The sequence below is a fragment of the Danio aesculapii genome, chromosome 18 (genome assembly GCF_903798145.1).
Source record: "Danio aesculapii chromosome 18, fDanAes4.1, whole genome shotgun sequence".
Lineage (NCBI taxonomy): Eukaryota > Metazoa > Chordata > Actinopteri > Cypriniformes > Danionidae > Danio > Danio aesculapii.
Window position 1 is genome coordinate 39,659,120 of NC_079452.1, and position 60,948 is coordinate 39,720,067.

Here is a 60,948-nt window from a genome sequence, read left to right on the forward strand (position 1 = left end):
GCTGGAGCAGATGGCAGGTATTTGTGGACCTGTGGGGAACAGCGGTACTGGACGGCTTGAGCAGGAAGTGAGGGAATTTGACTGCAAAAAGAGAGTTCATTAACAATAAAAGGCGGTAAATTGTAATGACATAGCTGTCAAGCAGAGGCATTGTTTTAATTACTTTAAGCTGATTTAAGGTTATTTTTATGGAGATCTTGTTTATAATTTAAATTAGAGCCAGCAGGAAGGGATCCACTGATGCTATTCAGTGCTGATGCTGAACTTGTGGAAAATAAAATAAAATTAAATAAAATAAATAAATAAATAAATAGGATAAAATAAAATAAAACAAAAATAAAAATAAAATAGTTAGAGTCAGAATGAAGGGTTCCAGTAATTCTATTCAGGGCTGATGCTGAACTTTTGCTGAAAAATAAAATAAAATAAAATAAAATAAAATAAAATAAAATAAAATAAAATAAAATAAAATAAAATAAAATAAAATAAAATAAAATAAAATAAAATAAAATAAAATAAAATAAAATAAAATAAAATAAAAATAAAATAAAATAAAAATAAAATAGTTAGAGTCAGAATGAAGGGTTCCAGCAATTCTATTCAGTGCTGATGCTGAACTTCTGCTGAAAAATAAAATAATGTAATAATTTAAAAATAAAAAAATAAATTTGAATTGAATTAAATTGTTTTTAGTGTGCAAAAAGTTTGACAATGGCTTTTTTTTTAAAAAGACAAAAAATAAAATGAAATTGAAATAATTAAATTAAATTAAATTAAATTAAATTAAATTAAATTAAATTAAATTAAATTAAATTAAATTAAATTGTTAGATTCAGAATGAAGGGTTCCAGCAATGCTATTCAGGGTTAATGTGAACTTGTGAAAAATAAAATAAAATGAAATAAAATAAAATTGAATTAAATTGTTTCTAGTGTGCAAAAAGTTTTTGACAAAGGCTTAAAAAAAAATTTAAAAATACAAAACGTAAAATAGAATAAAATAAAATTGTTAGAGTCAGAATGAAGGGTTTCAGTAATGCTATTTAGCGTTGATACTGAACTTGTGGAAGTCATTACATCTCTTTTCCTGATTAAAGAAAACATAAATGCTGGATAAGTTGGCGGTTCATTCTCCTGTGGTGACCCCAGATTAGCAAAGGGACTAAGCTGAAATGAATAAATGAATGAATTATTGTAAACCATTGAAACAGAAGAAAATAAAACAAAATAAAATATGTTATATATTGAATTAAATAAAAATGTTTCTAATGTGCAAAAAGGTTTTGACAAAGGTTTTTTTTAAAAAAACATAAAACTGATTTAAACCAAATTTAATTAATTAGGGACCAGAGAAGTCATGGCATCTCTTTTCCTGATTAAATTGCTTCACATTATTCACTTATGTATATCATGAGTTATGTAGCAAATGGTGTGTGCGTATGTTTACTTTGCAGGCAAATTCAACAATTCAAAAACAAATTTAACTTCAGTTACTACCAAGCTCATTTTAAGTATTCGTGTGACTTTGCAAACAAACTGTGGAAAAATGTCGAAAGTGTACTGAATGTAGAAATATTCCAAATTTAGTCTGTTTAATTCGCATCACATAAGGTGACAAACGCTTAAACAACGCATTACAATCATCAAATAAAATAGATAAATGTTACTATCTCTATAACCATCTTAAAACGACCAAGATCCTCATTTGTCTTATCAGAAAGCTCCATTAAAGGTCATAACATTTATAGGGGGAAATTATTCCTGCATGACAGGTTGAGGACAGCGTTTATGTCATGAGCCAGCAGGAGCAGGTCAGCGACTCGTGACCCGGTGCCATGAAAAAACACCAACTGTGTGAGATCAAACACACAATCTGGCCAAAGAAAACATTTCTATTGTTCTTTGCCAGCAGGCCAAGGGACCACATTTTTTTTAAGTGCCATTCATACACTCACAAGCTCCTTTATTAGAAACACCAGTTCAAACTGCATGTTAATGGAATACATCAAATCAGCCAATCACATGGGAACAGCTCAATATATTTAAGCCTGTAAACATGGTCAAGATGATCTGCTGAAGATCTGTATAGGGATCTGAGTGACTCTGAATGTAGTATAGTTGTTGTTGGTGCAAAATTGACAGTTTGAGGATTTCTGAAACTGCTAATATACTGGATTTTTCATGCACAACTAGGGCTGGGTGATACAGCAAACAAAATGATCACAATATCATGTTTCATACCATTCGGTTCCGATATTATTCAATATTTTTTAACTCTCCACTAATCCATTTATTTTAATTTACCAACATTTTACTAAGCCAAATAGTTTTAATAGTGTTAAACAAAAACATTTAAACAAAAATATCTAATCTCTTTATAATAAAATAAACGTAAGTTTTAAAGAGAACTTGATAAATAAAATGTTACAACTTGTGCAATAGTAAAGTATGAACACTGAACAACGCTGAACAAACTTTAAGATGTGAATAATAATGATACAGTAAACCTCAAATTCTGTAAACAAAACAAATTATAATAATCAAATCTCAGATTTTAAGCAAAGCAACTGACCATTATTATTCAAATACATACTGCAACACTACAAATTGGGAAGCTAGAAGACTACATAACCCCCTATACTAAAAACTCTTTCAGATGGGAAGCTAATGGCTGGGATGCACAAGAAAAGAAACCAAAAAGCCACTCTGTCGAGTACATCCTTCCTTGTTTACAATCTTCTCACTGCTGCTATTCACACAATTTTGCGTGTGTTGTTATTCTGACCTGAAGTGGTAATTACGCAACCCAAAACTAAATCAGCTTTCACATGTGAAAAGCGTGAGCGTGTGGTTTCCTTCACTATTTTCAATGCGCTTTGCACTCGTACTCCCCTGGCGTCTTTCTGTAACTAGGCAACCATCAACCGTTTTCTCAAAAGAATGACCATGTGCACGTCGCTCGCTATTTGCGCCGCAAGTCATGCACCTCCATTGAAATGACAAACTTACAGCCTAAGATTATTGGGATTCCTTCGAAGGCGCGCACTCAGCAAACAAATTTTAATAAAACTATAGCTTTCATACCAAAATGTCATACCAAATTTTTTTTAATCGTTATTGACGGTGGTGTTTGGTCAATAAATACAGATACCGATTTTATCGCCTAGCCCTATGCACAACCATATCTCAGGGGCAACGTTTACATCACAAATATGTAGCCAAAATCTGAAAACAAAAAATTCCCTGAGTTTTGAAAAAGTTTCACGTTTACACAAAACAAGGTTTCAAAACAATCTGCATCTACACACCATGCAAATGGCCAAAAATGCTGTATTACGTAATATGCCAGACAAGTTGTCGGCATCAACTTGTTGTTGGCAAACAGTAGTTCTCTTTAAGGAAGTGATTGTTTTGTTGTCCGTGTCTTAGCGCTGGTGTGTATGTAGAAGTGAAGTTTTCAAACTAATTTCGAGAGGAGCACGTGATATGATTGACCGCAGCTGGCCACTCATTTACATTCACTAGTTAGCCAATCAGATTAACCCCAACTCACTATAAGTAGCCTAGCTAGAACTACTCTCTTATCTTCGTTTTCCGAAGAAACTAACGACAAGTCCGCTCCAGCTCTTCCGAAAGCTACTCACGGACAAAACAACCTCCTATTTTCAATCATCATCATCTTCATCATCATCATCATCATATCGTCGTCAACTACAACGAAAACAACAACGGAGGCGGCGGAGATCACAACAGCGCAGCAACGGGCAAGAAAGAAAGCTCCGCGCTCCCTGAAACATCAGCCCCATCTCAACAACAGCCAGCTCAGCCTGGAAGTCTGCCCGAGACCGAGGCTCCAGTAAGAGGCCAAAGGCCTAGCTACTCCAGCCAGAGCACAATGTTTTATTCAATCCTCTATCTCCCGCTACTTCAAACCGCCACGTACCTTCTCCAGCGTCATCATACGTCTCTCGTATCCAACAAACGACAGTCACAGAACTCCTCCAAACTCCTAGACGCCGGAACCACACATTCCATACTGCTGCAATAAACCTGAAAAGACCTTACGAATCCACGTCTTCGCTGACTCCGCCCCCCTAGGACATTACAACCACACGCTCCTGCTACGCTCCCTAAACACTACGTACTACAGCCTACAAACACTGCGCCACCCCGGGCCACCAGAGAAAGCCCTAAAGCAATCTCGGAATCTCCCGGACAATAACGCAACTCTTCTAGCCTGCAGCTCCCCAATCCAGTACAAACTCCAGCCCTCCTCTTCCAGCAATCCTTACCACTCTAAACCCAGCCTTCCCTCCTCTCACACTTGCTACTACTGCGGCGACAGGCACGCCGTCAGCCAAGTCTAAAGAAAACAAATTACTTGTCAACATTTTGAATCTTTATACTGATTTACGTTTGCACCCTGACCTAATTTTTCTGAATTTCTCATTCCAGGTCTGTATAACGGATCCAAGCCCGGTATCTTGGCGCTCCCTTCCCAGCCCTCCACCAACGCTGAACCAGAAATCACAGAGCTATTATAGAAAAAGAGATCGACAATAAAATCATGTTCGATCCCCTCATTCTTGCTGCTTCGTCAAGCACATTAACATTAGCCTACTGAAATGGGCATTAGAACGTTTCTAAAAACGTCTAATAACGGATCTTTCATCTTCTCATAATTCCGCCTTTTTCAGCATTATTCATCACGCCGAACGAAGATGCCCTAAAGAGATTTCTTGGTTTGTGGCGTGATATTTAATTAATCTAGTCTGCTGCAAAGCTTCGCAGTCGACATCACCCCCGCCTTTTAAGCAATTCCATTAAACCCTGATCTCTGGTATCTCCGATTTCTGGCATTAATCAGGCATCACAATTCTACTTCGCAGTCTGTCTATCGTTCGGACGCAGAAGTAACCACATTTCAGAAACAATTTGCGGGATTCTCGCCAATAACTACGGTGTTCGCACGTAGTTCATCTACTAGACGTTTACACGTATCTCTGAGATATAAGTTCTGAAGATATAATATATCTGAAGATATAAGAAAACTAGTGACAAGTCTTTCTAATATTGGCATTTCCATCGTGGAAGAACCTCCGGCTCAAGCACTTCTATAAAATTCCTAAGCATCAATTTGGATTCGCAGAATTGCATACATGCATACCTAAATAAATCGACTGAAACTTAGTTCCCTTATATATTCTTGAAGAGAAAAGATCGCGCTAAGCACAAACTGTCTATCTTAGGACATCAAAACTCACACGCGCATTATACTGCAGGGACGCCTTTTTGTCACGCACCTCCAACTCGCAGCATCAGTCCCCGGATTAGATGAGAATATATCTCTATCCGATCTCGGCCATATCAACTTAGTCTGAAGGGCATCGCGCACCGGAGGCACCGCTCAGCGCGGCGACGGGGTGCGCACATGACAGGGGGAAGGCTAATGCACACCAGACACGCAAATTCATATGTAATTTAAACTAAACTATTTACATAGCGCTCCGTGGCGCGGCAGAATACAAATAGAGTCCTGAATTGTGACTAAGCACTGCGGACAGCCCCCGACGCGCACCCCGATAGAACATATGTTTTGAATTCTAAATGCATGGAGCAACGCAGCACGTCACCGAACAGCGCTTAATGCGTGCGACCGGCTTATGCTTTCCTTCCTAAGCGCTGGAATTGCTGCCCACTCATTTATAAACGATCCAATTTCATCCTCAGTACATATCTTTAATACACAGACGCCGCCCCCGCCGTAGGCTTAAAGGGATGTTATTAGGACTGCCGACGCGCTACCAACGGACCATATTGCGGAGAAATTAATAGTCCGCCTCCAAAATTCTCATTTACCGTTACAATGAAGCCGCTGTCCACTGCACTAACAAAAGGCGTTATCATTATCATTATCATGCTTAAATTCATATACAACTCTTCATTTGGACTTCATTAATTTATAACTGTTGTACATGTTCCTAATTATATAAGGAAATTGCTGATTCCCTTTCTTGCTTTTGTTTCTAGAAACTGGTACCAGAAGTAGAGCCGCACCTGACCTCATCCCTCCTTTGAAGATGACATTCCCACATACATGATTTGCATCAACACCTATAAATATATTTTAGGAAGTAACCCCAGAATATCTCAATAGTTCCTCCCTACAAAACACATCCAAACATTTCATTCCCCAAATAACACTTCATTCCCGTTTGCCCTCGCAAACAATCAGTCTATTCATCACATACTTGCATTCACACAAACTATGATTCTATTGCTAATTCACAAACCGGCCTTCTTATTAAAGGCTTCCCACCCTCCCAGACATCAGACTGCCCATCTCGCCCTACATACTCTCCAACGCATTTCCACACTCAGAAGGATACCTATCCTTGCATACAGACCACACTCTAGATGCAATGTTTATTCTTGTGTTTTTTCGAGTTTCTCAGATGTTGTGAAATTACAGTAACATCTAATTTGATCCGTACATCCACCCCACCATCACAGATCTAACTTTGATTGACGAGAAAACATCAATCATGATAAACAGATCAATCCAGAAAAGGACAATGCATCTACATATTCTATATTCCCTCCCCCACAAGCCATTCCAAACACTCCTAGCATACATACACTATAGGAAATGCTAAGCTTAAGTCCCCCAGCCCCCCTTTTTCACACACCATCCAGTGACACGCCTTGGTTTCAAAAACACATTAAAGCAGTCCTCCACCATTCAGGCTTCCCACCAGATTCATACTCCAGTCAGATTTGGAGCCGCCACCACAGTTGCACATAAAGGGCTATCTCAACAACACATACAACAATAGGAAGCTGGTCTTCCGATACCTTCAAATCTTACATTCGACTCAGCCACAGTCATCTAAACAAAGGACCCTCACCAGCAGACACCTTAAACCTAGCGGCCAAAGGCACGAGCCTAATCCAGGGATAAGACAAGACACAGCCATCCCGGCTCCCAGAGGGCGGAGGAGCTACTCAGCCACCCAAGGGCGCGGGCACGACCCAGCCACCTAACCCTGCTTTCTTCCTTCTGGCTCTGAGTCGCACTCAGCTTTCTCTCCCTATTCACTCACCCAACTCCAGCAGGAGTTTTCCCGCCTAGGCACCCCCTGTCACCCCGCCCCCCCCTGGCCGCTGCCACAGAAGTCTTCACCACCCCTCCACCTTTCCCTGACTTCTGTAGGACCCTGCCCCCCCCATGGTTCTGACTCCCGCAGGAGTGTTACCCCGAGCTTCGGTTCCCGCAGGAATCATCTCACAGCCCCTCCCCCAACCCTAGCTTTTACATATTATAAGTCATTTTAACAATGACATATAATATTGCCTTTTATTTTTCTCTCTGTTTGATTTTATTTATATAAATTCATATCTATATGCACCCACGCATATAAATATTAATTTATATATAGCGCTGCCACCATCACGCTCTGTTCCCGCAGGAACACCCCCAGAGCACCAATTCTGCCCGTCACCCTCCAGCAGGAGTCTTCACCTCCCCCTCATCTCTCCCGACTCCTACTGGAGCTGGCCAAAATAGCTCAACCAACCCCGAGCTGTGACACGAGCACGAGTCACGTCACCGACCCTCCCCGGCCCTAGCTTATTTTATTTTCTTATACATTTATTTTACACATTTACCTTTCATTTATTTTATTTAATTTATATATATGTATATATATATGCACCCACGCATATAAATATACATTTATATATAGTGCCGTCACCCTCAAGCTCTAACTCCCGCAGGAGTGGTCCCGAGCATCGACCCCCGCAGGGGTCATCGCCCAACTGCCATTCACCCTTCAGCTGGGGCATTCACCTGCCCTTCCTCTTCCCGACTCCAGCTGGAGATGGCAAATACAGCTCTATCTCCCGCAGGAGTGTCCAGGAGCTTCGACTCCCGCAGGAGTCCAAAAAATCGCCCCCCCCAAGGCACTAGATTACCCCATTATATATTTATATATCTATATATTTTCATATATACATATATATTTATATATAGCGCTGCCACCTCCCAGCTCTATCTCCGCAAGGAGTGTTCCTTGAGCAATTCACTCCTTTGGAGTCCATGCCCCACCCCAGCCCCCTTCACCCCCACTATCCAGCTGGAGTCCTCACTTGCCCTTCCCCATTTTTACTACCCCAGCAGGATTCCTGTCCACCCCATGGCTCTAACCCCCGCAGGGGTCTCCCAGAGTCTATACTCCCGCAGGAGTATTCATAGCCCACGCCAACCCTGCTCGGGCTCCCGCAGGAGTCTGTATCACCCTTTGCTCCCACAGGAGCCCCCTTTACCTTTCCTTCTGAAAAACCACTATATCCAGCAGCCGGATATAGCCATCCAAGCCTTTTGGGGAGTTTCTTCGAATACACGGCTGCTGTCCCGAGTCTCCTGCATTTTGGGGAGCTCTCGAGAACCACCTGATCTCGTACTCCCCGCATATGCTCTATGGACCAGGCGGGAGCCCTGGGCTCACCTATCTCCGAGCTCAGGGTTCTCTCCCGGGACAGCATGCCAAACCTGCTAACAGTTGTCAAACAATATCTAAGTGTGAACTCTTGAAGTGAAGTTTTCAAACTAATTTCGAGAGGAGCACGTGATATGATTGACCGCAGCTGGCCACTCATTTACATTCACTAGTTAGCCAATCAGATTAACCCCAACTCACTATAAGTAGCCTAGCTAGAACTACTCTCTTATCTTCGTTTTCCGAAGAAACCCCCCATCCACCCCTTCTCCTCCTTTTCTTCCTCTTACCACGGGGAGCTCTCGAGAACCACCTGATCTCGTACTCCCCGCATATGCTCTATGGACCAGGCGGGAGCCCTGGGCTCACCTATCTCCGAGCTCAGGGTTCTCTCCCGGGACAGCATGCCAAACCTGCTAACAGTTGTCAAACAATATCTAAGTGTGAACTCTTGAATTTGCTATGTGTGTATATAATGTGTAATAAAAAATGGTAATAGTTTGATTAAGGTGTTTATATGTCTGTACTGCATTTCAATAATGGGACTGAATAGGAATACTTCACGTCTTAATTCGATTTTTCTTTAGTTCGTTGACTTTAGTCAGATTAAGGTCATCAAAAAAAATCACTGTTTACACGGTAGACTCTTAATCAGAGTATTGTCTTAATCTTATTAAAATCAAAGTATTGCTGTCCATGTAAAACTACTCATTGAATCCACTAAACTCAAATGGCCTCAATAGTTCCCAGATGTCAATCCAATAGAGAAGCTCTGGCATGTGCTGGAATGGGAGATTCACACCGTGAGTGTGCAGTCTTAGAGCAATGTTTCTAGCAACTTGTTAAATTAGGGCACCTTTGAAGGCAAAAGAGATCTCAACCAAGTGCTAGCATGGTAGACCTAAAAAAACAGCTGGTAAGCATGTGAAATATTGCTGAGAGATTTGATGTCAACATTTTCGTGACTTTTCATGTTTTGCTCTGCTCATTCTTCCCTCTGTGCAGTCAGTGCTGCACGGAGCGCAGGCTGATGGATATGACAGGTTTTTGTGTTGATAAGACTGATTGTTAGGTCCGCCTGCCGCTTTATATGGAACAACCACTGGGATCCTCACGCCTTTCAATCTTTTCTGGCTGACCTAACCTGATAACTCTAAAATAAGCTTCATGTGACTCATGATGGTGCTAAAGCAAACAATGTGAGTCACTGTTAAAACTTATTAAACACTGCCATGTTTATAGCTCAGAAACAGCACGTGGGAACTATAAGCAAATATAGTGAGTCATCACAGAGTTACTATGTGAAGTATAACCTTAAACTTGGTCAAAATTCAAATACTGGATTACTAATAGGAAGTACTCATTGTAATCTCTGATGTCTGTTGACATTGCTGATTCATCACTATTGCAGAGAACACAAAAGGACGCCTTAGCAGTCTTTAAATCTTGCTTTTGGCCGGTATCCTAAATCTCTCTTACTTCACCCTACAACCTGGCTGACATTTAATCCTTCCCAACCTTGTTGAATTGGAAAAAGTGCAATCTAAACATAAGCAATATGATCATGAGATAACCTGGAATACAAATATAAAACCACTTATGGACACAAGTCCTCGGCATGAGCTGATAAAGAGGGATTCCAGGCACATTTCCGGCCTTTCTTTTCTCTCACAGTATCACTTTCTTAAGGACCACAGCGTTTTAGAGGAAGTCAGTGCTTCAATGCCTAAAGTCAGGTTAAGGAAAATTGAATGGAAGACTTAAAAGCCACTTTTCCACTGCATGGTAAGATATTTCAGCTTGTTTTGGTTTGGTTTTATTCAGCTGGGCTTGCATTTCCATTGTAGTTTTTGTACTGCTTAAAGTGGGTAGATTTATTGCTATAGTTGCCCTATCACAACTGCCGTGACATTATCGTAAAATTGCAACATAACCAACCCACAACATAAGGCAACGGATTCTACCAATTCAATAGTGTTCCTAACTAAACTCTGCTCAAAAAGTCTCTGAATGTCCAAAGAAGACATCATACATAAACTTGCCTATTACAGATGTCATAACATCCTGTTTGTATTATACGAGTTTAAAGGTCCCGTGAAATTAGTATTAGAATAAGTTTTTTTAGATGTTGGAAATTAGGGCTGGGCGATATTGCAAAAAGATTATCATGATATCATGTTTCATATCATTCGAAATCGATAATTGTTGAATATTTTTTAACAATCCATTTAGGAATATTAGTATTTATTTAACTACTTTATTTAAATTTTCCAACATTACCAAGGCTGATAGTCAAAAAAAAAGTCAATAACTAAAATATTTAAACTAAATATCTCATCTCGTTATAATAACATAAAAATAAGTGTTAAAGAGACTGTTAAAATTGATAAATAAAACGTTAAAAGTGAGTGCAATGGTAAAGCGTATACTGAACAATCAAAGTAAACTTTAAGGTGTGAATAATAATGATACAGTAAACCTCAAACTGTAAACAAAACAAGTTATGATAATCAAATCTGAGCTTTCAAGTAAAGAAACTAACCATCATTATTCAAATACATTCTGCAGCATTACAAATTGGGAAGTTGAATGACTACATTACCCCTTATGCTAAAAAATATTTCAGATGGGGAGCTAGTGGCTGGGATGCACAAGAAAAGAAACCAAAAAGCCACTATCATTACAATCTTCTCACTACTGCTAGCCACAGCACTCATTTTTGTGTGTGTTGTTATACTGACCTGAAGTGACAAGCGCAAGCACGTGGTTTTCTTCACCATTTACAATGGGCTTTGCACTCGCGCTCCCCTGGCGTCTCTCGTAACTAGGCGACCATCAACCGTTTTCTCAGAGGATGACAAACCATTGCTGAAGCTCTGATGCAAGTTTAGAGAGAAAGTAAACAGCACTGCAGTGTTTGGACATGCGGTGTTTGTCTCAGGTAATTAGTCTGCTGCATTACTGAAATGTGTATATTCCATACAAAGTGTGAAGCAGATACGTTAGTTCTATTTACATGAAACGTGGTGCGCTTGCTGCATTTGGAAAAGTTCAGTTGTTTTCAACTAGGTGCGGCTGTAAAAATGCGTGCATGTCACGTGTCGTTCCCATATGCGCGTCATGAAAGTTGTGCCCCTCTATTGCAATTGACAAACTTACACCCTAAGCTTATTTGAAATTGCTTCCAAGGCGCGCACTCAGCAGCCACATTTTAATGAAACTATAGAACTTCATATCGAAACTTAATACCGAATCTTTTTTTATTGATAATGACAGAAGTGTTTGGTCAATAAATATCGTTACTGATTTTATCACCCAGCCCTATTAGTAATAGTATTGTTAGTTTTAAGGATATCTATTAAGCAAGTGTGCTCTAAAACAGACAAAATTCACGTTTAGAAGATTCAAACCTTGCACTTTGTCACGTTTGCCTAAATGGTCAACAATGTTTTTAACATTACTTCCACTGCATCTGTTCAGCTGAAGGAACGGAACCAACCCCATGACGTCAGACACAGTGATATTCCAATATGGCCTTGTGCTAAAAGCTATAGTAAAACATGCCCTTTTCTTCTAAACGGTTACATTATATGGGCGATAAAATTGGTATCAATATTCAATGCCCGAACACCATTATAATAGGATGTAAGCTAGTCGCCAGAGTGGCTTTTTGGTTTCTTTTCTTGTGCATCCAGCCATTAGCTCCCCATCTGAAAGATGTTTTAGCATAGGGGTAGTAGTCATTTAACTTCACAATTTGTAATGCTGCAATATGTATTTGAATTATGATGGCTGGTTCCTTTACTTGAAAGCTCAGATCTGATTGTCATCATTTGTGTTGTTTACAGAGTTTGAGGTTTACTGTATCATTATTATTCACACCTTACAGATGTTGATCTACCTTAACCATTGCACACACTTTGTAACATTTTATTCATCAAGTTTAAGAGTCTCTTCAACACTTATGTTTATTTTATTATAAAGTGATCAGATATTTTGTTTAAATAGTTTTGTTTTTGAATGTTAAAACGATTTCCCTTAGTAATGCTGGTAAATTAAAGTGATTAATATAAAAAAATCCTAATATTCTTAAATGTACTGTTAAAAAATATTCAATAATTATCGATATTGAAAGATATGAAACATGATTTTTTTTTTGCAATATCGCCCAGCCCTATTACATTAATCGAGTTTAATATATTTTTATTAAAGTGGAAACCAGTGTACAAAATAATGTAACCTTGGCTGACTGCTTCACTTCCACTTTAACTCATAAGGCAATCTGATCAAATGTGTTCTCCACTACTTGTGAAAGTTGTTGAAAAGGTTAAACACCTAGTTCACACACCTGTTCACACAAAACATGACATTTGCTGTTTGTTCAAACTACTTATTTAAAATGAGCACAATTATTGAGTATTTTTGTGACAACTTAATTGTTTTATGTTAAATACACTTAAATTTGTAACCAATACCAAGTTAACTTAATTCATTCATGCAGTCCCAACACAAACCGATTGTGTGAAACCCAGCATTTTTACAGTGCATTTACCATTGTTGAAGGTGTAAACATAGCCAGAGCCAAAACACAGACAAACTTCTGTGCACCTGTCCCTTACGTGGATGGTAACCTTTAACAGTCAATAAAACAAGCGTAACTGTCAACATTGCAGCGGCATAAAGTTGTGCTAGAACAAGTCTCCCTCATTCATTCATGGAAAAAAGAATAATCCGAGGGCTGTTTTCATGTTGCTACAACTCCATTTGGCTGCGATGCAAAGCTAATGAGATGCTCGGCACGGGCGGATTCAGTGCATCATGCTGCTATTAACCGTCTTAGTCATCATCAGAGCAAGGGATTGGAGTACACATTCCTGCCAAATGAACACCAAGCGCCATGTCATGATACCAACATACCTCTTGCTCTCTCTCACACACATACACACACTCACTCGCTGCCTCTACATAAATAATAGTCTTTTCTGTCAGCAAAGAGCCCTGGAGGATTTAGGCTTTGGGGCGATGCCAAATCCCCATGGTTACTAGAATGCAGCAACTGCCTCTTTCCTGTGATGATGATGCTCATAAGATGAAAAGGAAACAGACCATCCGGCTCCGTTGCTAGAAGTTTTTTTAGAAAGTTGACCTTCACTCAAGGTGCACACACATTGGGCTAATGAGGCACTGTGACCCTTCATTTGAAGTCAGTGGGTAAAGTAACTTACTTCGGGAATTTATAATGCAAAGAACTCTCAGCAATGACTCAGATAAGTGAGTTGGTATAAACTAGGGATGTCTAGATCTGATCATGAGATTGGAAATCGGGCCCGATCACGCGGTTTCACACTCGATCAGAATTGGATGTTACCTCCTGATCAGGACTCGAATATATATGTACACATTCGCATCTATATTTATGTGGTGGCACAAAGTTAGACCTCTTTCTTGACTTCACAGAGACAGCAACGCGTGGAGCATGAACTCACTTTGTTACAGAGACGGTATTGGTTAAATGCCAGAAAGTAGAACAAGGAAGCAGCTTGAAGCGGAAAGCGCGAGTATGTCTGCAGTCTGGAGGTATTATGAAGTTGATGATGACAACATTGCCATAGCAGACTGTGAGATTTGTAAACTTGGGATTGCCTGCCGGGTATTTTAAGTTGAGATGCTATTAGTTTTTATAATAGATTTATTTTGTATTTACTGTTGCACTAAAGTCCAAAAGTGAAGAATTGATGTTATTTATTAGTTGATTGTTCAAGCTACCTCACAGAAGTGCTCTGTTTGGTAATAGATTTGTTGAATGTTAAAATAAGATCGGTTTCTTCACTCTTCTTTATTCTTTTTTTTTAATGTATTATAGAAGTACCGGATTGGGTTTCGGTATCGGTAGATACTCAAAATCAAATGACTCAGACTCAAGGGCAAAAAAACCTGATCAGGACATCCCTAGTATAAAACACACTCATCAAAATCATCATCATCATCATCATCATCATCTTTTTCATCTAAATATTGCAGGGTTTCATGTCATGAGAAAGGCAGTGAACTTGTATTTTAAAATTCTCCTTTATGGTTAAAATTATAATCAAATATAATGTAAATATAATATAAAAATATATAAAAAATATATAAATATAATATAAAAGATAATATACAGTGCTCAGCAAGCATATACAAGTACACCCCTCACAAATCTCTCTTTTAAATTCATATTTTTTTAGGAAGCTATAAAATATTATATTTATGCAGATACATTAGATTAGTCAGTTCTGAAGCCAAATCTGGAGCTCATCTAACAAAATAACTTACGATAATAGTCCAAAAACTAGTACAGCCAAATTTATGTAATAGGAAAATAAAAAGAAATAAAAATAAAATAGAAAAATCAAGAGAAGCAAAAAGAAAAGATTTTGTTGAAATGTTGTAGGTTGTAATTTTTTTGCAATATTTCCCTTGAATTTAATTGTATTATCTTTCAAATTCTAAATATGTTTGGTTAATAAATAAATCTGTTTTGTTTAAATGCACCAAAATACATTGCCTAAATTCACTGAGGAATGCATAAAAAAATATTCATTTTCAAAATGGGGTGTACTCAGTTATGCTGAGCACTGTATTTATAATAAATTTTATGAGTTTTCTTGGCCTGGAAACCACAAATTAAAAATGGCCTGATATGTTTTCCACATCTGTGGGAATTCATTACTGTTAAAAAACAAAACAAAACACAAACTTCTTAAAGTCTTATTACTATTTCAGTGTCTAAAAATGAAGATGAAAAAAAAGAGTATCAAGATTAAAGTTTGCTTAAAGGGATAGTTCACCCAAAAACGAAAATTCTGCCATTTTTTACTTTCCCTTCATTTTTTCAGACAGGTTTGAGGTCGTTTTTTGCTACTGTTGTTGTTTTGTTGAACACAAAATAATATGGAGATATTTTGAAAAATTTTAGTAACCGTAAACTATTGACATCCTTAGTAAAAAAAAAAAAAAAGAATAAAAAAAAAAAAAGAAATGGAAGTTAATGGGGGCAACGTGGTGGCTCAGTGGTTAGCACTGTCACCTTACAGCAAGAAGGTCACTGGTTCGAGTCCCAGCTGGGCCAGTTGGGATTTCTGTTTGCATGCTCTCCTCGTGTTCGCATGGGTTTCCTCCAGATTCTCTGGTTTCCCTTACAGTCCAAAGACATAAATTAAATTGTAAATTGAATAAACTAAATTGGCCATATGTGTGTAAATGGGTGTGTATGGATGTTTTCCAGTGCTGGGTTGCAGTTGGAAGGGCATCCGTTGTGTAAAATATGTGCTGGATAAGTTGGCGGTTCATTCTGCTGTAGAGGCCCCTGATGAAAAAAAGGACTAAGCCGAAGAAAAATGAATGAAGTCAAGAGTTACAGGTTTCCAGCATTCTTCAAAAAATCTTCTTTTGTGTTCAACAGAGGAAAGAAACTCAAACTTGTTTAGAACATTGAACAGAATTTTAATTTGCGGGTGAACTATCCCTTTAACTTTCTTAAACATGGCTGCAATTTTACTTTAAAATAGATGAAAAGTGATTGTGACAATCTTCATGTCATTAGCATAACTATTCTTGCACTACAACGTTTTGCAAAATGTGATGTTTTGACAAGACTACTCTTAAATAGGTCAAAATTTGGAGTAAGAAATATAAGTTTAAAAAAGACCAACTTCTTACTAGATATAATGCCACTTGATGTTTTAGAGACATTAAATTAGTGTCTTTTTAAGGAATTGACAAACTCTAGTGAATTTTTTTTCTAATCTCAACCTTGTCATTAACCCCTAAATGATTCCAACAATCATGTCGTTCAAAAACCAAGATCATCAGATTTACACTCTTCTGATTTCAGTTCAGTCTGCGCATAAAAACATCATCATCATCATCATCACGATGCAGAAGTGATCTGCTCAATGATTAAATACTGCATGAACCAGTCCTTCAACTACTCCAGCAGTTTGCTCCTTACCTTTGACTTGAGTCTCGTACTCTACAATGATCTCTTTATCCTTTTTGAACTTCACAGGAGGATTCGACATTTTCAACATCGAATAGAAGAAAGATCAACAATTCAGTTATGAGAGTGTTTCCAAACTGGCGTATTTGAGGAGGGGGGGTCTCACAACAGCGGCCAGTGCATCCCAGATAATCTTCTTCAAGTTGATCAGGGCAGAAAAATCCCCAAAAACCAAACGCAAATGATTCCCGGTTGTAATTCCGCCGTGAACGCGATCAAAACAGAGCGCGCACGGGAAGAGTTTCCTCCCAAACAAGTAACCCTTTCCTCGAGCAAACGTCTACGGCTAGTTCCAGCAAGAGGAAAATCCAACCTTCCGAGCTGCTTTTCAGTCACCCGCCAACAGATTCGGGCAGCATTATGGCATGTTACTCTGAACTGGCGTGATTTTCAGCAGCTTTTCCTCGCGTCTAGTCGCCGGACAGTTTCACGGTTCTGACTGACCTCAAAGCAGCTGGAAAAGCAAGTGGTTGGAAATGGGAGGGATTGGAGGTGGAGGGGCGCACGTAGCGGAAACGTGGACGAGATTGACAACTTTCCTAACCAGTTGTCTGTCCCTTAAAGTCATTTTTTGAGGCGTCTTTACAAAGGCGAGCGATTCAAAAGTAAAGCAATTGGGATATTAGTGAACACAATAGTTTAAAAACTTAAAGTGAAGTGCGTTTTATGAGTTTGATTTATGTAAACGCTCTAAATTCATTGTAATAAAAAAACAAACTATATGACGTCATAATGAAGTTTTAAATTAGGATGAGTGAATATGTTTAAGTTTTAAACTTGTTTTCGTAACCCATCTGTGAGGTGTGTAGGACGCCTAGTGGTCAGTATGTGGAGTTACATGAAAAATAAATCACTTATTTTAATAGGGAACAAATGATTTTTGGGTGGGCGATGCAGTGGGGCAGTAGGTAGTGCTGTCGCCTCACAGCAAGAAAGTCGCTGGTCCCGGCTGGGCCAGTTGGCATCTGTATGGAGTTTGCAAGTTCTCCCCGTGTTGGCATAGTCCAAAGACAAGCACTATTGGTGAATTGAATAATACCATAGTGAATGTGTGTGTATGAGTGTTTCCCTGCCTGAAATGGCATCAGCTGCGTAAAACGTAGGCTAGAATAATTGGTGGTTCATTCCACTGTGGCGACCTCTGAAATAGAGACTAAGCTAAAGGAATTTTGAAAGCTGATTTTTGATTTCAAATTTTAAAAGAAAAATAACCAGATAGAGTTAAGCTTAATGCATTTTAGACATTTTACTGAATTTTTGAAGGGAGCACAAACCCAAAAAATGCAGGCCTGTAGCCAGCCTGCTGAAAGGGGTGTTTTTTTTCTCAAAATGTGGACCTTTTTTGCAGTTATTTGCCTCATTTCTATTGAATTATGACGTTTAAATACTGCATTTTAGTGGCATTTCAATCACTATATTTAGCTGGATTAGCTTGTCGGTGGTCATCATAACCACACTTTATAATGTACCAAAATATTTCCTAAAGATTAAGGTATATAAATAAATGCTTATTTTTAAAGTACAAATTTATCACACCATAAATCATTAGAAAAAATATATAGTAATCTGTTAAAGTTTTAAATTAAAAACTGTAGCCTTTAAATAAAAAAATTAAACCTAATAATAATAATAATAATAATAATAAAAGAGCTTCATAAGTTTTCTAACCTCTCTTGTAAAAAAGTACATTTGATTGAAAATTCATGGAGAACAACAATATACCAAAAATTTAGAAAAAAGTTATTGTAAAATGTTTTCTCTATTTAAAAACAACAGTAGCGAAAGATTACTTCACTTAGGCTATATCCGATTGTATGTTTTCTTGCTTGTTTTTTTTAATGGGTTATTTTTACAATTTATGATGGTGTAGCAGTCAAAATAGGACACATAAGCTCATGTATGGGACAAATTCTGCACCTTTGTCATTGAGGGGTGGGTCTTTTGAACCACCCCAACCCCCCCTGGCTACGGGCCAGAAATGTCTCTATATGTTCAATAAAAAATACACATAAAACGTGACAACATAACGTCCATCAAGTATAAAATGCTAAGTCCATAATCTTTATGTTCAGTATGTTATCTCTGCAAAATGTATATTATTGTAACGCAGCGCCTCCTACAGGAAAGCTGTTTTGTTGCAAGATCTCAACTGAATTTCATCTAAACAATTTTAAATGTTAAGGGCATAATTTTGCAACAAAGCATTTACAATTTTTGGAAATGTTTAAGCATGCTTTAGTCTTCTATTTGTGCTAATTTTACTAATGCAATAATTAATTTATAGATGGTTTTAGTCTTGTGAAGTCAGACTTTTATTCTGTAGACATACATTATTAATTGGTTAAGGGATTTAAATACAATATAATTATTAACTTTACAAAATGTAACCATTTATAGCCTCCCATTGTCCTCAATATTACTCGAAGGCATCAAAACTCACGTGGACATTTTATAATGTATATTTTACCTGAACATTGTGCCAGGTTTAGCAGTTGAATATGCCAGTTTAGTAAACCATTTTTAAATGTAATAACGTGTCAGGGCCCTTTCAGCACCGTGTTTGTAGTCTAAATGCTTCATAACTCAAAATCATACAATGTTAAGAATACAAACAGGTTAAAAGTTCTTTAATTGCATTAAGCTGGATCTAAAAATACTGCTTCAAGTGAGAAAATGAAATGTTTTTTTTATTTAACATGACGACTTAATAAATTAACATTTTACAGTAAACATGGAAGGCATTAATGGACTGCAAAGTAGAGTATGGTAAACCGGGTTATAATAAAACAACTCAGTAGCATCTCATTGTTTTACAAGTAAAACCGATGTAAATGAACCAAATAACCAAACTCAAAATAAGTGACGATCAAAATGAGGTTGATGCACAGCATCTGCTCGCCGTCTTTTGAATTTCCCACATGCAGTTGAAGTCAGAATTATTAGCCCCCCCATTTTTTTTCTTTTTTTAATATTTCCCAAATGATATTTAACAGAGCAAGGAAATTTTCACAGTATGTCTGATAATATTTTTTCTTCTGGAGAATGTCTTATTTGTTTTATTTCAGCTAGAATTAAAGCAGTTTCAATTTTTTTAAACTATTTTAAGGTCAAAATTATTAGCCCCTTTAAGCAATTTATTTTCCGATAGTCTACAGAACAAACCATCATTATACAATAACTTGCCTAATTACCCTAACCTGCCTAGTTAACCTAATTAACCTAGTTAAGCCTTTAAATGTCACTTTAAGCTGTATAGAAGTGTCTTGAAAAATATCTCATCAAATATTATTTACTGTCATCATGGCAAAGATAAAATAAATCAGTTATTAGAGATGAGTTATTAAAACTAATAGAATGATTAGAAATGTGTTGAAAAAAATCTCTCCATTAAATAAAAATTGGGGAAAAAATGAACAGTGGTGCTAATAATTCAGAAAGACTAATAATTCTGACTTCCACAGTATATTAAAAGAACAGTTCACCTGAAAATTCTAACTCCGCCCTCATTTACTCACCCTCATGTCATTCAAAACCCATGTGCTTTTCTCTGTTTTTAAAGGGTTAGTTCACCTACATTTACTCACTCTCAGGTCCTTGTAATCCAGACTCTCAGGACCCTTTGTTAAAGCTGCAGATTAATAATTCTGTAAAATTATGTTGTTTCTTGCACAGACAGATCATTCCACTTCATAAGAGCTCAAAGTATCATCAATAACCATGAGCATTAATCTTGTTTTGCCTGCATGTTTCTTGACTCTCGAAGTAGCAGTAGTCATTGAATAGCATTTATGAATCACAATTTCACCTAAAGATATATTTTTATGCTCTGCACCTATTTTATTTTATTTTTTTAAATGGAAACAATTACTTCAACTTGTTACACATAGATCCGGATACGGATACGGATACGGATAAGACCATTAGCATCTAGCTCAATAATGAACAAATCCTTTTGTAGTTTTTTGTAGTTATAGTGTGTACTAAAGGAAAATGAAACGTTGCTGTTTTCTTGGCTGATATAGTTAAGAACTCTCTTTCCAGCATAATAATGCTCTTATTCCAGCGTAATAATCAGGGAACTTTATTGTGTACCATGACTGCAGCAGGCGCAATGATATTATGAAGCACTTGAAAATTGGCTAACTAATAGAACCAACTTGACCACTTGTTTGCACAGGTGGGGATTATTTACAGGCACTCTCTATTCATTTTTTAGTGCGATGCTAATGGTCTAATCTGATTTAATGACCTATGCTAAGCTAAGCTAAAAGTGCTCTTGTGAGACCATGAGATTGGCTGAATGGATTTAAAAAATTGAGTTTTGCTTTAATTCATTATGGTTTTCAGTAAGTAAGTTGAAAACAACTGTTTTATGTGTAACAAGTTATTTTTTAAAGATGATTCAATGGTTCATATTTTAAAGTGCACTGAAGGAATAAAGTCATTATTAAAAAATTCTGCTACTTTAAATGTTTACGTTGAATCAAATTAACATTATCATTAGTCAACTGACTTTAAACATCAAGTCAAATCCCTTGTAACTTAAAAAAAAATTCAGTTGATGGGCAACACAAAAACATCGTCATGCCTCACACAAGATTTACCTTAACGTTTCAAGTCAATTTAATCAAATGGAATATGAAATGACTTACAAAATTAATTTGATTCAACCTAAAAATTGACAAATCCCTTAATCTTGCTGTCTTGAGGATGAATAAATTAAAACAAACTCATCGTTTTCATCTGAACTACCCCTTTAACATTCTCCCACCTACTCCTATGTGATTTTGAAGAAGTTCTCCTCCAAAACCTCAGTGAATTTGTCTTTCATCTGCTGCCGAAAGCTGCTGTACCACTCCAGCAGTCTCATTCTCCTCTCCGTTTTCTCCTTCTGGCTCATCACTCTCTCTCTCTCCAGGATAACCGGCAACTCCTTCCAGTCCTTCAGGAAGATGAAGGGAGCTCCAGCATCTTTAAGCAGCCGCAGCGGGGACCGGTTCCCAACAGCGCAGGCTCCCGGAGTCAGGACGTCCTCCACCACGGGCATGGAGCCATACGCACAGGCTTCATAGATGCGGTAGCACTCGCTGTTCACTCCCACCGGACAAAGAGTCAGGTCACTCTGAGCTAGTGCCATCTGGTACTGTCTGGAGGTGTCTGACGTCTCTTGTGGAAGCCACCTGATCACAAAAAGTGCAAGAAGACTTTTAAGAGTATTTACAGTTGAAGTCAGAATTATTAACCCTCCTGTAATTTTTTTCTTTCAAATATTTCCCAAATAATGTTTAACAGAGCAAGGAAATTTTCAGTGTTTGCTATACTATTTTTTCTTATTTCGGCTAGAATAAAAGCAGTTTTTAATTTTTTTAAAACCATTTTAAGGTCAATATTATTAGCCCCCTTAAGCAACATTTTTCTTCAGTAGTCTACAGAACAAACCACTGTTATTCAATGACTTGCCTAATTACCCTAACTAGGTAGGCCTAGTTAAGCTAATTAAGTCTTTAAATTGCAATTTAAGCTGAATACTAGAATCTTAAAAAATATTTATGCAAGTAAAATTTAAGTAAAATATGTAGTCATCAACTAACTTTGACAATGAGCAGTACATTTATTACTGTATTTATTTACTTTTGTTAACATTAGATAACAACCATAAAGCTGTTCAGCCTTAGTTTATGCTAGCTCTGTTCCATTAAATATTATTTAAGATTGAAGAGCATATCATAAATGGAATTTAATACCAAAATCTAATAGAGAATGTAATATATGCATTTAATAAATGTATTTTTATAATATAATATAATATAATATAATATAATATAATATAATATAATATAATATAATATAATATAATATAATATAATATACTGGTATGGCATCCGCTGTGTAAAACATATGCTGGATAAGTTGACGGTTCATTCCGCTGTGGCGACCCCTGATTAATAAAGGGACTAAACCCAAAAGAAAATGAATAATATAATATAATATAATATAATATAATATAATATAATATAATATAATATAATATAATATAATATAATATAATATAATATAATATACTAGTATGGCATCCGCTGTGTAAAACATGTGCTGGATAAGTTGACGGTTCATTCCGCTGTGGCGACCCCTGATTAATAAAGGGACTAAACTGAAAAGAAAGTGAATGAATAATATAATATAATATAATACAATATAATATAATATAGGGTGTCATGGTGGCGCAGTGGGTAGCACGATCACCTCACAGCAAGAAGGTCGCTGGTTCGAGCTCCCGTTTCCCCCACAAGTCTAAAGACATGTGCTATAGGTGAATTGGGTAAGCTAAATTGTCCGTAGTGTATGTGTGTGAATGAGTGTGTATATTTATTTTGTTGGTTTTTAGGCCTGTGACATCTGGCAAAGGGACTAGTAATTAAAACTAGCCAGAGACTAATTTGGCATTTACATCCTTCATTTACATAATTTACATTCTGGAGAGTTGATTAAGGTACACTGTCCTTTTATAGTGGGCGAAAAAAAAAGATCAATAATTTAAAAAATATATAATAATAAATCTAGCAGAATTTAAGTTAATTAAGTTTTTCCATTTCAAAATGTCATGTTATTTTTAATGTGTCACTTTAAATGTGTCTTTGTAAGTAAAATGAACTCGCAACTTCTCAGTAATATCTCTTAAATCAGTAATATCGTTCTTAAATTATTTTCTATTGTTGTGTTCACAGGTGTGTGTGTGTGCGCGTGTCTCTCTCTCTTTTCATCTGCACAGGCCAGCGTTCTTGCTGTGAGGCGACAGTGCTAATCACTGAGCCAGTGTTACCCCTAAATAAAGTCTTTTTTATTTTATAAAAAATTAAAAACCTTTCTGACCCTAAACTACCGAGTAGTACAGTAGTAAGTTTAGTTTTATCAAGACATTAGCAACTTTAAACGTATACATAAATGAACAACTTTAAAATCCGATGTCTGAAATATTAGACATTACTTCCAGAAACACATACTTCTCTCTAGCATGCATGAGGCAGTCTTTCTCCATGTTGTTCTGCTTGAGGAAGTTCATCAGGTTTTCCCTGGAGGAGTTTTTGTAGATGGTGCCAAGAAAGTTGCACAGGTATGGTCTGTCCTTTTTTACCATCTGACTGCTAAGTGTGACTACTGGGAAATGCCTGTATCTGAGAAGCAAAAGCACATTGTAAACCATTAAAATAACAGATTTAAAGACAAGTTAAATCAAATCTAACCATACTGATTTAGTTCTCTCACATTGCTAGTTTTGTATTGAACAATTCATTTGTGCATGTCATTAAGAAAAAAACTGTTTGCCCTTGTAATCTTTAATTGAAATCTCAAAATGCACTTCTATTTTTTCAGTTAAATTCTCAGATTACATATGTCTGAGGTACTGGGCGTGGTCACACTTTACTTTGTTGGTCCGTTTGTTGAATTTAAGTTACATTGCATCTACATGCCAACTAATTCTCATTAGATTATAAATAGACTGTTAGGTTTAAGTTAGGGTTAGTGTGTTGACGTACTTGCAGAGTTTCTTAGAATCAGTTAAATGTCTGTATCAACAGATATTAAGCAGACAGTGTACTAATACTCAATTGGACCATCAAAATAAAGTGTTACCCTGGGCGTGGCTAACATACTTAACCACGCCCCCTCCAACTGTCAATTTTGACAACAAACAGGAGGAGTCTGTTGATTGTAATAACTCTTCTAAAACCCTTTTCCTCATCTTTCTGAATGAAATGCCTACATTACTACATCCAATAAGCTTGCAGTAAAAAAAAACAAGCCACGCCCACGGTTTTCTCATTTAATATTAAATTCCTCTAGGAACAATATCAAAAAAATTAAATAAATATCACAGCTTCTGGTTCATGCAGACTTTAACTACATGACTAGTCAAAGATTTGGAATCGGTATGATTTTAAGACTATTTTGCCCAACCAAATTTTTAAATAGAAATTCCATTTCCATTTCCATTTTTAAAATAGAAAATACAGAAAAAAAAGTAAAATTGTGAAATATTATTACAATTTTAATGAACCGCCGTCTTATTGAATATAGTGTAAACTTTATTTCATTTCTGTGACTCAAAGATAAATTATTAGCAACGCTTCAGGGTCACGCGATCCATCAGAAATCATTTTAAAATGGGGATTTGCTGTTCTGTTATCATGAATTACTACTGGTAATTAATCATTAACACGGATTCTTATAGACAAAATAATTTTTTTAAAGAAAGAAAAAAATAAAGCATTACTTAGAAAAACTGTATTAAATAGGGCAGCCTGGTGGCACAGTGGGTAGAACTGTCGCCTCACAGCAAGAAGGTTGCTGGTTCAAGCCTCGGCTGGGTCAGTTGGCATTTCTGTGTAGAGTTTGCATGTTCTCGCCGTGTTCGTGTGGGTTTCCTCCAGGTGCTCCTTTTTCCCCAGAGTCCAAAGACATGCGGTACAGGTGAATTGGGTAAGCTAAATTGTCCGTAGCGTATGAGTGTGTATGGGTGTTTCCCAGTGATGGGTTGCAGCTGGAAGGGCATCCACTGCAGAAAACATATGCTGGATAAGTTGGCAGTTCATTTCACTGTGGCGACCCCAGATTAATAAAGGGGCTAAGCCGAAAAGAAAATGAATAAATTTATTCAAAATAATGTTTTTTTTTTTACATTATCCTGAACAATTTAATGTGTCCTTGATGAATAAATGTAAATATATTTTTGAATGGCACTGCATTGCAGTTTCCACAAAAATATGAACACTGCTAAAATCAGAAAGCTTCTTCGGCCTTTTAATCACAGAAATAAATGATATACTCAATAAGAAAAACTGTTATTTTAAACTGCAATATTATTTCACAATTTCCCAAAGGTATTGAGCAGAAAACATTGTCTTGTCAAAAAAATGTAAATAAAGCTTACGTGGCAACGCCCAGAGGCCACTGGAATATGTCTTTATCATTGACCCAAGGACTGTCATACACCAGAAAGAGCAGGTTCACAAACCCGCCATTTCTCTTCAGGTAAGGACTGATCCAGTTGTTATTGCACTGCTCGTTGCCCAATAGGACGACAGCGACCCGAGAGATGGTGCGGGCCTGAATCAGACTCTGGACGTGCTGCAGCCACTGGACGGAGTAGGAGATCTTCTGCTGCTCGCGGCCATTCAAAACCAACACCACACTGTCTGTGTCAGGAGGAACATGCCCTTGGACCACTGCAGGACCAGTGTAGAAACTGAGGACAGAGGCGGTTACAGATTGAGGTAAAGTTGGTTTTATATCCGCACATTCGTTTGGAAATTGTGAGACAGTCTCTATATTGTTTATCACGCTACTTTGAATATTCGTTCTGAAATCACATGCAAGTTTGACTTCAAAACAACATTAGCACTATTTAATTAGCTGTGAACAATGTTGTGCTTTGATAGTCATTGGCTACTAATATGATTTCCTGGTTTAGAATTTGCAATGATTACTTTTCTGAAATTATATTATTAGGGATTATATTATAAGTCCAAAATGTGCGAAAGTTTACCTCAGTCGATTAAAGAGATTTTGGTTTGCAGTGTTTTTGGACAATAGAAAATAATGATATACATCAAAATATTTAAAGGGGTGGTCCACTACGATATCATATTTTAAACTTTAGTTGATGTGTAATGTAGCTGTGTGAACATAAACAACATCTCTGACTATAATACGCCCAAAGTTCAATGGCTTTTACAGAGTTAGCTTAGCAAAGCCTACAGCAAACAAAGTTTAGAAACTACAAAAAAATACATCAGGGTAGGTGAGATCACAAACGCTTCAGGTTACACGCATACACCATGCACACACACCCTGCGCAGCAATGGGGCGTGGCCAAAGACGCTGTAATGTTACAGCAGAGAAAGCTAAAATGCCATGTAAATGCTGCTATTTCCACAGAGCTTCTTCTGTTTCAGTATTTAGGCTTCCAAAAGACATGACACAAAGAGAGAAGTGCTTACAATTCAATTTTAATTATGTTCCAAAGATTTATAAAATATATATATATCTAGCATTTGACAAGGGGAACTTCCAGAATTCCACCCAGTTCAGTGCTGGATTCGGCTAAAACTCCTCCAACTGACAAAGCTGTGGATTGTAAGTCACAACCTGTAAGTATTTTTTTTTTGTTAAAATTGATCTATTACACACAGTTTCTAGCATTAACAGTATGTTGTAGCGATGACGTAAACAAGCATATAAAGAACAGGAAATGATGTTTGGCATCGCTAACAATTTAGCTACAAATTCATATTTATCAGTCAAACCGCTGTAAACACCCACAGTCATCACCAGCACTGCAGCGTCTCTCTATGCAGCTGCTTTCCGTGCGTTCTACATCTCAAACAACAAACTCGCAAAAGATATGACGTTTCATATTACTTACACATGTTTCTAATTCGAATATATGTGAAAGACACTTGTCAGATTTTATTTTAGAGAGCAGGAGGTGTGCCTGGTGTGCTTTTCATTTTTCTGTCTGATTCAGGCTGCTAACAGTTGCTCTGACTGGACTGTTTACACAGCGCAAAAGCACGTGCTTATAGGGGCGTGATGTGGTGACGTGGAGCCATCCGTAAATCACAGCACATTATGTTAGCTGACCAATCAGAGCCTCTTGAAGGCGGGCCTTTCAGAGGAACTAGGAAATATGACAGTCGTTTTCATGTTAGCTGAGAAGCAGTATATGATCAAAGATATATGAAAAAATAACATGATTTTCTACAAATGAAGCATGAGCACACATTGCTTTGCATCTTATAAACACAACCAAGCCTTAAAAATACATTGTGGATGACCCCTTTAAGTAAAAAACTTTACTTAAGTATAATACAGTAAGAATATATAATATCTGTTGTCTCAATGGACAGTGATTTTACTTCACTAAAAAGACAAAAAGTAGAAAACACATACCATTAAACTTTCATTAATCTGTATATACAGCATGTATATCTCTGGGGTCAGGAAGTTCTCAGAAGATAACATTACCCTGCATTTTTATTCAGTTTTATTTAAATATAAATGACCATCAATGAAGTTAATCTATAAATGTGCAAAAAGAAAAAAAAAGTCTTTTTTTCTCAATTATATAAATTTTATATAAAATCTGTCATAAATTTTGGACCACAGAAAATGTAAGTTTTGTCTTTAAAAAATGACCACGAGTATTTATTTACAAACCTTAAAAAGGTCAAATGACATTAAGGTTAATTACAGATATATATATATATATATATATATATATATATATATATATATATATATATATATATATATATATATATATAAAAATATATATATATATATATTCGCATACTGTATACATAGAAAGGAAGATATTTATGATGTATCATCTCAAATCTGATATGGGTTCATTACTGTACTACAGTATCCAGGGGCAGATTTAACCTATAAGCAAGTTAAGCGGCCGCTTAGGGTCCCAAATCTAAGGGTCCCCAAATAAACACCTAGAAGTTTAAATTATACTTAAAAATTATATATAACATCGTTTTCTCTAATATTTTGTACAGTGAGGGCATACATTTTTTATTTAAATGTAATTATTACATCTGCGACAATAAATCTGCCCCTGACAGTACCCTTGCTGAATAAAACTATGCATAGCAAAACAATGCATACCTGAAATGAATCTTCCCAGACTGCATCTCTCCTTCTCTCCATTGGCTGGATTTGTCCGGTGGGTTGAGAGACCCTTCTAAAATATGTTCCCACAAATAAAGTCCTGGGAAAATGTGAACATGGAGCATGATTCGTGAACTAATGCACAAAGAGATTCAAAACAAAGCATGTACTGTAACTAAGTATCTCAGAAAGCATCAGATATATACTTGACTTGCCTATGGCTGCTTTGCCCCAGATCTGAACTTTATTTGGCTTCGGCCTGTTTTTAGCAGCCTGATCTCGGTATGATCTGAAAGCATCTCTCCGCTTCTGCACAATTACAGAATGAGCGCGTTCATCCTCCTCCCATGGGTTCCATTCTTCCTCTCCTGCTTTTCCCGTTTCTGAAACAATTGTACATAATTTTATCACATGTGTAGCTACTATGCTATACTGTATACTCACTTACAAACCAATTAGACTACACTGGACATGATTCATTCTCTTACCGATAATCACGGAGCCCTTTTTCACCACACGGTGAACGCGAGAAATCACCCTCTTACTGAAAAACACATTATAGGCTGCGTAAAGCGAAAATATTGCATAGGCCAAAATAACTATAATCGCTATTTTCCGGCGAAAAAATCTCATGTTGGATTTTTAGGTGACCATCTTGCAGATGCCGACCAGTAATATACGTCCAATTCACTCCTTTCTGTTTGCGAGTCGAATCTTTTGAAATGAACTGGTTTTCGTTTGAACAATTCGTTAGATATGATGAGTGAACTGAGAAGATTTGGATGACCGGTTCATCAAGACTGTTTAAGTGAACCGATTCGCCTAAACGAGTTCACCGTCTCGTCACTACTGTTTACATTTTTTTGTGACTCCCTCGCACTGCCTGTTCAAAATGATGATATTTCTCAGAAGAAATGTAAATATTTCAACAAATACCGCGAAAATGCATTTTAGCACTAATGTTCTAAATAATTCTGTTTTATTTGCTCTTTCTATTCAATCAATTTGCAGACACCTTTAAATGACTGGAGGCGGTGTTTGGCTGGACAGGCTCACTTTTTTAAGGCTGTTGCTATGGCTCAGACTCTTGACATAATAAATTATTCATTCATTCATTTCTGCGGCTTAGTACCTTATTTATTAGGGGTCACTACAGCGGAATGAACCGCCAACTAGTCTGGCATATGTTTTACGCAGCGAATGCCCTTCCAGCTGCAACCCAGTACTGGGGAAATAATAATAATATACTTATCATATTATTATATACTTATAATAATATTATTATTATTATATTTGCTCTGTCTGCTTTATATTTTTCACCCAAGTTGCATTTATCTGCTCCAAAATACAATAAAACAGTAATTTATAGTATTTTGGAGCAGATAAATGCTTTTCCTGTTCCTTATAAAAATATGCTATTTTCTACATGCTTTTAATGTGTGTGGCTATATATAACAATAAATAAATCTATATTTTAAACCAACCGACATGTGTGGCACGAACAGGAATCAAATCTTGGTAACAAATTAAAAGTATATTTAAATAAAATGTTTATTTAAATAATTTTTTAAAAGGCATCGGTTCAAGAACAGGCCATCATTCACATGTTTCATAATGAACAAGCTTCAAAAGTGTTCTGAAAGTAAACAACACATTATGTATGCCAAGAAATTATTTCAAGTAACAGACTAAAGTGTTTATGCCAGTTTAAACTACGGTATTCAAACAACCCATATGATGCATGGTTTCAACATATCTGGCCAATCCCATCTATTATTAAATATATATTTCAAAGCAACCAACAATATGTTTAAGGCTCTTCTCTGCAGGTGCAAATCTTTATAAAAATGAGCTTCAAAATGAGGGGAAAAAATTAAAAGGCAGTGATTGTAATCTACATTATACCTTCTGAAGTGTTCTGAAAACACACGCACACATTATGACATTATTTCAAAGGATATACAGCAGTTGTCAGATTGAAATGTACCAAATGAAGTTTTGATAAGCCAGTTTCATCTACAGCACTCAAGCGTTCAGTCAAGCGACCCGTATGACACATGATTAAATGGTTTGAAATGTTATTAAAATGTTTGTTTTGGTCAGTCAATGTAATGTACTTCAGCTTGAAGTTCCTTGTGAATGTAGCTGAGGAGAGCTGCGGTCACTTGCTGCTGAAGGCTGGCGTTTCCCATTACGAGGGCTGTCAGTTGTGCAACATCGGTCCATGTTATCGAGCCTAAGATTGCCACGACATCCTCGTAAAGTCTGGCCTGCTGGTCTGGGGTCAGTTCCATGATGACTTGAGGAAGAGGTTTAAACTGGCCGCTCGTCATCCAGCATCCAAGAAGACCTCCGACAGCTCCACCTTAAAAAGAGAAAAGTGCCATTAGAGAAAACTGAATCTCGTGCACAACCGGATTGGTTTTTTATGTTTTTAAAAAGGATCTGGCAAAAAACAAATGAATAAATGTAATGCTAAAAGAGTAAAGATAAAGGTTAAAAGGAGCCTATTCTGCTTAGCAAGGCTACACGTGTTTGATCAAAAATGTTGTTAAGTTTGAAATTAATTCGTTCATTTTAATTAGTCTGTATTTCTGAGGTCACCACAGCGGAATGAACCGCCAATTCCGTCATGTGTTTTGTGCAGCGGATGCCCTTTCAGCTGCAACCCAGTACTGAGAAAACACTCATTCACACATACACTACGGCCAATTTAGTTCATCCAATTCACCTATAGCGCATGTCTTTGGACTGTGGGGGAAACTGGAGCACCCAAAGGAAACCCACGCTAACACAAGGAGAACATGCAAAACCGGGACTCGAACCAGCAACCTTCTTGCTGTGAGGCTAATCATTGAGCCACCTTTGAAATATTATGACAAAATGGCTGTTTTCTTATTAAATATTCTTTCAAATGTAATTTATTCCTGTGATTTAAAGCTGAATTTTCAGAAAGCTTACTCTAAATCACATGACCAAAAAATAATCATTTTATAGTCTTGATTCTTATAATTAAGTTGAAAATATTTTTCTTTTACACTTCTCATTTTTTAAGTTCAAAACAACATCATTTATTTGAGATAATATGGTAGTGTTTTTCAGCTTTGTGAATGTTTTATTTAATGTGTCATTAGTGTTTTTAATAATTTTATTCTATTCAAAGCAACATTCAAACAGTGGTTTTGCATGTGTTGATAATCAAATATATTGTGAAAATACAATTTATAATGTTTTACTGTCTTTTTGATTGAAGGTGAAGTAGGTGATCTGCCTAAATGCTAACCGGTTAGCATAATATGTTTAAAACACAGTCCCTCCTCTGCTGTCCAAAGCCACACCTCCTGATATCATGAACGCACACATTTAAGTTAACAGAGACCCACTAGACTAGATCATGCCGTTTGCAGGTTAGAAGACTTTATAGTACTTTATAATACTACATTTCCCAACGAAAAGCTGTATTGTATCTAGCATGTTTTCAGTTGTGTAGTTATCAAGCAAAACTTGTCATAATGCGCAATATTACATGCATGCAAGGATGGCTGGTCTCACTCTCTCATATGCTTTGTCCTAAAGCAACTACTGTATGCTTAGTGGTTGGCCGGCGAGGAACAGGAATTACACTTATTACTAAGCCATACTTACATGCTAGTTCAGACTGAATATTTAAAGTAACGTGATCAAAAATGAACCAATGTGAATATAAAAGCAACTTCGCCTCAGCAGGCTAGACGCTATACTTATGTATTGTTGTTAAACTAAATAAAAATCTACATTAACAATGCTGTAAAAGGTCCCTTGTGAAACTGAAAATAGTCCCATCAATCTTTCGCTGGAAGATTTCAGTGGCTGAACAACACATTTGTTTTTACCACTGTCATTCGTGTCAACGTGACCGTGGTGCATGTGTACGCGCAAATGGCGGACCTGCATAAACAGAGTTGCGCAGTTGTACAAATCGTTGACAGAGAGTTTGGGCTACTTGTCAGAATTATGGGAATTATCAGCCCAACAATACTTAATTGGATGAACATTTTATCAGTTTTATGCCTTACCCAGAATATAAAAATGCATATAAATACATTTAGATCATTTACTTTAATCAGTACTATTGGAATATGAAGATACTTTCAAGCAGCACAACAAAAAAGACAATTCTGAAGACAATCACCTGCTGCACCTTTAAGTAAGAGCAGCCTTGGTGAGCAGAGAAGGCATGTATACATCAAAGTGATCCCAAACATTTCATCGATAGTGTACTATTAATGCGACTGACACCTAAAGAACATGAATGAACTTGCCCACTGCGATGCCGAGAGGACCACCTATTAAACCTCCTGCAAAGGCGAGACCACCAGCGGCTGCTGCTCCTTTTCCAGACTGCTTCACTGCTGTTTTCACTTGTTGATTCGCGGAGAGTTCACAACACAGTTTCATTACATCATCAACATGTGGCGGCATTTTGCTTGGAAAGATTACAGTATAACTGCAAAAAAAAAGAGAATAATACTAATTAAGTTAATAAATTAAGTTTATAAATGCAACTATTTAGTGATTCATTGTAATACAAAACTGGAACATGGCTACATAAATCAGCAATTAAAATATATATACAGCTATAGAAATAATTGAGACCTGGGAATTTGAAATCAGGGTTATTCCACCACATATTCTTTTCTTAACTCTTCTGAAGCTAAAAGATTGGTATTGCGCTGTCTAAATATGAATACAAACAGCTTAAACATGGAATATTTAAAAATTTTGATGCAAAAGAAGTTCTAAATGACATTTTTTATTTTAAATTTGTAAAAAATTTTATCAGAGGTTACAAAACAAAAATAAGTGTTACTCAAACACATGACTGTAAATCGTGTACACATACACACATCGTTACTCACAGTGTTGTGTATCTGACTATATGAAATTAGATTTAAAACAATAAGTATTTCTAATAACATTTAATTGAAAAACTTATAATCGGATTACAGTTACTGTTAATGAATTATATGATTACATATTATTTACACGATGGCAGTAAATTTTCTATTAATTTCTACATTTTTTTCTCTTTTTAATTTTCACTTCAAAAAGTCATAACAAACGATCATGTAAAAACAACTCTCAAGCTATTTAAACATGTATGAGAGAAATAATTAAATCTGCACAAAAATATTAAAAACCTGAAAAATTTGGGGCATTTAATATCATATTAGCTGTCATGTTTATTATTGCTTGTTCATGTTATGCTGGGATTCTCAAACGTCCCCAAAATAACCCAAGATGTCAAACAAACGCAACCAAAAATTATTTCCTTTTTACATTTTTTTTTAAGATTGAAGATTTTATAATTATTAATTAATTAATATTTTTATCAAGTCACAATTTTACTGCAGTACAATTTGAAAAAATCCTGATTTATACATGTTTTTGAAGTAATTTTTTTTAATCATTTGTCTTTCTGCTAAGTTTTTACAGTATATATATGGTACATGAAGCTTGATATTAAAAAAGAAGCAAACAATCTAAAAATAGTCGGACTACATTACCTTAAATGAATAAATCAGATTATGTTACGAACTACAATTTACATCATGTAATCAGTAACAGACAACAATTTCTAACAAATCTACCTAACATTTATACAAATGAGCAGATGTACAGATAATCTGCCGCTAATTATTATTGTTAAAATGACAAACTTTTAAAGATAAAAATATATCAGGTGGTCACAGTCAACATGACTAAGTTAAGTAAACCAATCAAATCAAAAGAAGGCGGAGCTTTGCTGTTTACAGCTGCCTAACGTTACCATACAATAATTCAGTTTCAGTTTCAAACGATGAGCTTGATGTAAGTACTGTAACGTTATTTAAGAGTTTAACACCTGACAGCTGTTTAAATGTAATAAAACTATAACTATAAAATATCAAACTACTTGATTTATGAAAGGAGTCAATGGACTAGTATTTTCCCATTTGCATTTTCACAATATTTTTCACCGCGTTCGTAGACAAATATGAAAGCATGCCATCTATGTAAGTGACACAACGTGTGTAAATTATGTAGGAAGGATGTTCTCTGGTGGAGGCGTGAAATAAATAAATTCACACTCACCTTCAAAGATAACTTTTTGATTCACTATTAAGAGAATAAAAGCTCAGCTGTGGTGACTCGCGTCAAACTATAAAAACCTCTAGAAGTCAACAATCACGCCAGCAAGCGCTATGTCATGACTTTTTTTCTATCGTGAAGCTGGAAACGTGTTTTTCAAAATAAAGGCCTCACAGTAGTTTAAGGATTCGCGAGTGGCTGGGTAACTCTATTTTCTTATGAACTAGCATATTTAGCAAGAAATTACTAAAAAGAAATAGTAATCAGTATACGTCTGTTTAAGGGGGATACATGTATTATTTAAAATATTTACAAGAATAAGGTGGTATTTTAAACAGCCAGCCAAATGTTTCTCCTGCATATGATTGTTTTCAGGGTGTGAATTATACATTGATGAATAGGGATTTGAGGTTTACTGTGTTTTGAGGGATATTTAGTGTATTCTGACTCACAGTAACGTCTAATTGGGTATTTCAGAGCTTATTTTAGGTTATAGTATAACTGTGTCTAATTTGACTTTACAACTTTCACAGTGGTATGAACCGCTAAAGGGGCGGTAAAATGTATATTTGTATTATGTATTATTTTTATTATTAACATTATTATTTAAAATACACATCAGAGAAAACAATTCCTCACTATTAAAAAAAGCTGACCCCTCATACATGTTGTTTTGACATCGTTCAGGGGAGATCAAGAGTTAATTAGGGGGGTCAGTCCCCTCCAAACCCCCCCTGTAATTCGCACCCTGATTGTATTTAAGGATTTATATCCGTCTTTCATCTCTTTTTCACACTTTAACAACCCAATGGATGCTTAAGTCTATGTAACTGAATATATTTGAATTATATTACAATGTCGATGCTGTAATAGAAACCTTATGAAATTGAAAATAGTCACATAAAGCTTTCACAAAACACTAGCTGTGCATAACAGTTGATTAGCCCATTAAATACAGAGCACTAATTCCAAGTATGGGTCACCATACTTGGCCAAAAAACACGACTTTCACTTTTATTCATTAATAAATGTATGTTAAATTATTTAAACTCTCCATATGACATATTTGGCTGGAATCATGTCGTTTTCTTTTTATTTTAATGTCCTATATTTTTTACATTTTAATTTTAAATAACGAACACTGCAAAACACATAATATTCAGTACAATTAAATATTACCTGATGTGATTTTTGTGGCGACAGTACAAATCTCTTATTTTGAAAAGCTTCTTCATCGCTGTATTTTTTTTAAAACATCACCGCCAACAATTTCTGTTTTCACACAAAGGAAGTTAACTTTGTGTTATCGCACTTGCCTTATCTGATGAAGATGTTATGCAGTAGCTGTAATATTGTTGGACTTTTATTTATTTGTGTGATGTATCCAGTTTTGATGTTAAATGAGTATAACTAGACACTTCTGTCACGTAGGTTCTAAACGTGCCCGGACATGCCTGGGAAAATGTGCCTTTTAAAAGGAGCATCATCAATTTCAGCAGAATCCATGATTGGATGTTTCCTGGATGCAGATGATGATGCCTGGACATCATGACTGTGCTTGACACTGAAACTGCTGCTGCTTTTGCTGGAATGAGTCAAAATCTGTGGTTGGAGAAAGCCTGCTCTATCCTAATTCCTGATTTACCATTATGGATCATTGAATATGCATGGACCAAACGGATGATGGAGGTCATAGAAGGTGCTTTTTGCTATATTTTTAATAACCATAATCAATATACTGTACATGTTAAAACATGTCCCATTTTGGTGTCTGCAACCAATTCAATTTACACAAGGGATTGTCTGTACACAGAAAGCATCTTAAAAGAAAGAAAAAGATCTGATTTAATGTTTTAAATAACTTTTGTGAAAATGTCAAAATGTAAGTGAAATAAATTTCCGTGGTCATTCAGCGTAACAGACACATATTTATGTAAAAATTAACCAACATACTTATTCTGATCTGTACAAAAAAATATAAAAGAATGAGGGATAATACTGAAGCTTAATGCATGTTAGATGATTTAAAACGTTTTACTTGCAATTTGGTTGAAAACTAAGTATATTGTGAAAGTATAAAGATATAAAATGACAATTAATACATTTTTATGGCTGTAAAATAAATCTGGGGTCACCACAGAGGAATGAACCGCCAACGACAGCACTACCCACTGCGTTGCCCTATTTTAAACATGTCTGATCAAATTTGTTAATATATAAACTGTTACTTTCCCAGTAATGGGTTGCAGCTGGAAGGGCATCCGCTGTGTAAAACATATGCTGGATAATTGGCGGTTCATTCCACTGTGGCGACCCTGGATTAATAAAGAGACTTAGCCGAAAAGAAAATGAATAAATAAATAAATTGTTACACCAAATGCCACTTTAAGTGGGCCTCTTGTATAAAGCATGGTTAAAATTAGAGCGGCACAATTCTGCATAAAATAAATTTTTATGAAAATTCATGATTTTTTGGCTTAAAATAAAGATCACGGTTCGTTCACAATTTAAAAAAAAAAGATTTACCCCTGAGCATTTGGTTTTCAAACAAAACGAGACTTAATACTCTTTACTTCAATCAAATTTAAAGAAATGTAATGAAAAATAATGTCCTCTTTTAATTATTTTTGGCTCAGATTTGTTTTAAAGGGGACCTATATTATGCCCCTTTTTACAAATAAGTCTTTGATGTCCCTAGAGTGTGTATTAGGGCTGCACAATATATTGTTTCAGCATCGATATTGCAATGTGACTCGCAATAGTCACATCACAGGATGCAATGTTGAGTGAGTCTATATATTATTATATTATATATTAAAAGTTTTCATTTTCATGTGTTTTTGAGGCCTGTGACTGTATAATGTCTTTAAAAGCATTCACGGCTTAGAAACTGTACTGTTTGTAACTTTAATAATAACACATTTTATTGAATTATTTGTATTATTCAATTACTATACCTGAATACTGTTAGACTCTGAAAGCAATAAAACAGTGTGTATTTCAATTGTATCTTATTTTTAATTATATTGATCCATGTTTGTAGATGGTTTATTATATTTTATTCAGATGTACTTCTCAATAGAATCATCTCAACCAATCTGAAATGATGAATTCTTTGCAAATAAGAGGTATTCAAGTCCTCTGTTGAAATGGTAATCATACCGCAATATATATCACAGAATAACAAAATATCACAATGTTAGATTTTTCCAATATTGTGCAGCCCTAGTGTGTATGTGAAGGTTCAGCATAAAATACACCACAGTTTTTTTATCACTCTGTGAAACTGCCTCTTTTAGGCTCACAATCTAAATTGTGTCGTTTTGGTGACTATCGCTTTAAATGTAAATGAGATTGTGCTCTTTTCTAAAAAGGGCGGAGCTACAAATGCCTATGTGTTAGCATAGTGGCAGATTTAAAACAAGTCTAATGTTATCTCTGTGAAAAACTGAAAATGTGGTTCAGAAATAGGCAGTCTACAGAGACACCGGTGTTCATTTGTGCATCCTAAAACTCCTAAACCATTTATAATGCCTGTTAGTCACTGACATTATCTTCAGCAAGTATGGTGAAAACTAATGGCAGTTGGCTGCTTCTCACTGAGGGCTTTCTGTGCTAATGAGGGAGAGATCATCACTAATGGGTGGGACTTTCCCCCTCTGATGACATGTACAAAAGGGAGAATGTCAATCAAACTGTTTCTGCAGACTGTTTTAATGAAGTGTGTTCATATATCACACAGTATTCGTTTAAACCCCTTATAAAAGTGATTTTGGATAATAGGTCCCCTTTAAATTCATTGCACAATTGCTGAAATATAAAATAGGGTATCTAATCAGTTCATGCTTACTTTAGTTCTAGGCCCTCCATTATGGCTAGAAGGAGACTGGCACCATCTGAGCCTCGAGGAGCCGTGCAGAGTCCGTGTGGTGGCAGCAGAAGTTTGGAGGATTGTGCAAACCAGAGACATCCAGCACTTTGAGAGGGTCCTTGAGTTTTTGGATGTTACATACACACTCGAACCACGACTCGTGACTCCCATTAAACACATGAAGATCAAGTTTGGTCTGCAGACGCTGGTGAGATCTTGTGTACCTCGATAACAAATATAAATCAACCCACAAGAATTAAAGGCATAGTTCACACAATTTTTTTTAATTCTGCATTATTTTTTTTGTCCATTGTTATCTGCTTATTAAACCTGTTTGAGTTTCTTTCTTATGTTGAACACTTAAAAAAATCTCACCGGCCACTTTATTAGGTACACCTGTCCAACTGCTCGTTAATGCAAATTTCTAAGCAGCCAAATCACATGGCAGCAACTTAATGCATTTAGGCATGATGACATGGTCAAGACGATCTACTGCAGTTCAAACCAAGCATCAGAATGTGGCATGGTGCAAGATGGGCTGGTCTGAGTATTTTCAGAAACTGCTGATCTACTGGGATTGTCATGCACAACCATCTCACAGAGAATGGTCAGAAAAAGTGAAAAATATTCAGTAAGCGGCAGATCTGTGGGCGCAAATGCCTTGTTGATGCCAAAGGTCAGAGGAGAATGGCCAGACTAGTTCGAGCTGTAACAGTAACTCAAATAACCACTCGTTACAATCAAGGTCTGCAGAAAAGCATCTCTGAATGCATAACACATTGAACCTTGAGGTTGATGAGCTACAGCAGCAAAAGACCACACCGGGTGCCACTCCTGTCAGCTAAGAACAGGAAACTGAGGCTACAATTTGCACAGGCTCACCAAAATTGAACAATAGAAGATTGAATAACTTTGCTTGGTCTGATGAGTCTTGATTTCTGTTGTGACATCTGGATGGTAGGATCAGAATTTGGCATGAGTGGGCAATGAGTTCACTGTGCTCAAATGGCCTTCACAGTCAACAGATCTCAATCCAATAGGGCACCTTTGGGATGTGGTGGAATGGGAGATTTGCATCATGGATGTGCAGTTGACAAACCTGCAGCAGATTTAATTGATTCTGTGATTAAATTCTCAGAGGAATATTTCCAGTACCCTGTTGAATCTATGCCATTAAGCATTAAGGCAGTACTGAAGGCAAAAGGGGGTCCAACCCGGTACTAGTAAGGTGTACCTAATAAAGTGGCTGGTAAGAGTACTGAAAATTGTTGGGAATTAAAGCCGACATTGATTACCAGCATTTGTTTCTACTATGGCTGTCAATGGCTGCTTTTTTCCAACATTCTACAATGTCTTGTATTGTGCTCAACAGAACACAAATAAAATCATAAATGTCAACACTGCAAAAAGGCTTTTCTTACTTAAATTACTTACTTTGACTTGTTTTTAGTACAAATATATTTTAAAAAATCTTAAATCTAGAAGCATTTTCTAGATAAGCAAAAATATTTTCTTATTTTTGAAAATAATGTCAAAATTAGGTGAATTGTTCCTTAAAACAAGCAAAGTAATTTACCAATGGTGTAAGCAAAATAATTTTATGTGAAAACGAATGATTTTTCTTAATAATTGGCAGATTATTATCATAATTTTTTTTTTTTAAGAATTTTTAGATATTTGGACTAGAAACAACACAAATTTTTTGCAGTGTATCCCTTTTACTTTCTGTCATCCACAAGATTGTATAAAAACATGCTTCTGCATTTTTGTCTCAGGTTATAATGTGGATGTTGTGGAATGATGAGAGCACTGCTAAAATCTCTGCCAAGATGGAAAACTTTTTCCCAAACAAACTTCCAGATTATCACAAATGTGTAAGTCTACTCTCCGTCCACCAGGGGCCTCCACAAATACATCAAAAAAAGCCAAAGAATGAAATTAAAAATGCCATTTGGTGCATGTTTTTTTGTGAAGTGTAATGTGGGACAACCATTTCTCCATAATATAAAAGTATTGTTTTTTATATTTTTATATAGAGACGCAAGCACGTGGATCTGATGCAGAAAAACCAGAAAGAGTTCAAGTCCTTTGCTCATGTTCTGGCAAGAGACAGGGATATGCGGGAGACTTACATTCACGTTAGTATAGTCACACGTTTAAGTACTTTGAAATGCATTTATTAATTGTTAAATCAAATGTGAACGTTAAACTTTGCAGGATTTAATGGAGGAGCAATATGGCGAATGCTACGCACAGAAACTGGAGGAGAGACTCTTGCACTATTTGGGAGAGCTAGATAAACTTCTGCCACAACCTACATATATTGATCAGGTTTGTGTTTATATGCATTTGTTTCATACTGGCTGTATTTGTGTTTAATTGTGCCTTGAAAATGATTTAGTGCAGTTCATTTTCGGACCAAAAGGTTTCCTGTGTGTGTTTGAGCAGAGTTTCTATTGTTTTGTTTTTGTTTAGTACAAATGGTTTGTTTGATGCTGACTTTCAAAATGAATTTGTAATTAATTGGTCTATCTATTAGTAAGGAGACAAGAACAAATGAATGAATGAATGAATGAATGAATGAAGGAATGAAGGAACGAATGACTGTGAACAAGAGCTTTATGTGCTTTAAAGATGTCCTTTAAATATGCGGTGGTAACTGCACTTACTTTTTTTGTAATATTATGCAAAATGTACACAAATTGAGATCACATACAACTGGAAGAAAAAGAAAAAACAACAACAAAGAACAGATGAAAAACAAAACAAACAAAAAAAAAAAACATCAGAACAGTCAGGTACTGGCATGTGTGTGTGTTTGTGTGCACATGTAAGGGTAACTGGGTGGACAGGTCAGAGTACATAAATAAGAGAAAATAAAAAAATATATATATACACACCATGCATAACAATAGAAAACTATAATACGTCACACGTCAATAAATAAAACAAATAAAATAGATATGAATAAAAAAGACAGAAACCAATCAGTGGTAAGGAGTGACAACAATGATAGTAATGTATTGATAGATGTAACGACAGTAAAAAAAAACAAATATAAAAACAAAACAAACGGAAGGACAACAGTAATAATACTGACGACAATAATAATTTCAAGTATTATATCAACTACTACTAGCAATTACTAATGTTACTACTGCCGCTGATACTACAGCTATGACTACTGCGACAACTAATACCACTACAATAGCTGCTACTACTGCAACTACTACTACTACAACTACTTCTACAAGAACTATCTATTTTGGTGAACCATCCCTTTAAGCCATAGGCTCAAATTTGATTCCTGGAGGGCTGCAGCTCTGCACAGTTTTGCTTCAACCCTAATCAAACACAGCGGATCCAAATAATCAAGGTGTTCAAGACTACTAGAGACTATTAAGGAGGTGTGAGTTTGAGGTGGTTGGAGCTAAAGTATGCAGAGCTGCAGCCCTCCTGGAATTGAGTTAGGGACCATTGCTTTAAGTGGTATTTCGTATGGAGGTAAACACACAAAAAAAACCCATCTAAATTTCAACTAGATTTTCCTTAAATACCTCGCGTATCATGAACAGTGAGCTGTATGGCCCTAAAATGATGCCCATTTATGTTTTTACTGGTGGGGTTTTCAAATGAAATTAAAAAATCTACACAAGATGACATCAACAGATGCACAAGTACTTGTATAATAGTGTCAAAGAGTATCAATTTACTGTATATTTAAATGAATTACAAGTCAATTTTTTCTTCATTTGAAACCTATCCAATGTAAACCTCCATAGCCATTTAAAAGCAATAACATTGACAAAAGCTATAACTGTCTAAACAGACGAGTGTATTATCTGTATAGACTTAAGTATGAATTAAACAAAATGAATAAAGAGGTTCGAATCATCAACAGCTGGCAAGTCTGTTTCAAAACTTGCTCGCATTTTTCAAGATTACTGGCTGATATTAGCAGAGTAAACAAAGCTCCTTTAACTAGACTGTCTAGAGAGGCAGTTGTGCGTATTACGTCTTGCAGTGAGCTGATGTGAGATCAAACAGTCACAGGGGTTGCAGTATCTCAATCGATTGTTGATTTGTTAAAGTTAAAGCAGAACTATTTTTTTGGAATGGAGCAAACAAAGCTCCATTCTGTCTTGACTCTCTAAAGAGGCGATTGTATGTCTTACGATCTTCAGGGAGCCAATGTGCTATCCACCAATCACAGAGGCTCCTGACTCGAATCGATTTTTCATCAAAGGTTCATGCTGAATATTTTGTTTTGTTTCTTTTCATGAATGCTTGGTTATTTCTGTGGCACCTACTGTATTTTGTCTTTAATTAACAGATTACAGATTTTATAATATACATTGATTAAATCTAATAAAAATAATACATTTATGGACATTTGACTATGCGGTTTAAATGTTTATTTTTTATTTTATTTATTTATTTGACATGGACATCCCAATTACACTGTGCAACCAAATGCATTTGTTTAAGTGTTTTAGCAAACTTGCTAATTCTCAACACCTGTCCACAGGAGGCTTGACAAAATTGACAAAATGGAACTATAATAAAAACATATACACAGCATCATAATTCTTTACATAAAATTACTGGAGCAAAAGCAAAGGCGACATGATCCAACAAACTAACAGTAGACTATTTGTGCAAACACTGCTGTTTTGCTTTTAACCACTTTTTAAGAACACTACTAAAAATATTTAATTACTTTCTGATTTTAAGCTAACAGGTAAATCATTCCACAGTTTGGCTCCCTTTACAGAGAACAGAATATATTTTATTTTCCCTTATACAGACTGGCCAAAAGAAGTCTTACACTATGGCACTAGACAGTCACCATTAGCAGTTGCCCGTGTGACTCTGTGAGAGGTTTGATGCCTACTGATTAAATCAGAAAACAGCATTGGAACATGATTATTTAAACATTTAAAAACCAATTTAAGATAATTAAATTTAATAAAACTATCAAAACTAAAAAGGTTATGTTTACATAAAACTTCACAATGATGCCATCGCATAGGCTTTAAGTCCATAATTTTAACTGCTTGTTTATATATTGAGCCTCATTTGGGACTTATGGCCTGATTGTTATACTAGTTGGGATATTTTAAATGATATCAAACATGACTTTTAAACCACGTGAATTGAAATAGAAAAATTGGTATGTAAGGGATATTGTACATCCAGACAGTTGTTAACACAGAATAAAACCTGATATGGTGATTAGGACATTGATCATTAAGAATGACAAGAAATTTGGATATTTTACCAAATACCAATCTAAGCTATATATACAGCTTAAACTGTAATTAATTTATAATATTAAGAGTCCACGTGCTTGTATATAATTAACAGTACCACATTATGCCTAAATATATATTTTTCTGCATAATATAATCTCTCAGGGCCATCCCATCACTCAAAGAAAAGACTGTTGTTTACAATTATATATTTACATTACTTAGTAGTTCATGGTGCCAACAGATTGTGTATTTTATTCTCATAAAAGCAAAAGCTTGTCTAATCATGTTGAGCAATTTCAACACAATGTACTGTCAATTGCATTGGATTAATGTATATGCCAAATGCATATGTGTAAAAGTAATGCTGGTCATTTTGTCCAGGTACTAAAGCAGCCCCATTCATATGAAAGGGGAGAGAAGATCCTGAAGAAACTGCTGTCAAAGGAGGGCGCATCTTTAGCCACAGCTCTGAAAAGACTTCTACATTGCGGTGAGAAACACGGTTTTGCTTTATAAGTAGGCATGTGACGATAACCGGTTTCAAAGGTTACAGTGGTTTGGAAAAGTCAAGGTTTTAAAACCGCCAAAGTTTTCTGTCATACCGTTCCTACGGTATATGTAAGCTTTTTTTTTTTTGCTTCATTCAGTTTTTTAGCATTTGCCCACACTTTGTAGCTGCCAGCTTCTTGCATCTCTGTTTTCTTACTCCAGAAAAATCTCTTTAGGTGATTGGTCAAGTTTCACGCTCAATTGTTTTACTATATTTTGATTTACAGCAAATGAAAAATACTGTATTTCAATAGCGCATGTTTACTGTTCCAAAATATTTTAAATGTTTCTTAAAATAAAATATATTCTGTTCAATAAGGGAAACATTTTTTTTGTTTTTCTACCCAGATAATTAAGAACATATTTAAAAGCAGTAATGCCAATACAGTGAAACCGTGATATTTTTATCCAAAATTATCATACCGTCAGAATTTCGTCGTCCCATGCCTATTTGGAAGTTAATATATCAGCTTTGAAATGTCATACAATCTCAATTTTCTCTTTCTTACAGCTGCAACAACAAATCTGGATCTTGAAGTCTGTAGCACATCCTCAGTTCCAAACACTTCTGAAGAAAAAAGGGATGCTGAAGTTGAGAAACCATTCCTTGGTACTCTCCATGTCATTTTAAGGCCATCACAGGACAGCACAACAAAAGATCCTCTCTCACAACCCAGCTCAAAAGAGCTTTTTGGTGCCCAGGGCTTGTGGAAGCATAAAAACTCAGAAAATATTTTACCTCAGAAGGAGATTTGTTCTGATAGAGTTACATCCACGCAGTTATCAGGTTCTGAACCCAATGAGGATGACTTGAGCCAATCTTTTCCGGTGCAGAAGGATCTGGATGGGAAGCACAGACTTGCGAAGACTCAAGCTGAACCGGAAATGAAGGAAGCCGAGACTGGTTTCACAGAGCAGACATGCTCCAGACATGGTAAGAAAATGAAGAGCATCCTTCAGGAATGTTCTGAAGAGCTTGATGGAGATGCCATACAGGCAGAATGCACTCCAACATCAACCCAAAGCACTCCACCACTTCTCCCGCATACACCTCAAACTCAAGCATCAACAAACCAGCACTCGTTGTCCTCGCACCCAGATTCATCCTCTACAAACATTTCTAAGGTCAGTCTTTCACCAGTGTCCTCAACGACACCAGTTACCCCTTCACCTTCACTCCTACAATCTCGCTCACCATCTCAATCCACTGCCTTGGAGCAACTAGGAACCTCAAGAATCAATGAAGGACCGGATTTAGCTCCTATTGTCTTCACCGAAGCAAGCAGAACCATTGAACCCAAGCTGAAACTGTCCTTAGAGAGTCAAAGCTTCCTCATGCAGTCCAAGTGGCTTCAACCTCAAGTGTGCCTTCACAGACTGAATAATGAAGAGTGTGCCAGACTTGTGGATTCAAACAGAGCTTGTGGCATTTTAGAAAAAGAAAGAGAGGCTGAAGATGATGAATACATGTTATATGATGTAAATGCACTGTATTCTGATTCATACTCGGATGATTCAGACTTGACAGATTCTGATGACCCAGATTACACACCTACAGGTGACTAAAACAAAGGACATCAAAAAGAAGTGCCAGTGAACGTGTACTTTTTAGATTTTGCACATGCATCGATACTCAAACATTGATTTTAGCAGCTTATATTATACATATATTTGAATTAGCTTCGCATAGGATTAAGGAACTATGCGGTTTTTGCTTGTTTGTTACCTCTTTGTATTACCTCATGGAGCACCCAAGATCACTTGTTACATTTAAATGTCCAATGATCGAGTTATACACCGTTGTCCTTAAAGAAACAAGTTACTCCTTTACTTTTGGTACTCTCAAAGCACAGCCTCAAAGCATCTTTGCTCGCTAAGAATCATCCCAAGACAGATTTTAGCTGTCATTGACTACGTTTACATGGACCCCAATAATTCGATTTTAATGTGATTAAGACAATACTCTGATTAAGAGTCTACCATGTAAACAGCAAGTTTTGATTAATTTAATCAGAATAAGGTCATAGTCGAACTAAAGAGAAATCGTATTAAGACATGTGGAGTATGCCGAGTTTAGTCTCAGTATTAAAGTGCATTACAGACATGTAAACACCTTAATCAAACTGTTACCGTCATGTAGGGCTTTTTGCTGCAATTTGCGACAGGATAGTCACACACACACACACACACACACACACACACACACACACACACACACACACACACACACACATACGCGTTTTTGTGAAAAACTGGTACATATGAAAAATACATCACAAATGGGGACATGCCTTTCTGAAGCTGCTAGAGCAAAGCTAAATACAGGTTTAGGTTGCCAATGGCCTTGTTATGACAGTCATCTGTTAAGATTTGCATTTCAAGCTCATTTTGCACAACCTGATTTTTTACCTACATATGAGGACAAACATTAATTTCATCACTTTTCAGGACAAATAAACACAAATAAACTGATGTCTAAATAATACCTACATATTGGGACCATGGTAAAAAGTGAGACCTGAACTACACTGACATACAGTGATGTCCAAATCATACCTAGATAATGTACTGGCCACATACTGTAGTGAAGGGCGAGTTAAGATAAACATACCGATTAAAAAAATGTTTTGCTGTGAAGTATAACTGGAGACCAACTGAAATAAATCAACTACTAATGCTGCTCCAGAAAATAACTAAAATTGGATAATTATGACAGAAGCAAAGAGCAACCCATTATATAAAATATAGATTCAATACTGAATTCACAAGAACGATTTTATTGCTGTAGCAACACTGATTACAAAACAGCATCTTATCTGCAGTAACAAAAAAATGTGCAAACATTTAGTGTTTATATGCAGCTGAATACATGGGGACCAAAACAGACTGGTGTCCTGGAACTAATGCCCAAACAAAATTCTGATAAGATCAAAAAACACATATAAACCCAAACATAAAACAGCTAGTGTTGTCACGGTACTAAAATTTTAAAAACGTTCATTTCCTGCGAACATTTTGAGCGCGTTCTTAAAAACCGCTGATTTGCCGTTGTGTTCACATGCTCAACAGAAATGACTGTGATTGGCCGTGAAAGTCATCAGTTCACTGAAATCAAGGCTGTTGACTGAGTGTAACCACAGATACAGGGACACTGGAGCCTTTTAAAACCACGAAGATCAGTCGATTCATCATCGGATCGCTCGTATGTCAGCTCAGACAGACCAGCCGATCTTCACAGCTTTACAACGCTCCAGTGTCCCTGTATCTGTGGTTACACTTAGTAAACAGCGGTGAGTTCGATGAACTGATGACCTTCACGGCCAATCACAGTCATTTCTGTTGAGCATGGAAATGGACGTTTTTAAAATTTCAGTACCAATTGGTATCAAACTCCAGTATCGTGACAACACTAAAAACAGCATATATAAAGAAAATGTAAAGAAAAATCTCTCCTACCGACTCTGTTGTCTTTTCAAAGCAGCAATTCTGTTATTTACATAAAACTTAACAGCAGACCAATCTCTGTTTCTTAGTGCATGAGGTTCGGCCAACAGACACGAGACACAGTCTGCTTTCCCAGGAACTCTACAGCTGTGTATGAAATGCAGCATATGTTTTTCAACTGCATTGACCTCCTCTTCTGACCACTTCCTTTTCACAATGACTTTTGGACCTAAAAAAATTAAAATACAAAGCAAATCAATCAAAGCCAGTAAATGTCATTACTTACTACTGCTATACAATCCATACATATTATTCAATATATAAGTCCTGAACTACACACACACACACACACACTGATGTCAAAATCACACCTACATATTGGGACCATGGTGAATAATAGGCCTGAACTACACACACACACTGATGTCTAAATCACACCTACATATTGGGACCATAGTGAATAATAGGTCTGAACTACACACACACACTGATGTCTAAATCACACCTACATATTAGGACCATGGTGAATTATAAGTCCTGAACTACACACACACACACACTGATGTCTAGATCACACCTACATATTGGGACCATGGTGAATTATAAGTCCTGAACTACACACACACACTGATGTCTAGATCACACCTACATATTGGGACCATGGTGAATAATAAGTCCTGAACTACACACACACACACTGATGTCTAGATCACACCTACATATTGGGACCATGGTGAATAATAGGCCTGAACTACACGCACACACACACACACACACACACTGATGTCTTAATCACACTTACATATTGGGACCATGGTGAATAATAGGCCTGAACTACACACACACACACTGATGTCTAAATCACACCTACATATTGGGACCATGGTGAATAATAAGTCCTGAACTACACACACATACACACACTGAAGTCTAAATCACACCTACATATTGGGACCATGGTGAATTATAAGTCCTGAACTACACACACACACACACACACTGATGTCTAAATCACACCTACATATTGGGACCATGGTGAATAATAAGTCCTGAACTACACACACACACACACACTGATGTCTAAATCACACCTACATATTGGGACCATGGTGAATAATAAGTCCTGAACTACACACACACACACACACACACACTGATGTCTAAATCACACCTACATATTGGGACCATGGTGAATAATAAGTCCTGAACTACACACACATACACACACTGATGTCTAAATCACACCTACATATTGGGACCATGGTGAATAATAAGTCCTGAACTACACACACATACACACTGATGTCTAGATCACACCTACATATTGGGACCATAGTGAATAATAGGCCTGAACTACACACACACACACTGATGTCTTAATCCCACCTACATATTGGGACTATGGTAAAGATTAAGTCTAATCTCATAATCTCAAACAGTTACCTGGTTTGAGATGGGCAACATCCAAGTCTACAATGGAGGGGGATTTAGGTCTACCCACATGTGCTTTCTGGGAGCCTATGATGAAGCATTTCAATAATAAATGATTAAAGAATTTATTAATATTGTACTTTAGTATCTTTACAATAAACATGTTATTCTTCTGACTTGACAAGTGATATGTTTTCTCATACCCATTTTTGCCTTTTTCTTTGAAGACACCTCGAGTCCCTCATCTTGAGGTCCCTCGTCTTGCAGGTTGCCTGCTGATAGTAGAGCATGCAAGCAACAATCTGAAGTATAGTAAACTGACTTATGTACATGACGAAATGTACAGTTCTAGCTAGTGTAATTATCCAGAGTAAGCGAGTAAAGGCAGAGCTGGAGGAAGAAAAATGTAGAAGTAGAATATACCATATACCATTCATATGATCCTCATTCTCTTGACTTCTGCAACTTGAAGTTTGCAGTTCTGCCTCATCACTGGAACTGTTGCTGGAGACATCCATTTCATCTGTTTAAAACAAAAACACATGAATTGCATCTGATTAAGACAAATCAGCTGCCTATGTTTGAAATTTTAGGAAATACTGACAATAATCCTAATATTTCACAGAATATACACCATTGTGAAATAAAATTGATCATGGATTACAGATTGTGTTAAAATACATATTACACAGTTATATTTACCTTGAGGATCTATTGTTATGCCATCTAATCCTTTGCCCTGGAGTTCGGGCAGTCTCCCTTTTTCCATAGCAATTAAGACTTTGCTAATCTTTGCAAGCTGTAAAGTGCTTTCAGGGAGGCGGTAGAACTCCCGATGAACTCTAATATCATGGCCAAGGAAGTTGGCTAATTGATCCATCTCATTGTCTTTAAGGTTTAATACTGTGGACAACGTGGCAACTTGCTTACGTAGCTTTGTTGAGCAAAGGGCTTCTGGATGCTTTGCTCCACTTTCTTTGGCATACAGGCGAATGCAGTCTGCACCCCGATAGTGAGACAGAGCACCTGGACGAGCAAATAAATGCTTGTTTTCAACAGGAACTTGACACCTTTCTCTCATTCTTATAAGGAAATCCACAGCCACAACCATATCAGGGGTCAGCAACACTGGTACTTTTCTCCCTCTCTTACCACGTATTTCCACTCTTTGAAAATAACCACAAAGCTTTTTCTCAAAGTCACTGAGCCCAGCTGCGATATCTTTGTGCATTGGTGTTTGGTCTCTAGACGTGTAAGACTGGATTTCCATCTTGGACACTTCACCCTCTCTTCTTCTGTTAAAAATGATGATCTGTGTCAGCATTACTTTGCAAAGATTGGCAAAGTTTTTGCTAGTAGGTTTTTCTTGTAGGGCGTTCACAAACTCTTGCTGTTTTGAGTATAGAAATGTGTGCAGTGTTCTGACATCCTCTGTAAATGGCAGGACTTGTGGCTTATTCCATTTAGCTTCACCCAGAGTAGTCAGTGCAGCTGCAGACACTACATCATTCCACTTGCTTTCATACAAACGTCTGAAATTTCGTGCACACTCTGCAACGGCTTCGCGTCCTGACATCAGTGCATTGCATTCCACCGAGTTGGCAATCTTCACCAAGCTGTGTCCAAGCTTCAGTGCCAGTGATGGTATCTTGTAGGTGTTTGTCTCCTCACTGAATCCAGCGACTGCTCTTACTGCTTTTATAACATGAGAAAAATTGCAGGGTTGGATGAAGTCCTCTATATTATGAATGGGTGTCAGTGATCTGGCAGTGATGAGAAACCTTGCTACTTCCCTCATTTTTTGTTTAACATAGTTATTTCTTCCTGAATGTGACTTCAGCCTGTTGTACATCTGCTCCCCTAAAAGAAGAATGTATCTATTTTTTTTTACAACATCTGAAACTTCATCATTCACCATCTCACAAGCAATGGTCCATACGCTTTTGCTAACATCCGCTGGTGGAGGAAGGCTCAAGCTGATGAGTGACTGAACTCTCCTCTGTCCAACTGTGTGTTTTTCATTTGTGGGGTTCTGGGGGCATGTTCGCATGTGTCTCCATAGGGTCTTTCTGTTGTACAGACCTTGACAGTGGATACAGTGACTGAAGTCAGAGGTAGATTTTTCTTCTTTGGGCCGCCGGCAAGCAACCATTTCCCCAATTCCAGCTTTTGAAACTGCAGCATTATGGGCAAAATTCCCTCTGCTTTTCAAAAGGTGTAATCTCGCTCTTCTTTCCTTTGACTTTTTGTCAAAGCTGAATGCCTTAGCTACCTCCAGTTCATTGTGATGAACAAACTCCAAGTGTCGTGCGATTTTAGAGAATGGCTTCTGACAATAAACACAATATTGTTTCTTCTTGTATCTGTTTATTTGCAGGTCAGTAGGCATCGGGGTCACAGATGTGGAGCGGTTATTTAATGCGCTTGCACTCCTGTCTGCTGCACTCCTGTCTGTTGCACTCCTGTCTGTTGTACTCTGAAACCCCACAACACCTCCCTTCAGTGGCTTAGCATGCAAATTATAAAGCTCTTCACTTCTACAACTGCTGTCTGATGAGCTACTGTCTGAATCAGGGACATAATCCTTGTCACTGTAGTCAGAACAGGATTCCTCACAAGATATCTGTGGGATCAGTCAATACTGTATTAAAAGCCCCTATGAGAAACATTACGCTGAAATATGAAAGACATTTTGACCCCCCCTCCAAAAAACAAACAAAAAAAAACTAGCATATACCTCAGATTCATCATTCGCTGAGCTATCAGGCACCCGTCCTTCAATTACAAGTGCTTCAGACAGCTTTTCAAAGCGTTCAGCATGTCTGTTATGATGTTCTCTCAGTCGGTTTATCCGGGCAGCAAACCTGTGTAGCTGTGGTTTATAAATAAACAGTTCAGAACCTGTATGTTGAAATTCCAACAATGTTAACTTTTTTTAATAGCTTTTTTTTTTAATTATTAAATTTAAGACAGATCAGGGTCTCCAAAAATCTCCAGTAACAGCAAAAAAAAAAAAGGTTGCTAGATTTGGCGCTAGTCGCTTTTTTGAAAATTTGTCACTAAGGAGTCTGAAAATACACTAAAAATAAGTTGACACCACTGGGTCTAATTGGATCATTATGTTCCTTGTGTCTCATAAGACGATCAAGAACTTGACTCAAACTGAAAATATCTACCTGTTCAGTTGACTTCTTGTTGATTTTGGTAGGAAAGCATGCGGCCTCTTCTGATGGCGTGTTCTCATCACTGCAAGAGTCTGCTCGGTTGATCTGTAAAGAGAGAACATCATCTACTCTGAGAAACACATTACATTTATTTCATACTGGAGAAACATCAGGACCTTCACACACACACACACACGACACGATTCACACCACATCAATGTCAGTACAGTGGACAGATTATCCTCACACACTCCTGGAATCCTCAAGCTACGTCACGGTTTAAAAATGAGGACTTTCTTATTATGTTCAAATAAGTCTATTACTCTATACAATAATAGATTAGAGTGAAACTGGAACCTTCTGAGGGTCTAAACGGATCATTATGTTCCTTGTGTCTCATAAGACGATCAAGAACTTGACTCAAACTGAAAATATCTACCTGTTCAGTTGACTTCTTGTTGATTTTGGTAGGAAAGCATGCGGCCTCTTCTGATGGCGTGTTCTCATCACTGCAAGAGTCTGCTCGGTTGATCTGTAAAGAGAGAACATCATCTACTCTGAGAAACACATTACATTTATTTCATACTGGAGAAACATCAGGACCTTCACACACACACACACGACACGATTCACACCACATCAATGTCAGTACAGTGGACAGATTATCCTCACACACTCCTGGAATCCTCAAGCTACGGTACGGTTTAAAAATGAGGACTTTATTAGTGGTGCGCATCAATTAAAATGCCCAGATTCAATTAGATTTTAATACAAGTTTTCTATTCGATTCACAAATCGATGAATATAAATTTTAAAGTTTTGAAATTTCAAAAACTGAATCAGGTGAACATTTTACAAACGGTAAATTAATAAAAAATAATTTAAGCGCCACTTGTTCTAAAAGCTGTTGCACATTAAACAAACAACAAAACTCCCCTCAGTAGCTTAACAACATATAGCCTAAAATAGTGGGCAGATTAATTTCTTTAGAACACCTGCCTAAAAAGAGTCCCATCTAAAACTTGATTAGCTTATTTTACATTTAAGATAAAAATTAAACTTTAATATCTACAATATTTTCCAGTCTATAACTTTTCCTTCTCGTTTCACAAAAGTGCAAAAATAAGCATATGCTTACAATATTAAGTTATTTATTCTTTATTATTTAATAATATGGCTTTGTAATATTCTCACAGATAGGCATACCTATTTATTTATCATGTTCTGGTATAGCATTTAATTGCAACTTCGACATGACTGAGCTTTTCTCTAGAACACAATTATGAATGATGGGTCTAGCAAATTTATTTCCTCACGCAGCAAACATTTTAAAAACAGCTTGAAAGAAATTTTTAACATGACTTATATTTTAAACCATTTAACTAAAGGAATTAATCAGTTAATCGTTAAAAAGCAGAGATGTGGTCTCGAGACCAGGGAAATGATCTGTGTTGATCAGTGAGCATCACTTCAGTTCTGCTCCTGCTCAGGTGACCTCACACTGTTTCCACACACTGCAAAAAGTTAAGCCCTGATGATGTATGTGGCTGTAAGTGTGAGTGCGGATGCCTCGATGACATGCATGTGCAATGATAACCAAAATAAAATACAAAAAAATAATAATACAAAAATCGATTCACTGCTTTTGAGAATCAATAATGAATGGACCACAGTTTAAAAAAACTATTGGAAAAAAATGTTTTTGGCCATCCCTATTCTTATGTTCAAATAAGTCTATTACTCTATACAATAATAGATTAGAGTGAAACTGGAACCTACTGAGGGTCTAAACGGATCGTTATGTTCCTTGTGTCTCATAAGACGATCAAGAACTTGACTCAAACTGAAAATATCTACCTGTTCAGTTGACTTCTTGTTGATTTTGGTAGGAAAGCATGCGGCCTCTTCTGATGGCGTGTTCTCATCACTGCAAGAGTCTGCTCGGTTGATCTGTAAAGAGAGAACATCATCTACTCTGAGAAACACTACATTTATTTCATACTGGAGAAACATCAGGACCTTCACACACACACACACACACGACACGATTCACACCACATCAATGTCAGTACAGTGGACAGATTATCCTCACACACTCCTGGAATCCTCAAGCTACGTCACGGTTTAAAAATGAGGACTTTCTTATTATGTTCAAATAAGTCTATTACTCTATACAATAATAGATTAGAGTGAAACTGGAACCTTCTGAGGGTCTAAACGGATCGTTATGTTCCTTGTGTCTCATAAGACGATCAAGAACTTGACTCAAACTGAAAATATCTACCTGTTCAGTTGACTTCTTGTTGATTTTGGTAGGAAAGCATGCGGCCTCTTCTGATGGCGTGTTCTCATCACTGCAAGAGTCTGCTCGGTTGATCTGTAAAGAGAGAACATCATCTACTCTGAGAAACACATTACATTTATTTCATACTGGAGAAACATCAGGACCTTCACACACACACACACGACACGATTCACACCACATCAATGTCAGTACAGTGGACAGATTATCCTCACACACTCCTGGAATCCTCAAGCTACGTCACGGTTTAAAAATGAGGACTTTCTTATTATGTTCAAATAAGTCTATTACTCTATACAATAATAGATTAGAGTGAAACTGGAACCTTCTGAGGGTCTAAACGGATCATTATGTTCCTTGTGTCTTATAAGACGATCAAGAACTTGACTCAAACTGAAAATATCTACCTGTTCAGTTGACTTCTTGTTGATTTTGGTAGGAAAGCATGCGGCCTCTTCTGATGGCGTGTTCTCATCACTGCAAGAGTCTGCTCGGTTGATCTGTAAAGAGAGAACCTGGTCTAAACAAATCTTTTTTTTTTTTTTGCAGTGTTCAATGCGGTCAATACTGCATCGTTATTATTAAAAATACTGCATCGTTATTATTAATAGAAATTGTTCAGTTTATCATGTAATATAACACATTAAGTACAATAACTCAACAACGCCAACTCAAGGTAAATAGAGACCTAATTACCAGAGTACGCCATGGCCATTTTGAATCTCCATAGTTGTATGTTATTTCTTCACCAGAAGCTATGTCCTTAATTGAAAACAAACACAGATGTGGTTTGCCTCCAACACCTATTTTTTTAATTTTACAGTTAGGAGACTTGTAATCGTCATTCACTAATCTCCCAAGTGAACCATCTTCTTTTGAGGCATCAATGCTAAAATGAGAAAACAAAACATGAGACTGGTTTCCAATAGGTCAAAAATAGTACAAATGGTTCCCAAAACCTACCACCACTGTTTTCCGTCCCAATCAAAGTCAAATAAGAAGGTATTTTCTGTTTCACTGTATTTATTCTGTCTTATTTGGCTCTCCTCTTGGGAAATTAACTTTCCACGGTATTCAAGAATGAAGCATCCTTTGTCAATGGACATGCTAGCAAACACACCTCTACCTAAAATAGAGAAATGACAGCGTTGAAAATTATGCGTTTCAGTGACAATTAGGTGGTCCTTTATTTAATTGACATGGCCTTTAATGGGCATGCACTAATTAATTACAGGCCATAAAAACTTCTTCCAACATCTGGTTAGTTTCAACCTTTGTGAAAAACTGTTCAATCAGTTGCACAATTCACAACAGCAACTGTTTCATCAAAAAAATAATTATCTTAATAATACCAGTAAAAAAAACTACTGAAATTAGATTTTTCAACATAGCACAGCTTTACATATGCATTTAATGCTATTATCGTATGTATATCAGTCTAATGTTTGATATATGATTTAATAATCTACAGTATGTTCTTGTGGTGTGAGATGACTAAAGCATTGAAATACAGATACTAACTAACCTTTATGAGAGTTAATGAATCTCTCCTCAAAGCATGGCTTGTCTTTGCCAGACAGAATGTGTGTAGTGGCATCCTCCATAGGACTAATTCTCTTCCGTTTAGACATTGCATCCAGTTATGTATTTACATTCTGAAAAGTAGAGTTAAAAAGCAAATAATCAAAAGCTCAGTGAATATTACTTAAATCTTGATTGTATGACACTACACATTTACTGTGTCCAATCAGCTTAAAACATACTACCAACTTAGACCATGCTTACAAGTTACACAAAAAACATGTATTTATCAAAAATAAAAAAGCAAAAAAAAAATAAAAGGTAGATGAAAGACTGCAAGTTAAAGTTAAAACTTGAAATGAAATATACACTTTCCATTTCCATTTTCCAGATCCATTTTTACAAATTTACTTTGTACAATGTACAACAAGTACTTCGGAATTCTCAATATATATTGACTTATCGAACAATACATGTACATCATCACTTCAATAATTTACATGATTACGTGGTGCAGATCGTGGTGTTCTTATCCTTCTCCGAGGCGAAAGCAGGGCCTGGGCAGTTTCTCCAGTTTATATTTTTTTAATATACTTGTATTTTGGGGCATTGTGTTCAAATGACGATAATATTGTTTAACGCAATTATTTCGGGAACATATCATCAATCAAAAAAATTGTTGTCGTGCCAGGCCTAACGACCATTGGCAAGCAACGACAGTAATTGGCTCATCTGTAATGTTAGCTGTCTATAATTGGTTTAATTGGTCTGCGTTTCATAAATTGACAAATATGAGTTTACAAAACAAGCTAGTAAACTTACCTCTCTCTCTTGACGCTCTCTCCTGATAAATGCACTCCTCGTGTGGTCCTGTTCACGGGTTTTGCGCCAGAAATGATTTCCCGGGTAAAAAGGGCGTGACGTCAGAAGCCACGCCTGTGTCGAATATAGCATGTTTTTATTATTATTATTAAATTGATTTTGGCGTACCCACAACATTAACTCACCGAAACATGAGGAAACGCGGTGGCAACTATTTTGTTGAGGACTACTGATATACTTGCAATTGGCCTCTATTGATCGTGTGTTAAAGGGACAGTTCACCCGAAATGCACAATTACCTCATCATTTACTCTTCTTGTGTAATTTTAAACCTTTATGATTTTCTTTCTTCTGTTGAACACAAAAGAACATATTTTGAAGAATTTTGGTTGCTAGCACCCACCGACTTATACAAAAAAAGTCATTATAATTTAGCATTAGTTATACAGTTATATGACTTCACAGCATCTGAAATACACAACTGAGTTAAATGTTGTAATAATACTTAAGGAAAAAATACTAATATTGATCATAAATTCAATATCTCTAAATTCTACTTTATTAGGCTACTGATATTTATTCTGTGGAGAAGGGGTTGTGTTCTGATAAACTAAAAACAGAAACAAAATAAAGATGGTAGCAAACAAGATACATATTGAAATATAAATTGTACAGATATTTCAGAATAAAAGGGTTCTTTAGAACAATAAGGTTGTGTTTACTGTCTAGTGCACTGAAAAAAATAATGTCTGCAAAACTGTTGCAAACAATTAATATGGGTTGAATTTAAACAAACAAATTAAATTGAGTAATGTTCGTCTTAATTTGTTTGTTTAAATTCAGTCCAAATAAATTGTTTACAACCACTTTAAAAAAAAAATTGTAAATCCAAGGAATCATCTTTGAATCATTTTTTTTCAGTGTGCTGGGGTGTCCTGCACAGTTTTGCTCCAACACTTATCAAACCCTCCTGAACATGCTAATCAATGTCTTCAAGATCACTAGAAATCTATAAGCAGGTGTGTTTGATTAGTGTTGGAGCTAAACTGTGCAGGACACCTGCCCTGCAGGATCGAGTTTGCCCATGGGTCTAGTGGCTACTAGTGTCTAATAGTCTTGAAGACCTTGATTAGTTGGATCAGCTTGTTTAATTAGGGTTGGAGCAAAACTGTCTGAAGCCGCACAAGCCACCATTAAATATACAATATGTAATCAAATATATTTCTGTTTAATTAGATCACTGAGACTACTGTAAATTGCTTGCATTTCCAAACTGAATTGAGATTGGGTGTCAGGTGATGTATTCTGGACATAGGTGTGGCTTCTGACATCAGCTTCAAACTCCTCGTTCCACTTCAGAAAGCCGTCATTAAACCATGAACCATAACTGTTGGTTGCAGGTCATTGCCATTATAAAGCTCAGAACTGTCAGTGTTTAAACTCATTGTATTCATCTAAAAGAAAAAGTAAATACATTTTCATAAATAAAATTGTCATGAGTAAATAAATTATAAAAACATTCAACTTAAAGACCATGGAGTGATGTTTCAGAAGGAAGAACACCTTGCTGACTCGCTTATTTTCATGGGGTTAATGCTGAAGTAGTTCAATCGACATGCACATTAAATTGCATATGGACAACATATTGGATAGATAGAAAGCACCAAGGCCTTAAACAAAAACAAATAAAATCTACTTTCAGAGGAAGCTTAGTTGTACAGAAAGTGTAGAATGATGCTGAGTAGTCAAGAAAGAGCTGAAGCCAAGTGAGCAGAATAAACTGCGTGCACCGAATTGAGGGCTCAAGACTATTGCTCTCATGGACAAAGCCCTTCATGTACTGTATGTCAGACAACAGAAGTGCCAGCCACTTGTGCTTTTACTTCAATTAATTTTTTTTCCCCTCTCAGTCCTGGTAGTCATGCTTTAAGTTTGTTACATTTTGCTTGTGGTAGCGTTTTGTTTAGTTTTATCTGTGAGGACAAAAGTAAGACAGCAGGAGAATGCTATAACAGTTTCAGTTCAGGTGAACTCTGACGTGTGTCTGCTCAGACTTCGGGAGGACATTTAGTCAACCAATCACTCTGAAGAGTAAAAAACAGGCCAATGAATGCCAAATGAATTGGTAGCGCTCGGCTCCACAGATGCCAGCGATCAAGTCAATTAGGCGAGTATATAGCTAGCGCATGCGGAGCGAGCAGTTATCTTTTTCATTTAGACCCTCACTACTGAGCTTGAAGAGTTCCTATGCATCAGTGCAAGCTGTATTCCTCCGGTGTGGGTGACAACACAGACAGCGGCGGTTGAGCTGTGGGGTCTTCCCATCCCTGGGCGTTTCATCGGTAGTGATCACAAAAGAGCTGTCTAAAAGAGCAGAGTCCCCTAAGAGAGCAACACAGTCGTACAAACGCGTTTTTTTAAAGATGTCGTACCTACCGTGCATTTCTGGATGTGGTGGTTTCCTCTCCCCGGATGATGGGCACAGGGACTGATATGTTTGGGGCTCCAGCATATCAACGCAGTTCTCGCGGGCAGCTCATGTCTTCACTGTGAGGGCATGACTGTTGCGCAACTGAGGTCGCGGCGCTCTCTGGCTGCAGACGGCGCCACCCCTGCTGCTACCTGCCAGTTGGTTAGCACTCGGGCAGACCTGAGGGCTAAAGTGGGGACTCATCCGCCACGTCCGGGCCAACGAATCCCCCACTCCTCCACAGTGCGCTCCATCCATGATTCCAGCTAGGGTGATGGCGCATCCCCCGGGATGGGTCTGCTCTCGCTGGATGAAATCGGCGACCAGATGTCCATCGCTGCATCGGAGGGTGGGTTAACATGCTCCGATGAGGGTTCGGAGCCACGCCCCCCCTCTGGGGTGGTTAGCGTGGCTCTGGATCTCGAATCGAACATGTGCTTCCCCGGGCTGCTTCGGAGGTGGGGCTGGAGACCACGCCGCTTTCCCATCCCGAGCTGCCCTACTGCTGGCATGTCAATGATTATTCCAATGGTGCCATTAGCACGAGTTCTGTCAGCCTGGTTAGCGATCCCCAGCCCGTCACGGTGGCTCATACGGACAATCAGATTAGGTAATGCGATTCAGTTCACGGGCGTGTATTTCACGGATGTAAATCCGGTGTCCGCCCCTGTCTTGTGCGAGGAGATTGCTGTCCTCCTGGTGAAGGATGCAATCGAGCTGGTCCCTCCAGCTGAAATGGAGAGCGGGTTTTACAGCCCGTACTTCATTGTGCCCAAAAAGAGGGTTGAGGCCAATTCCAGATCTGCACAGACTGAATCGGTGTTTGTACAAAATGCCATTCTAGATGCTCACGCAGAAGCGCATTTTACAATCCGTCCCTCCTTGGGATAGGTTCGCAGCTAAAGACCTGAAGGATGCATACTTCCATGTCTCCATTCTTCCACGCCACCGTCGATTTTTCCGGTTCGCGTTTGAAGGTCGAGCCTGGCAGTACAAAGTCCTCCCCTTCGGGTTCTCTCTGTCTCTGCGGGTTTTCTCGAAACTCGCGGAGGGTGCCCTAGCGCTTCTGTGCATCGAGGGCATTCGCATTCTCAATTATCTCGACGACTGGTTGATTCTAGTCGTGTCCCGGGATCAATTGATTATGCACAGGGACAGGGTTCAGCACCTCGACCAGTTAGGGCTTCAGGTCAACCGAGAAAAGAGCATGCTCGCCCTGGGGCAGAGCATCTCTTATCTCGGGATGGAGCTGACCTTCAGAGAGCACGCCAGGCTAGTGCTGTCCTGTCTGAGTATTCTCGACAGGAAAACAGTGGTTCCACTGAAATTTTTTCAGAGGCTCCTGGGGCATATGGCATCCGCTGCCACGATCATGCAGCTCGGTTTGCTTCATATGAGACCACTCCAGCTCTGGCTTCGCGATCGAGTCCCCAGACGGGCATGGCGCGCGGGCGCGCACCGGGTGACCATCACCTCGCTGTGTCGCCGCAACCTCAGCCCCTGGCGGATCTTGATTTTCTACGGGCCGGGTGCCCTTAGGACAAGTATCCACGCATGTTGTCGTATAGACAGATGCTTCCAGCGCGGGCTGGGGAGCCGTGTACAACGAGCATGTAGCAGCCGGCCCGTTGAAGGGCCCCCAGTTGCATTGGCATATGAAATGCCTAGAGCTGCTGGCAGTGTTTCTCGCTCTCCGCCGTTTTTTTACCGGCCCTGGAGCAGAAACACGTGCTGGTCAGGACGGACAGCATGGCAGCGGTAGCATATATCAACCATATGGGCGGTATGCGTTCC

The 60,948-nt window shown here is 37.2% G+C and overlaps 5 protein-coding genes across 6 annotated transcripts in view; 1 reads left to right on the plus strand and 4 right to left on the minus strand.

Annotated features, from left to right (window-relative positions):
• The window catches only part of srgap1a (SLIT-ROBO Rho GTPase activating protein 1a), a 203,473-nt gene extending 186,488 nt beyond the window's left edge, over positions 1 to 16,985 (minus strand). For both annotated transcript variants that reach the window (XM_056479034.1, XM_056479033.1), the window contains exon 1: positions 16,488 to 16,985. In XM_056479034.1, coding sequence (XP_056335009.1) covers positions 16,488 to 16,566 — 79 coding nt within the window. In that variant the 5' untranslated portion in view covers positions 16,567 to 16,985. The remainder of the gene's footprint in view (positions 1 to 16,487) is intronic.
• A 3,215-nt stretch (positions 16,986 to 20,200) lies between these two features.
• Positions 20,201 to 28,907, minus strand: rxylt1 (ribitol xylosyltransferase 1). Its single transcript, XM_056478279.1, has 6 exons — positions 28,703 to 28,907; positions 28,430 to 28,597; positions 28,212 to 28,314; positions 25,465 to 25,779; positions 23,537 to 23,707; positions 20,201 to 21,715 (listed from the first exon to the last, which is right to left on the minus strand). The coding sequence occupies exons 1-6, from the start codon at positions 28,845 to 28,847 to the stop codon at positions 21,313 to 21,315; spliced, it is 1,305 nt and encodes a 434-aa protein (XP_056334254.1). The 5' UTR covers positions 28,848 to 28,907; the 3' UTR covers positions 20,201 to 21,312.
• An 860-nt stretch (positions 28,908 to 29,767) lies between these two features.
• Positions 29,768 to 34,461, minus strand: zgc:112052 (protein C19orf12 homolog). Its single transcript, XM_056478389.1, has 3 exons — positions 34,329 to 34,461; positions 32,516 to 32,700; positions 29,768 to 30,579 (listed from the first exon to the last, which is right to left on the minus strand). Exons 2-3 carry the CDS (start codon positions 32,673 to 32,675, stop codon positions 30,314 to 30,316), a joined length of 426 nt encoding a protein of 141 aa, XP_056334364.1. The 5' UTR covers positions 32,676 to 32,700; positions 34,329 to 34,461; the 3' UTR covers positions 29,768 to 30,313.
• A 1,204-nt stretch (positions 34,462 to 35,665) lies between these two features.
• Positions 35,666 to 46,098, plus strand: LOC130245655 (uncharacterized). The gene is made up of 7 exons (XM_056478405.1): positions 35,666 to 36,024; positions 38,181 to 38,404; positions 39,972 to 40,070; positions 40,233 to 40,334; positions 40,414 to 40,527; positions 43,833 to 43,941; positions 44,512 to 46,098. The coding sequence occupies exons 1-7, from the start codon at positions 35,874 to 35,876 to the stop codon at positions 45,564 to 45,566; spliced, it is 1,854 nt and encodes a 617-aa protein (XP_056334380.1). The 5' UTR covers positions 35,666 to 35,873; the 3' UTR covers positions 45,567 to 46,098.
• Positions 46,099 to 48,785: 2,687 nt separating this feature from the next.
• LOC130245363 (uncharacterized) lies at positions 48,786 to 56,071 on the minus strand. The gene is made up of 13 exons (XM_056478030.1): positions 55,867 to 56,071; positions 55,305 to 55,467; positions 55,038 to 55,230; positions 54,749 to 54,841; positions 54,324 to 54,416; positions 53,897 to 53,989; positions 52,479 to 52,571; positions 52,052 to 52,144; positions 51,613 to 51,747; positions 49,578 to 51,498; positions 49,306 to 49,398; positions 49,079 to 49,150; positions 48,786 to 48,962 (listed from the first exon to the last, which is right to left on the minus strand). The coding sequence occupies exons 1-13, from the start codon at positions 55,970 to 55,972 to the stop codon at positions 48,868 to 48,870; spliced, it is 3,243 nt and encodes a 1,080-aa protein (XP_056334005.1). The 5' UTR covers positions 55,973 to 56,071; the 3' UTR covers positions 48,786 to 48,867.
• Positions 56,072 to 60,948: the final 4,877 nt, after the last annotated feature.

What these genes read in the sequence shown, in the direction of transcription:
- rxylt1 (XM_056478279.1), bottom strand. Translation starts at nt 28,847, where the DNA reads ATGAGATTTTTTCGCCGGAAAATAGCGATTATAGTTATTTTGGCCTAT. An exon ending in TCTGGGAAGATTCATTTCAG is followed by an intron (nt 25,780 to 28,211) that starts GTATGCATTGTT and finishes CTCTGTCCTCAG; the next exon opens with TTTCTACACTGGTCCTGCAG. An exon ending in CTCATGCATGCTAGAGAGAA is followed by an intron (nt 21,716 to 23,536) that starts GTATGTGTTTCT and finishes TTTTGTGATCAG; the next exon opens with GTGGCTTCCACAAGAGACGT.
- zgc:112052 (XM_056478389.1), bottom strand. Translation starts at nt 32,675, where the DNA reads ATGCCGCCACATGTTGATGATGTAATGAAACTGTGTTGTGAACTCTCC. An exon ending in TCCTCTCGGCATCGCAGTGG is followed by an intron (nt 30,580 to 32,515) that starts GCAAGTTCATTC and finishes TCTCTTTTTAAG; the next exon opens with GTGGAGCTGTCGGAGGTCTT.
- LOC130245655 (XM_056478405.1), top strand. Translation starts at nt 35,874, where the DNA reads ATGACTGTGCTTGACACTGAAACTGCTGCTGCTTTTGCTGGAATGAGT. An exon ending in TTCCAGATTATCACAAATGT is followed by an intron (nt 40,071 to 40,232) that starts GTAAGTCTACTC and finishes ATTTTTATATAG; the next exon opens with AGACGCAAGCACGTGGATCT. An exon ending in GAAAAGACTTCTACATTGCG is followed by an intron (nt 43,942 to 44,511) that starts GTGAGAAACACG and finishes TCTTTCTTACAG; the next exon opens with CTGCAACAACAAATCTGGAT.
- LOC130245363 (XM_056478030.1), bottom strand. Translation starts at nt 55,972, where the DNA reads ATGTCTAAACGGAAGAGAATTAGTCCTATGGAGGATGCCACTACACAC. An exon ending in AATGGCCATGGCGTACTCTG is followed by an intron (nt 54,842 to 55,037) that starts GTAATTAGGTCT and finishes CTCTCTTTACAG; the next exon opens with ATCAACCGAGCAGACTCTTG. An exon ending in AAAGAAAAAGGCAAAAATGG is followed by an intron (nt 48,963 to 49,078) that starts GTATGAGAAAAC and finishes GCTTCATCATAG; the next exon opens with GCTCCCAGAAAGCACATGTG.